Here is a 72,089-nt window from a genome sequence, read left to right as displayed (position 1 = left end):
GATTATTTGAAGTTCTATCAATTTCCCAACAGTAATTGTTTTCCCACCGTTTGCTATTTTTCTCGGGAGAAGCCACTAGTGAAACTACGGCCCCCGGGTCTCTTTTCATCATATTTGCCTTTGCGATCTACTTTCCTTTGCTTTTATTTTTAGATCTATTAAACCAAAAATACAAAAATACCTTGCTGCAATTTATTTGTTCCGCGATCTATTTATCCTATCTACCACTTTTACATCACGTTATTTGCTTATCTTGAGGCGTCGTACCCGAAGGAAATTTCTCGCGCCGTTGCAGGGGAACATCAAGTCAAGATAGTCTCTTGCCAACGTGCCAATTTCAGGCGTCGTGCCCGAAAGGGATTGACAACCCCTTTAACACGTCGGGTTGTGAGTATTTGTTATTTGTGTGTAGGTGTTGTTTACGTGGTGTGAGGAGGTTCTCCTACTGGTTCGATAAACTTGGTCTCATCACTGAGGGAAGTACCTACTGTTGCTATACCGCATCATCCCTTCCTCTTTGGGGAAATACTGACGTAGTTCTAGCAGACATCAATTACGTGGTGCCCTATTAAAGTGAATGCGGTTGACTCTAATGCCTAACCCCAAAACAATTGTGGTAATTCGATAAGAGGCATCATAGTATGCACCATATCCAATAGGGCGTAGCTATGACGTTCGGACACACCATCACACTATGGTGTTCCAGGTGGCATGAGTTGTGAAACAATTTCCACATTGTCTTAAGTATATACCAAACTCTCAACTCAGATATATATATTTACCTCCACGATCACATCGTAGACATATTATCCTCTTTTCACGACAATCTTCAAGTTCACTTCGAAATTGCTTGAACTTTTCAATATTTCAAACTTGTGATTCTTCAAGCAAATACACGTGTATCTACTCAAATCATCAGTGAGGTAATAACATAATGATATCCACTACGTGCCTCAACACTCATTGGACTGCATACATCAAAATGTATTATTTCCAATAAGTCACTTGCTCGTTCCATCTCACTGGAAAACGAGGCTTTCAGTCATCTTGCCCATGAGGCATGATTTGCATGTCTCAAGTGATTCAAAATCAGGTGAGTCTAAAAGATCCATCTGCATGGAGTTTCTTCATGCGTTTACAACAATAGGCATGGTTCACATGTCTCAAACGATTCAAAAACGATTGAGTCCAAAGATCCATTAGCATGGAGCTTCTTCATGCATTTTATACCAATATGACTTAAGCAGCAGTGCCACAAGTAAGTGGTACTATCTTTACTACTTTGTATCTTTTGGCATCAATATTATGAACATGTGTATCACTACGATCGAGATTCAATAAACCATTCATATTAGGTGCATGATCATTGAAGATATTATTCAAGTAAACAGAGTAACCATTATTCTCTTTAAATGAATAACCGTATTACAATAAACACAATCCAATCATGTTCATGCTCAACTCAAACATCAAACAATATTCAGGTCTAATACTAATCCCGAAGGTAGAGGGAGTGTGCAATGGTGATCACATCAACCTTGGAAACACACATCTTCACCTCGCCTTTAGCTAGTCTCCGTCTATTCCGCAACTTTTATTTCGAGTTACTAGCATTTAGCAACATAACCGATATCTAATACCCAGGTTCTACTAGGAGTACTAGTAAGATGCACATCAATAACACGTGTATAGAATATACTTCTGTTGACATTGCCAGCCTACTTATTTACCAAGTATCTAGGGCAGTTCCGCCTTAGTGATTATTCCCCTCATCATAGATACACATAGTCTCGGGTTTGGATTTAATATTGGGTTCTTCTTTGGAGTGACAACTGACTTGTCATTCTCGAAGTTTCCCTTCTTTCCCATGCCCTTCTTGAAACTAGTGGTTTTACTAACAGTCAACACTTGATGCTCCTTCTTGATTTCTGCCTTCGTGATGTCAAACATCGCGAATAGCTCAAGGATCATCTTCTCCATCCCTGGTATGCCATAGTTCATCACGAAGCTCAGTAGCTTGGTCGCAGTGACATTGGAGAACTATGTCAATCACTATCTCATCTCGAAGATCAACTCCCACTCGATTCAAGTGATTGTACCACCCACACAATATGAGCACATGCTCAACGATTGAGCTTTTCTCCTGTACTTTGTAGGCAAAGAATCTTGTCGGAGGTCTTACACCTCTCAACACGAGCACGAGCCTAAAATCCTAATTTCAGCTCTTGGAACATCTCATATGTTCCATGACGTTCAAAACATTTTGGAGCCTCAATTCTAAGCCATAAAGCAAGACACACTGAACTATCATGTAGTCATCAAAACGTGTATGTCAGATGTTCGCAATATCTACAGACGACGCTTGGGGTAGCTCATGGGGCGGTACATTAAGAACATAATCCTTCTGTGCAGCAATGAGGACAATCCTCAGTTTACGGACATAGTCCACATATTTGCTACTATCATCTTTCAACTTAGTTTTCTCTAGGAACATGTCAAAATACAGGGGAGCTACAGTGCAAGCTAACCATCTACAACATAATTCGCAAAGACATTTTGCTATGTTCATGATAATGAGTTCAATTAATCATCTCTTATCTCTTATTTACTAACTAGCAAAAAGGCCCGTGCGTTGCAACGGGAGAAAAAACCACCATCTTCAATGGCAATGACCATATTATGTTCATATCTCATCGCATGATTTCGAAAACTTGTTCACAAATGCAAGAAAATTTTTCTTTTCTTTTATTTTGTTCACAATTCACAAGTTGAAACAATGTTCATATTTTTAAAAAAATATCATGGTTATCAAAAAACTTGGTAACTCAAAGAATTATTCTGAATTTCAAGAAACATTTTAAAAAATATAGTATAATATTCCAATCCATCATCACAATTAATTCTTTAAAATTCACTTAGGTATATAATCTGAAAGACTCAGAAACATTACTATTGAACGCCATACATTCGATCATTCGTGAACATTTTTACAAATTTGGGAACATTTTTAAAATCAAGAACATTTTTTTAAAATTCCAAATAATATTTTATATTACAAACTGTTTTCAAGTATTTTCTTGGGAATTGGCGAATAATTCATTTTTTGAATTATCCAACATTTTTTTAATTGCATTAAAGAAATTGCTAAAAATGATGGACTTTTTTTATTCACGAATGTTTTCTCCAAAATTACGAATTTTTTAATATGCGATTTTTTTTACAAAAATCCTGAACAATTTTTGAATTCGCAAACATTTTATATTTTGTCAAACATTTATGTAAATATTTATTTCTTAATTTCGAAAGTTTTTGTTAATTTATTTGAAATAAAAAAAATAAAAAGTAACAGATAAATATTAATTAAAAAACTAAAAAAACAGGCACCTACCCATGGGCTGGCCCAAATGGGCGTGGTGCTTATTTTTCAACGAGCAGAGCGTAGTATAGCTGGTCCCTATGCTTGGGCCAGCCCATGCGAGAATTACCTGCAAAACGTTTTTTATAACTTATAGGTGGCATTGGAGGGTAATATTAGAGAATTTTAAAGGCAATTTTAATGACGTATCACAGAAGCAATAGGTGCTTTATTAATAGGGATAGATTGGAGGCACTTTTTAAGCCTTCTCATTAATCCACATCATCAAAAGTAATTACGCCGTTAGATTGTGAAATATACGTCTAAGATAAAAGAAAAATCTGTGTAACAGATGGTCCCTTCAAAATAAAATTTGCACCTAACACGTTCAATGTTATTAAGCAAAAGAAGAAGAAAATACCATCCATCAGTTCCTAAAAAAAGAAAAAAAGGTGCGATCTGTGACCATCTACTAAACTTGATTAGAGTCCTAAGAATATACGTTCCGTAGATAAAGGAAAAAAAAGCATAGACGTGCTATCAAAAAACAAAAAAAAAAAATATGAACACACCGATCTACACCTCATGACCAGGTGGGTCCGCATAACGGATGGTCCCTTCAAAATAAGGGTTGCACGTGACACATTCAATATTGTTAAACAAAACAAGAAAAAACATGCATCCATTCCTAAAAAAAGGAAAAAATAGATGGGATATGTGAACATCAACTGAACGTGATTAGTGCCATAGCAATATAGGATCAGTATATAAAGAGAAAAAATAAACATTCTATCAAAAAAAATAGACAGACCAATCTACAGCTCATGACTAGATGTGTCCTCTTCCCCTACTACGGGACCAAATCTTCCTCCACCTAATGTTCGTCCTCTTACGTTTTGCACGACTCCATGATTCGCCACGAGGCCACGAGTCTCTCCGTTTCAATGCGACAACCTCCTCCGGTACCATGCGGTGGTTTTTCTCTCGCTTAGAAGACTTCCCCTGGTTGTGTTTTGCATAGTGTTTTGGACGCCTATGGTGGTAGCCACTTTTTCAGTTCGGACAAGACTTATCATGCACCCATCCACACAACTCAAGTTTGCCTAGATCGGAATGACCATCATGTTTGCCTTGATACAAACGACCATCATGTTTGTTTTTACGACAAAACTTAATCTCATGAGTTATATGATGCGCATGATTATAATTAGTAATGGGTGTGAACATGGATGACACGATGAGTGACGTGATGCCTATGATACCCATGAATACTAAGTAGATTGAGTAGATGTTACTAGAATTAAGCATGTGGTTTTCAGATTCTGTTTACATGAGATGCAAATTCAATTGTTGTTTTGATGTAACTGTGTTCTGAACTGTAAAATCTTTGCATGCAAAGATGAATAACTAGAGTATGCTACAACCATGCTAGGTGTACCTCCTCTCAGAGTTTCCTTATGAATGTTAAACAACATCTCAAACATGTCTGCTCAGCCATTTGCCGCCATTTGAATGTATGAATTATTTGACTATCATGTTACTATTTTTTTGCCCACTCCTACATACTATCCATTAATTCTAAAACTCGAGAGAGTCAGTATATTGTTTTTCTCTCCCTTCTCACTAGTATAACTTGATTACCTTTTCAAAATGGTGATGGGTAAAGTTTTTGTTATTACCGAACTAATGTTGTGTAGTTTCGATAGAAAAAGAAACTAATGACATGGTAAGAAATACATACGGCCAAATTTGGTTTAGCAATTATACTAAGTTTTGTGGTAAGTATTTTACAGAAGATGATGTTCATTATGCACCCCTCCTATGTAGCTACATCAATGACTAATTTGATGTACTCACCATCCAAAGTGCTTGAGGATCACATCATGTGCTATATTAAAAACATAACTGCATTAAATCGATATATAACAAAGACGATGTTGCAAACACTAATCGTGTGTGTTTATTTTGAATTTAGTGTACACAATATTAAGGCTTCTATGTGTAGTATACATTGTGAAATCTATCTATACTCCACTATTAGTGGAGATAAATCTCCAAAGAGGGTCAATATTAAAATATTCATTGACAGTATAATGACACAAATACCGGTGAATCAGAACCCGACAACTATGCTCAAATGTCTATATTCTAAAAAAGATAAACTAACATGGTTTTCAATGCAAATATTCATAATATATGTTGAAAAATTCAATGTGTCCGGTTACTTCTTCAAAAGAGTGCTCAAGTAAGCCATAAATATACATTATGTTTCAATGAACAAGTAAAAACATATTACGAATGTTACCAATTAAGTTTGCATTTAATATGAAAATTGTTTCACTTAAGTCATAACTAATTATAAATTGGCAACTAAAATTAGAATGTGTGGTAAACATGGTCGTTTATTGTTTTATCATGGGACTAATTTAAAAAATATTAGACGTAATGGTATAAACAGATGCAATATGCGTTATATATGGACTGTTCTTGAAAATTATGGTTAAAGAGAAAATAATTATTCAATTGGTGAACATCCCGTGGTATCATAAATCTGAGAAGAGGTGTCTCAGTTGCAACATACCATAACTTACATTAGATTTCAATAAATGTATGAGCATTTGTAAAAAAATTGAATATGTAATCCTTAATTGGAGTTACTAGCCCGTGCAGGTGCACGAGTTGATGACTAGTATTACTTATGAACTTTCACTCAAATTGACATCCCTTTGGTCATTCAAATAGTACATGATCCAAATCCACCAACCCATGTCCGATCATCACGTGAGATGAGGTGGTTTCAATGGTGAATATCTCCATGTTGATCATATCTACTATATGACTCATGTTCGACCTTTCGGTCTCTTGTGTTCCGAGGTCATGTCTGTACATGCGAGGCTCGTCAAGTTTAACCCGAGTGTTCCACATGTGCAAAACTGTCTTGCACCCGTTGTATGTGAACGTAGAGTCTATCACACCCGATCATCACGTGGTGTCTTGAAACGACGAACTTTCGCAACGGTGCATACTCGGGGAGAACACAATTTTATCTTGAAATTATAGTGAGGGGTCACCTTATAATGCTATCGTCATCCTAAGAACAAAAAGGTGCATAAAAGGATTAAGACCGCATGCAAATCATAAGTGATGTGATATGTCCATGATCTTGTGATTTTGATCTCCATCCCCAAAGCACCGACATGTTCACCATCGTCACCGGTGCCACACCATGATCTCCATCATTGTTCTGCCATCAAGGTTGGCGCGCCAACCATGCTTGTACTACTATTGCTACCGTTTAGCTATAAAGTAAATCATTACTTAGTGCTTAATGAGTGACACGAAGGTCATACAACAATTAAGACATCCCTATGGCTCCTGCCGGTTGTCGTAGCATCGACGTGCAAGTCGATATTAACTATTACAACATGATCATCTCATACATTAAATATATATCATCATGTCTTTGGACATATCATATCAGAGCATACCCTGCAAAAACAAGTTAGACGTCCTCTAATTTGTTGTTGCATGTTTTACATGGTTGCTATGGGTATCTAGCAAGAACGCTTCTTACCTACGCAAAAACTACAACGGTGATACACAAGTTGCTATTTAACCTTCTCCAAGGACCGCATTTGTCGAATCCGATTCAACTAAAGTAGGAGAGACAGACACCCGTCAGCCATATTTATGCAACAAGTTGCATGTTTGTTGATGGAACCGGTCTCTCTATGCGGACGAGTAAGGTTGATCCGGGCCGCTTCATCCCACAAAACCGTCGAATCAATAAAAGACTAAGGAGGGCAGCATTCTGAATATCAACGCCCACAAACTCCTTTGTGTTCTACTCATGATGTCATCTACGGATAGACCTAGCTCATGATGCCACTGTTGGGGAACATCGCATGGGAAAGAAAAAATTTCCTATGCTCACGAGGATCAATCTATGGAAACTAACATCCACGAGAGGGGGAGTGCATCTACATACCCTTGTAGATCGCTAAGCGGAAGCGTATATAACGCGGTTGATATAGTTGAACGTCTTCGCGATCCAATCAGGACCCATCCCGCGATCCCATCATGATCTATCCCACGATCTCATCACAATCCGTCCCGCGATCACATCACGATCCATCCCGACCTAGTGTCGAACGGACGGCACCTCCGTGTTTAGCACACGTACAGCTCGATGACGTTCTCCGCCTTCTTAATCCAGAAAGGGGGCGGAGAGGTAGATGAGTTCTCCGTCAACACGACGACATGGCGGCGGTGTTGGTGGAGTTGATCCGGTAGGGCTATGTCGCGCGCTACCAAATCAATCTAGAGGTGGAACGAGCTAGAGGAGGGAGAGAGAGAGAGAGAGAGAGATGTGCCATGACCTAATAGGGTGTGGCTTCGTGCCATAACCTTTTCGGGTGCGGTTGCGTCTCTCCTCTCCACCATATATAGGAGGGGAGAAAGGGGTGGCGCCCAAGAGGAGGAGTCCTCCTCCGATTGGGAGGTGGAGGCGCTAGGGAGGAGTCCTCCTCCAATTCAGACTCCCTCCCCTCCTCACACTTCGGTGCATAGGCCCATAGGGGTTGGCTACCCAGCCCACCGGGGGCTGGTGCGCCACCTCTTGGCCTATGTGCCGCCCCCGGGGTGGGTTGCCCCTCCCGGTGAACCCCTGGAACCCATTCGCCACTCCCCGTACTTTACCAATAGTGCCCGAAACCTTTTCGAAACCCGTATACCTCTTTCCTATACATCAATCTTCATCTCCGGACCATTCTGGAACTCCTCGTGACGTCTGGGATCTCATTCAGGACTCTGAACAACCTTCGGTCACCAACATACATAACTCAACTATACTTAAATGTCACTTAACCTTAAGTGTGCACACCCCGCGGATTCGAGAACTACACAAACATGACCTGAGACACTCTCGGGTCAATAACCAACAGCGGGACCTGAATGCCCATATTGGCTCCTACATATTCTATGAAGATCTTTATCGGTCGAACCACGATGTCAATGATTCAATCAATCCTGTATATTGCTCCCTTTGTCCATCGGTACGTTACTTGCCCGAGATTCGATCGTCGGTATTGTCATGCCCAAGATGCGACCCTATCCTCAATTTGGCACGAGGGCCTCGTCAGGGATAGAAGCGCATCTCGTCGTGTCGCAAGAATGGATATCGTTACAAGTACATGTACTGATAAGGTGAGATATATAAAGAATTGGCTTACACTCGCCACAAGCTACATCAGAGTCACATCAGTACATTACATAATCAACAAGAGTAAGTGCAGGGTCCGACTACGGACGAAAACAAACGACAAAAGAAGAACGACATCCATCCTTGCTATCCCAGGCTGCCGGCCTGGAACCCATCCTAGATCGATGAAGAAGAAGAAGAAGCAACTCCAAATGAACAATCAACGCGCTCGCGTCAAGTAACCTTTACCTGTACCTGCAACTGGTGTTGTAGTAATCTGTGAGCCACAGGGGACTCAACAATCTCATTTCCAAAGGTATCAAGACTAGCAAAGCTTAATGGGTGAGGTATGGTTAAGTGGTGAGGTTGCAGCAGCGGCTAAGCACATATTTGGTGGCTAAACTTACGAGTACGAGAAGTAGAGGGGGAAGAGCTACGCATAGCGGACGTGTACTACAGATGATCAAATGAATGATCCTGAACACCTACCTACGTCAGACATAACCCCACCGTGTCCTCGATCGGAGAAGGAACTCACGAAAGAGACAGTCACGGTTACGCACACGGTTGGCATGTTTTAATTAAGTTAACTTTAAGTTATCTAGAACCAGTGTTAAACAAAGTTTCCACGTTGCCACATAACCGCGGGCACGGCTTTCCGAAAGATTTAACCCTGCAGGGGTGCTCCAACTAGTCCATCACAAATTACCACAAGCCGCATAGAAATCCTCAATCACGAAGCTCGCGATCTCGTCGGATTCCCTAATGGAAAACCTCAACTCTGAGATTACCCAAAGCATCACCGGAATCCCGATGCACAAGATATCTCGTCAAAGGTAAAACTACTCCAGCAAGGCCGCCCGACGTGTCGATGTACCCGATAGGAGCCGCGTATCTCGTTCTCAGGACACGACGGATGGAACTAGCTACGAGTGCCAAACCTCGAGTTTCCTCGCGGTGGCCCCGCAGGCAGACCGTTTGGGACCAACACCATCAGCACTGGCCCCCCCTGTTTATGTAAAATTACTCCTCGGGTAGCGCTAACTCCCTATGCATTTCAATTTGTCAAAGTTATTATGTTGGGCAAATGGAGAACCAAAGTTGGGCCTTGCCAGACCAGCTTTAATCTAAAACGAATTATCAAGGGGGTCCCCATAACAACCCCGATCGTGTTAGGAGCGCTCATATGTGGAACATAACACCGGTAGCCGAAACTAAGGGGGCAAAGGTGGAACAAAACACCAGGCTAGAAAGGCCGAGCCTTCCACCTTTTACCAAGTATATAGGTGCATTTAATTAAATAGCATTTAATATGGTGACATAACAAGGAACCCATGCTTTCACATGGAGGCATCTGCACCTGCAACTAGCAACGCTATCAACAGGGTTAAGCAAGCAGTAACATAGCCAATCAGTGGTTTGCTAGGTCGAACAGGTTGACGGTAATCATGGCATTGTCGAGAGGCTGATATGGAAACATGTGGTAGGCATCGAGACATAAACGATAGAAGCGATAACTAGCATGGCAATGATAGTAATGGTATCTGGGGAAATGATCATCTTGCCTGAGATCCCGCTTGGAAGAAGAATGCCTCCGTGAAGCAGACGAACCGACGTAGTCGAACGGGTCCTCACATCCGACACGCTTGCGGAACTCTATCGAGACGGGGAAACCGGAAACAAGCATCAACACACGATATTCACCACACGATGCACAACACAAATGATGCATGAGCAGCTGAAAACATGCAAGTCACGGCATGACAAATCACACAATCAAACACTACACATTAAGTGAAGTTCAATATGCACGAGTTGCATATTGACGATACTCCACGTTAATTATTTAGTTCACTCCCGGTTATCTACACGGCAATATTAATGTTGTTAAACATGCAAGAGGTGAAGGAGAAATTAAACTACCTATCTAGGCATTTTAAGTGAGGTCGGAAATGACATATAACATCTCCGGGATGACCTCACATGTTGATTCTCAATTCTGTCCAGATCTGAATTAATGCATTTAATTGGTTGTTAAACAGCAAAACAAATAGGTTTACGTGATTCTACGCGTCAAGGCAAGCAACCTACACGTAGGGAACATCTCCAACGGAGCTACGGATCAAAAGTTACAAGCACCGCAAGATATGATGGCATGAATGCAAAATGTATACAACGGCGGCTACGAGCACATCAACACAAACAACCAGCAAGAGGAAATGAATCTACACAAGATTCTAAGCAAGTCTCATGTAGGACACGATCAAAACGGAGCTACGGTTCAAAAACTACGAGCAAAACAAGAAATGACTGCAATCTGCCAAAAGCAGCCACATAGCACTTTCTACGCCCCACAACTACGGCTACACAACTCCGACATGCTCAAGCAAGGCATGGCACGGAAGAGGGAAATACGCACTACTACAAACGACTAACAACAACTATCATGGCAGCAGGGAGCACTAGGAAAAGAAGACACAAAATGGCACCTCACGCACTATTTCAGACTTAGTGAAAATAACACCTCCTGAAAGTGCACTTTTCAGCCTGAAGCAATATTGACAGCAGCAAAAACCCAAGCTACAGGACTCCAAATGGCATGAAACTTCACAGCATGCTAGAGAAACATAAGGGGTACAACTAACTCCATTGGACCAACCCCAAAAGAGCTACATATCACAAGATGCAAGCAAGACAAGACAACAACAAAATAATAACAGATTCCAGACTTAGAAATATTTCAGCTCCTCTGAAACAGCACTATTCAAGCAACTTGAGGGCAGTCAAACGACACCTATACATGCATTTCTATTGCAACTAAAAATATCAGGGGCTAATCAAGACATCCGAGATCAACTCTCTAGTTGACAACTAATTCAAACGAGGCACGGAATAAAACCTACGGATTAAACAAAAGGGCTTCACGACAAAATATCTCGCGAACTAACTTCCTCAAAAGCTAAACTAATTGCATAGAAAAATCCATGGGATTTTTTTCTACCCCGAAAACATATAAAATAAGCGGGGTTTGCAACTCAAAATAAAGCCACACATTAATGCGAGATAATACCTCTAAACGGGAAAATAAACTACCGGTAAAACCCTACACGGAAAAATATGAGTGACCGCTCTAAAATACGTAGAAATATGGTCGCTAAAACATGGACATTTTATCTAAGGCATACGGGCAAAACAAACACGCGCGAAAATTAACTACGAAATGGAGCCTAGTTAAACAACACGTAAAACGAGGCATTAGGCACTCTAAACAGCGTTAAATAAATATGCATGTTGGATAATCGTGTTCTACTCGCGAAGCTACCCCAAAACGATATATAACACGCGTCGTTCCGACTTACGGTTTAAAATCTACTGACGTTCTAAGATATACCTATTTTCTGGAATATAAAAACAAATCCAAAAAACACCTAAAATACCTAATGGGCCGAACAGGCGCAAAATAGAAAAAAGGATGCTCAGGCGGGGGGAAGGTCCTCACCTTCGCGGGCCAAGGCCCAAGCGGAGGGATGAGATGGGCTGAGGAGGCGTTGGCCAGCTGGGCAGCTGGGCCGAGGCGCTGGGGCGCGTCGCTGGGCCGACTCGGGGCCCAGCCGAGCGGCCACACACGGCTGCGGGATCGGGGCGGTTCCCGTCGGCTCCTCCCGAGCGGGAACCAGGGCGGCGGCGGCGGCGATCCCGGCGAGGAGGCGGGCACCGGAGACGGATGGCGAGGCGCAGGCGGCAGAACCAGGCGGCGGCTGGCCGGATCTGGCCGGATCCGGGCCGGGGCGGCTTCCAAGGCGGAGGAGACAGGCGCCGGCGACAGAGGACGGCGCTCCGGCAGCGAGCACGTACAGCAGCGGGAGGCGGCGCTCCGGGAGGACGGCGGGGACGCGGGAGACGACGAACGGCGACGAGGAGCTACGGCTCGGGTCACTGGAGGCGGTCCCGACTCCGGGGAACCTCCTGCCGGCTGCTGGCGGCAGAGGTCGGCGGCGCACGGGGCGAGCCCGCTGGGAACAGAGGAGGCGCGGCAGGCTCGGGCTTGCGCGGCGGCGGCTCGGGCTCGGGCGGGCCGCGCGCGGGCCTAGCGGGCCGGCGGCGGGAGGAGGGAGGCAGGTGGGAGGAGAGAGGCTAGGGTTTGGTGGGGTGCGGAAATTGAGGAGGAATTTGAGGAAGGCTGTCTAAAAATTAAGGAGGAGGGGGTATTTATAAAGAAAAGGGGGCTCGGTCAACCGGATTCGCGATCCGGATCCAACCGCGGGGTCGGATTCGGGCGATTCCGAACGCGGGTAAGGGTACGCGGCCGTGTAGAGGGGTTTACCGGAGACGAGGGGGAAAACGGGCGGCGCGGCAACGCGATTTAAAACACTCACACACGTCCGACGGTATCCCGAATACGGTGCCGCTACGGTCGACCGTTCGGGTACCGGACGGTCTCCGATCGCGACGAAATTCGACAGACGGCCTAGCTAAATCTAATCGCGACCGCGTGCCAAGTTTCACCTCGATCAGAGATAGTTTTAAACGCGCTTTAAAACAGGGTTACGACGGTGCCGCGGGCGCGTGCGTGTGCCGTCGGACTCGGAACGAACAACGACGAACGCGAAGAGAAGCGGCAACTAACAACGAATGCAAGTTTTGAAAACGGGCGGCAACGGAGATGCCGATGCAATGCCGATGATGCGCATGATGCGATGATGATGCGACAAATAAAATAAGCCACACGACGAAAACGGAAAGAGAGGGGAAGCTTCTAGAATGTCGGTCTCGGGCTGTCACAACACTCCTACACTACAAGAGGATCTCGCCCCGAGATCCAAGAATAAAAGGGAAGAGAATGAGAAAGAACAAGAGGTTAAAACTTAGTCGCTTCTTTGACAAACGAGTGAAACCAACGATCCTTGAAGGTTTCAAAGAGATGAGAATGATATGAGAAAGAAGGAAGAATTCACGGAAAATTTCGGCTGCACTTCGGTAGGAAAATGGGACAAAAAATTCGATAAGAAGAGAGGATTAGACAATATTCGCAACAAACAAGTAAATAGAGCAAGAGAACACCATGATCTTGATAGAACAAGATGAAAGACCCAAAAGAGCAACATCACAAAGCCTCCGGAACAAGAGAATATGAACTAGCTCAAGCGGAAGAAGAGAATGAAGAAACACATGACAACTATCAACACAATAGAATTGAAGAGCCTCCGGTCATAGAATTGACATAGTAGTTGGAAAACCAACAACGAACAGAACAAGATAGTAGTGGGCTTACGAAAATCATCTCAACAAATATGAGGTGACAACCAACCACTCAAGGAAACAAGGATAGATTGGGAGAAACAAGATATGAACAATTACTTACACCAAGAGGAAACACTGAGAACTTGGATTAAGACAAGCACCATGATAGCACAATCCCTAGGAAAAGCTTTAGGTGAAATCCAACCCCAAAATAGCTCAATGAAGAAATCATGGTTTGAAAATATCTCACAATCATAGAACTGATGGATTTAATTATCTCATTCTTGAGAGGAAAACTCTTCAAATCTCCTACACTAACAAGAAGGCTATAATACCACCTCAAAGGATAAAGGAAGAACCAATGCACTTGGAAATGCAAGAGAAGAATACTTGAGGTTCTCCAACAAGAATCTTGAAGAACACTTGAGAAAGAATTGAAACCTTGATGAACCACCATGAAGGACCTCCGTATGAATGATGCAACGATATGAAGGTAGAAAAGAATAAGATTATGGCCTTGCCAAGATTTAGATGAAGCCTCACGGAGAGAAACTTGATAGAACTTGGACCTCCGGAAAAGAAAGATAAGAAGACTAGAGAAAAGGAATTGATATCAAGAGCCACTCCGGAAGAAGAATTGAAATCTCTTGAAAGAAGGAAGAACAAGAATAAGAATTATGTTATGCACATCCTTCATCAAGTATAATTGATGACAAGCAACGGATCTAGCCTACAACTTATTCTTCTTAAAAGATTGAGGAGAGATAGAGAGAAAAAACACCACTTGAAGCAAAATTGAAGGAAACACCGGTAAAAATTGAAATGAATGAGGCAACCATGAATGACTCGAGAAACATGAGAATGATGAGATCATAAACCACCTAACAGAAAACTTGAACAAGGCACCGGATAATCGAGAGACGAACGAAGGAACAACAATGGAGAAGAATTGAGGATGAAGCTGAAAGCTGAGAACGAAGAAACTTCTAAAATGATGGTCTTCGAAGGAACGAGAAATAAAAACAACTCAGAACGACACCGGATAGCGAGAAAGGGGTACTCATGATAGAAACAATTGAAGATGATAACACAAGGCTGAAATGATGAATATATAAGAGAATGAACCAAGATTTATGAGAAACACTCCTTCGAATTTGCAAGGTGAGAATGACGACGAGAAACAACACCAAGAATTACTGAGACCTCCGGAATAATGAAGAATGCAAGGTTGAGCCAAATATGAGAATTAATTCGAATAGATCTTGAAGAAGGAATATGACTGATGAAATTCATACTTACGTCATAGTTGAAAAGAATTAGGGATCTCCGGAAAAGATTAAAGAGCCAGGTAAGATCCTGGGAAAGAACCTGTGGGTTATGGGCCCACTCAAAGAAATCACCGTAGAAAAGATTACTAGAAAGATTGATATAGCACCGGTATGAAGAGAAGTAGATGAGGTTGAGCACCTCGAAATAATTAAAGATCTGAAACAAGAAACTCCGAGATATCTTCCACACACCGGATAGAAAAAGATGAATGAATAACAGGATATGTTGATAAGACTCTCCAACATAGGAAGAATTACAGGGATGAATGGATATGATGACACAGACAACTAAATTGAATTCACCGGAAAAGATGACAAGAATGAATAAAGATGAACATGAAGCTCCTGAGAATCTTCACGATGAATCACCGGCTACGAAAGGAAGAAGAGATAGCGGGAGCACGCTGAAATGAAATGCAGTTGGATGAAATCCAATCACTGAAGAAAAGGGCGGGAGGGCGGGGAAAAACAAAGACAACATGGGACAGATGAGAGAACTCTGGAAAGAATTGAGGGAATGATCTGCAACATTTTGAGAGGATTGAATCCACTTGGAGAGAAACACACTGGTTGAATGGAATTGATACGATGACTCTGGTTGACAAGAACTGATATGACAATTGAACGAACCAAAGAATTAATACTCTCATATAAATATGAGCACACCTCTTAGAAAAGATCTGGAATCACCACTTGACAACGAAGCAACTGAATTACCATATTCCAACAAAACAAAGGGTGCTGCTTATGAAACAAGCCAGAACAAACTCATGAGAAAGATTTCCGTTCGATATTTTCGTGGACAGAATCGCACGGGCACGATTTACAGTAGCCACCAAGTGCAAGGCAGTGCACCTGACATACGAAGCGTCCCCGAGTCGTAGCAAGCTACAAGGACTCTTTAAGACACAACGTGTACCGCTGTAAGTCGACCGTGAACAAACGAATCCACTAGATGTCGAACCCCAACCTAACATCATTTATTTGTTGGAAGAATGTCCTATAAGCAACTACTTGAATTCCCACCTATGAATTCCCGAATATCTGGTCATGCAATCTGGTACACGGATACAAGGAGTAACATCACACCACTCCTATACTAAACCGTCACTTGTATCACATCCGTCAACACACGACCAGAATCTCGGACCTTCATCTACAACAGACCCTCGTGATCGCAACGATACAAAGTATGGCAGTACTCCCGAACAATCTGCACCAGTACTGGGGACATCGGGGTTATCTCGCCACTACTAGTATTGAAGCAATTACGAACATCCTTCGTTCTGAGATACTAAGAAATCTGAATGATAACGATGTGCTCAAGAATCCCCTGGAGCTCAACTCCCCGGAAGAAGATCAAGTCAGACAGGAGGCACCAAGACAGAACTTCGTCACATCGGCATCATATAGATTCCAAGAATATCCGCGTGATCCTAATTTTTTTGAATGAGAAAAGGAGTAGAATTAATTATTACGTCAAGATTCCTCACCAGAGCATAGAAGAGGAGAAAAAAGAATCCTACTCTCCGATATATAACTAAGACTCAAATAGTTTTTCTCTAGACTCGACTCGGCCAAGTTCGATCAATCAAGGGGCTCCTAGGTCGGTACAGGCTCTGATACCAACTTGTCACGCCCAAGATGCGACCCTATCCTCAATTTGGCACGAGGGCCTCGTCAGGGATAGAAGCGCATCTCGTCGTGTCGCAAGAATGGATATCGTTACAAGTACATGTACTGATAAGGTGAGATATATAAAGAATTGGCTTACACTCGCCACAAGCTACATCAGAGTCACATCAGTACATTACATAATCAACAAGAGTAAGTGCAGGGTCCGACTACGGACGAAAACAAACGACAAAAGAAGAACGACATCCATCCTTGCTATCCCAGGCTGCCGGCCTGGAACCCATCCTAGATCGATGAAGAAGAAGAAGAAGCAACTCCAAATGAACAATCAACGCGCTCGCGTCAAGTAACCTTTACCTGTACCTGCAACTGGTGTTGTAGTAATCTGTGAGCCACAGGGGACTCAGCAATCTCATTTCCAAAGGTATCAAGACTAGCAAAGCTTAATGGGTGAGGTATGGTTAAGTGGTGAGGTTGCAGCAGCGGCTAAGCACATATTTGGTGGCTAAACTTACGAGTACGAGAAGTAGAGGGGGAAGAGCTACGCATAGCGGACGTGTACTACAGATGATCAAATGAATGATCCTGAACACCTACCTACGTCAGACATAACCCCACCGTGTCCTCGATCGGAGAAGGAACTCACGAAAGAGACAGTCACGGTTACGCACACGGTTGGCATGTTTTAATTAAGTTAACTTTAAGTTATCTAGAACCAGTGTTAAACAAAGTTTCCACGTTGCCACATAACCGCGGGCACGGCTTTCCGAAAGATTTAACCCTGCAGGGGTGCTCCAACTAGTCCATCACAAATTACCACAAGCCGCATAGAAATCCTCAATCACGAAGCTCGCGATCTCGTCGGATTCCCTAATGGAAAACCTCAACTCTGAGATTACCCAAAGCATCACCGGAATCCCGATGCACAAGATATCTCGTCAAAGGTAAAACTACTCCAGCAAGGCCGCCCGACGTGTCGATGTACCCGATAGGAGCCGCGTATCTCGTTCTCAGGACACGACGGATGGAACTAGCTACGAGTGCCAAACCTCGAGTTTCCTCGCGGTGGCCCCGCAGGCAGACCGTTTGGGACCAACACCATCAGCACTGGCCCCCCCTGTTTATGTAAAATTACTCCTCGGGTAGCGCTAACTCCCTATGCATTTCAATTTGTCAAAGTTATTATGTTGGGCAAATGGAGAACCAAAGTTGGGCCTTGCCAGACCAGCTTTAATCTAAAACGAATTATCAAGGGGGTCCCCATAACAACCCCGATCGTGTTAGGAGCGCTCATATGTGGAACATAACACCGGTAGCCGAAACTAAGGGGGCAAAGGTGGAACAAAACACCAGGCTAGAAAGGCCGAGCCTTCCACCTTTTACCAAGTATATAGGTGCATTTAATTAAATAGCATTTAATATGGTGACATAACAAGGAACCCATGCTTTCACATGGAGGCATCTGCACCTGCAACTAGCAACGCTATCAACAGGGTTAAGCAAGCAGTAACATAGCCAATCAGTGGTTTGCTAGGTCGAACAGGTTGACGGTAATCATGGCATTGTCGAGAGGCTGATATGGAAACATGTGGTAGGCATCGAGACATAAACGATAGAAGCGATAACTAGCATGGCAATGATAGTAATGGTATCTGGGGAAATGATTATCTTGCCTGAGATCCCGCTTGGAAGAAGAATGCCTCCGTGAAGCAGACGAACCGACGTAGTCGAACGGGTCCTCACATCCGACACGCTTGCGGAACTCTATCGAGACGGGGAAACCGGAAACAAGCATCAACACACGATATTCACCACACGATGCACAACACAAATGATGCATGAGCAGCTGAAAACATGCAAGTCACGGCATGACAAATCACACAATCAAACACTACACATTAAGTGAAGTTCAATATGCACGAGTTGCATATTGACGATACTCCACGTTAATTATTTAGTTCACTCCCGGTTATCTACACGGCAATATTAATGTTGTTAAACATGCAAGAGGTGAAGGAGAAATTAAACTACCTATCTAGGCATTTTAAGTGAGGTCGGAAATGACATATAACATCTCCGGGACGACCTCACATGTTGATTCTCAATTCTGTCCAGATCTGAATTAATGCATTTAATTGGTTGTTAAACAGCAAAACAAATAGCTTTACGTGATTCTACGCGTCAAGACAAGCAACCTACACGTAGGGAACATCTCCAACGGAGCTACGGATCAAAAGTTACAAGCACCGCAAGATATGATGGCATGAATGCAAAATGTATACAACGGCGGCTACGAGCACATCAACACAAACAACCAGCAAGAGGAAATGAATCTACACAAGATTCTAAGCAAGTCTCATGTAGGACACGATCAAAATGGAGCTACGGTTCGAAAACTACGAGCAAAACAAGAAATGACTGCAATCTGCCAAAAGCAGCCACATAGCACTTTCTACGCCCCACAACTACGGCTACACAACTCCGACATGCTCAAGCAAGGCATGGCACGGAAGAGGGAAATACGCACTACTACAAACGACTAACAACAACTATCATGGCAGCAGGGAGCACTAGGAAAAGAAGACACAAAATGGCACCTCACGCACTATTTCAGACTTAGTGAAAATAACACCTCCTGAAAGTGCACTTTTCAGCCTGAAGCAATATTGACAGCAGCAAAAACCCAAGCTACAGGACTCCAAATGGCATGAAACTTCACAGCATGCTAGAGAAACATAAGGGGTACAACTAACTCCATTGGACCAACCCCAAAAGAGCTACATATCACAAGATGCAAGCAAGACAAGACAACAACAAAATAATAACAGATTCCAGACTTAGAAATATTTCAGCTCCTCTGAAACAGCACTATTCAAGCAACTTGAGGGCAGTCAAACGACACCTATACATGCATTTCTATTGCAACTAAAAATATCAGGGGCTAATCAAGACATCCGAGATCAACTCTCTAGTTGACAACTAATTCAAACGAGGCACGGAATAAAACCTACGGATTAAACAAAAGGGCTTCACGACAAAATATCTCGCGAACTAACTTCCTCAAAAGCTAAACTAATTGCATAGAAAAATCCATGGGATTTTTTTCTACCCCGAAAACATATAAAATAAGCGGGGTTTGCAACTCAAAATAAAGCCACACATTAATGCGAGATAATACCTCTAAACGGGAAAATAAACTACCGGTAAAACCCTACACGGAAAAATACGAGTGACCGCTCTAAAATACGTAGAAATATGGTCGCTAAAACATGGACATTTTATCTAAGGCATACGGGCAAAACAAACACGCGCGAAAATTAACTACGGAATGGAGCCTAGTTAAACAGCATGTAAAACGAGGCATTAGGCACTCTAAACAGCGTTAAATAAATATGCATGTTGGATAATCGTGTTCTACTCGCGAAGCTACCCCAAAACGATATATAACACGCGTCGTTCCGACTTACGGTTTAAAATCTACTGACGTTCTAAGATATACCTATTTTCTGGAATATAAAAACAAATCCAAAAAACACCTAAAATACCTAATGGGCCGAACAGGCGCAAAATAGAAAAAAGGATGCTCAGGCGGGGGGAAGGTCCTCACCTTCGCGGGCCAAGGCCCAAGCGGAGGGATGAGATGGGCTGAGGAGGCGTTGGCCAGCTGGGCAGCTGGGCCGAGGCGCTGGGGCGCGTCGCTGGGCCGACTCGGGGCCCAGCCGAGCGGCCACACACGGCTGCGGGATCGGGGCGGTTCCCGTCGGCTCCTCCCGAGCGGGAACCAGGGCGGCGGCGGCGGCGATCCCGGCGAGGAGGCGGGCACCGGAGACGGATGGCGAGGCGCAGGCGGCAGAACCAGGCGGCGGCTGGCCGGATCTGGCCGGATCCGGGCCGGGGCGGCTTCCAAGGCGGAGGAGACAGGCGCCGGCGACAGAGGACGGCGCTCCGGCAGCGAGCACGTACAGCAGCGGGAGGCGGCGCTCCGGGAGGACGGCGGGGACGCGGGAGACGACGAACGGCGACGAGGAGCTACGGCTCGGGTCACTGGAGGCGGTCCCGACTCCGGGGAACCTCCTGCCGGCTGCTGGCGGCAGAGGTCGGCGGCGCACGGGGCGAGCCCGCTGGGAACAGAGGAGGCGCGGCAGGCTCGGGCTTGCGCGGCGGCGGCTCGGGCTCGGGCGGGCCGCGCGCGGGCCTAGCGGGCCGGCGGCGGGAGGAGGGAGGCAGGTGGGAGGAGAGAGGCTAGGGTTTGGTGGGGTGCGGAAATTGAGGAGGAATTTGAGGAAGGCTGTCTAAAAATTAAGGAGGAGGGGGTATTTATAAAGAAAAGGGGGCTCGGTCAACCGGATTCGCGATCCGGATCCAACCGCGGGGTCGGATTCGGGCGATTCCGAACGCGGGTAAGGGTACGCGGCCGTGTAGAGGGGTTTACCGGAGACGAGGGGGAAAACGGGCGGCGCGGCAACGCGATTTAAAACACTCACACACGTCCGACGGTATCCCGAATACGGTGCCGCTACGGTCGACCGTTCGGGTACCGGACGGTCTCCGATCGCGACGAAATTCGACAGACGGCCTAGCTAAATCTAATCGCGACCGCGTGCCAAGTTTCACCTCGATCAGAGATAGTTTTAAACGCGCTTTAAAACAGGGTTACGACGGTGCCGCGGGCGCGTGCGTGTGCCGTCGGACTCGGAACGAACAACGACGAACGCGAAGAGAAGCGGCAACTAACAACGAATGCAAGTTTTGAAAACGGGCGGCAACGGAGATGCCGATGCAATGCCGATGATGCGCATGATGCGATGATGATGCGACAAATAAAATAAGCCACACGACGAAAACGGAAAGAGAGGGGAAGCTTCTAGAACGTCGGTCTCGGGCTGTCACAGGTATCTCCATACCTAGTTCAATATTGTTACCGACAAGTCTCTTTACTCGTTCCGTAATACAAGATCCCGTGACTTACTCTTTAGTCACATTGCTTGCCAGCTCATTGTGATGTTGTATTATGCTACCTGTTGAGCTTGTGTTGGTTTTCCCTTAAATAGGAAAGGGTGATGCAGCGAAGTAGATAAGTATTTCCCTCAGTTTGTTGAGAACCAAGATATCCATCCAATAGGAGGAACAAACAAGGCCCCAATCATAGTACCTACACAAACAATCAAACACTTGCACCCAATGCTAAAAAGGGGTTGTCAATCCCTTCAGAGTTATTTGCAAGGATGAGATCTGATAGAGATAGATATAAAAGATTGCAGAAACAAAAGTAAATAAATTGCAACAAGATATTTTTGGTATTTTTGGTTTATAGATCTGAAAGTATAATATGCAAAATAGACCCGGGGGCCATAGGTTTCACTAGATGCTTCTCTCATAAAGGAAAATAATACGATGGGTGAACAAATTACTGACGATTAACTGATAGAAAAGCGAATAATTATGAAGATATCCAAGGCAATGATTATGCATATAGGCATCACGTCTGTGTCAAGTAGACCGAAACGATTCTGCATCTACTACTATTACTCCACACATCGACCGACTCCTGCCTGCATCTAGAGTATTAAGTTCATGAAGAATAGAGTAACACATTAAGTAAGATGACATGATGTAGAGGGATAAAATCAAGCAATATGATCAAAAACCCATCTTTTTATCCTCGATGGCAACAATACAATACGTGCCTCGCTACCCCTACTATGTCACTGGGTGAGGACACCGCAAGATTGAACCCAAAACTAAGCACTTCTCCCATTGCAAGAATTACCAATCTAGTTGGCCAAACCGAACCAATAACTCGAAGAGACTTGATAAGATATGAGCATATAAGAATTCAGAAGAGATTCAAATAATATTCATAGATAATCTGAACATAAACTCACAATTCATGGATCTCCACAAACACACTGCAAAAGGGTATTACATCGGATAGATCTCCATGAAGATCATGAAGAACATGGTATTGAAGATCAAAGAGAGAGAAGAAGCCATCTAGCTACTAGCTATGGACCCGTAGGTCTGTGGTGAACTACTCATGCATCATCGTAGGGGCAATGGAGTTGATGTAGATGCCCTCCGTGATCAATTCCCTCTGTGGCAGATTACCGGAAAAGGCTCCTAGATTGGATCTCACGGGAATAGAGGCTCCCGGCGGCGAAAAAGTATTTCCGTGGCTCTTTTTAGCGATGGGGGAATATTTGGGAATATATAGGCCAAATAATAGGATTAGGAGACCTATAGGGGACCCACAAGCCAGGGGGCGTGGCCCCGCCCCCCTAGGGTGAGCCCTGTGGGCTTGTGGCCTCCTGGCAGGTGCCCTGCCCCCTACTCCAAGTCTTCTGGGTTTCTTCTGGTCCAAGAAAAATCATTTCGGAAATTTTATTCCGTTTGGACTCCGTTTAATATTCCTTATTTGCAATACTCAAAAACATGAAAAAAAAAAACGGAAACTGGCACTAGGCTCTAGATTAATATGTTAGTCCCAAAAGTAATATAAAACAACATATTAATGCATATAAAACATAAAAAACAGGTAATATAATAGCACGGAACAATCAAAAATTATAGATACGTTGGAGACGTATCATATTACCGAGTGGGCCCTAGAGATACCTCTCCGTCATATGGAGTGACAAATCCCAGTTTCGATTCACGACAACCCAACAGACACCTTTAGAGATACGTGTAGAGCACCTTTATAGTCACCCCAGTTACGTTGTGACGTTTGATACACACAAGGCATTCCTCCGGTGCACGGGAGTTGCATGATCTCACGGTCATAGAAACAGATACTTGACATGCAGAAAACAATAGCAATAAACCGACATGATCATATGCTACGTTCATAGTTTGGGTCTTGTCCATCACATAATTCTCCTAATGATGTGACCCCGTTATCAAATGACAACTCATGTCTATGGTCAGGAAACCTTTACCATCTTTGATCAACGAGCTAGTCCTTAGAGGCTCACTAGGGACAGTGTGTTGTCTATGTATCCACACATGTATTTGAGTTTCCAATCAATACAATTCTAGCATGGATGATATACGATTATCATGAACAAGGAAATATAATAATAACTAACTTATTATTGCCTCTAGGGCATATTTCCAACAAGGTGTGCATGTGTTGCACCTAGCCACCTCCACTCGTCGCCGACAACTGTGTGATCCGGACCTAGCAGTCCACTGCACGGTTATCCTCCTGCACGCACGGATACTGTTAGAGGCGGTGCACCTGCGCCGCTCTGGTGAACCAGTACGTGGGATCCGGCGACCGGTTGTTCGAGGGAGACGATCTGGCGACCGACTGTTCAAGGGAGATTGGACGAGGAGGAGACGGACCACGTGGACGTGCTGCCCCAACTCTACTTCCGCTCCACGACAGTGCGCGCCTAGTGGTAATGATTTGTGATCCATCTATGTAGCATGTTCTTGGATGTTTTACGCGTAGGAAAAATTTAATTCGCATGCAATGCACCTACGGTAGAACCCAACAGTTCGACTACATCCATTGCGTTTCTTAACGCTTCCCGCTTAGTGATATACAAGGGTTTGTGGATCCGATCTCTTCTCTCGTAGATGGTCATCACCCTGGATAGTTCTTGTATGTGTGTAGGAATTTTTTTGTTTACCATGTAACCTTCCCCATCAATACACTATATGTCCACCGGTAAAACAAGGCAGAGAACACAAGGATTGCATAAGGACTTGAAGGCTATAACTAGAGCTTACAATGGAGGGGGAGGAAAATAGAGCTCTTTTTGGTATTGCTGCTTGACAATTCGGTGTTTGTGTGCATTGTACCCATTTATGCCATGGTATTTATAGGGGAGGCGCGACCCATGTCGAAACGGTCTCCACCTTCTTCACCATATGAAAACCAGCGCTGCTGTGTGCCCCCCCAAATAAATATGGCATTATAAATATCGGTGGTGTTTATTTTTTTATTAATGAGGCATATCTGTATATATTTAATATTGTCGAGTTATGTTTATATGAAACCCGATATTCATATCGGAACTTTGTCTTAAGCAATATTACTTCAAATTGCTTTGAGTTGTAGTTTCAAACTTATATTTTAGCTAATAAATTGTACTACTTTCGTTATGTATTGGAAGTGTATAAGTCTAGCTGAAGTACACATTTGAGTGACTATCCGGACCAGGGTGCCTTACCGGCCCACATGGATCTTACGCGTGAACATTTTTTAAGTGAATCAAACATTTTTTGAATGGTATGCACATTTTTTCCATATTACATGGATTGTTTTAAAAAAATTGAACATTTATTCAAATATGAAGAACACATTTTTAATTTGTGAACATTTGTATTGTATTATTGTATATTTTTAAATCATGTGAAGAAATTATTACACTCCATGAACATTTTTAATGTATAGTGAACATTTTTAAATGCATGTCAATGAAAGGAATACGTGCACACTTACTTATACCAACATAATTTTCTAGAACATGTATGGACAAACAAAAAAGAATTGAATAATAAATAAAATCATTGATGGTTACAAACAAGAACGCTCGTAGGTCAAATTCCTCCAGTTTGTACTCATCCCACAGATGTATAGCTTTTATATCCCATAATTGTAGAAGTTTTTCAACTAATGGTCTTAGGTACAAATCAATGTCATTGTCGGATTGCTTAGGGCCTTGAATGAGAACTCACATCATAATGAACTTTCGTTTCATGCACAACCAAGGAGGAAGGTTATAGATACATAGAGTCATAAACGAGGTGTTATGATTGCTGCTATGCTTCCCAAAAGGATTAATGCCATCTGCATGAGACCAAACCAACAGTTCCTTGCGTCATCTGCAAACTCCAGCAACTTTCTCTCAATTTTTCTCCACTGCGAACCATCAACGGTACTCTCTTTGTGCCATTGCAACAACTTGACATGCTCTTTGTTTTGGAACAAACATTTCACTGTGTTATTATAGGAGCATACCACATCACCTTGGCAGGAATCCTCTTCCTGGGGCGCTTGCCCTCAACATCACCAGGGTCATCGCTGCTGAACTTATAGCGCAACGCACCGCATACCAGGCATGCATTCAAATTCGCGTACTCCTCACCGAGGTAGATGATGCAGTCATTAGGGCATTCATGTATCTTCTGCACCTCTAATCCTAGAGGGCAGACAACCTTTTTTGCTTCGTACATATTGTCGGGCAATTTGCTGTCATTTGGAAGCATCTTCTTTAACATTTTCAGCAACTTTTCAAATCTCTTGTCAGATACACCATTCTCTGCCTTCCATTGCAGCAATTCTAGTGTGGTACCCAGCTTTTTCTTGTCGTCTTCGCAATTTGGGTACAACATTTTTTTGTGATCCTCTAACATGCGTTGCAACTTCAACTTGTCCTTTTCACTTGCGTAGTTTCTCTTTGCATCAGCAATGGCCCAACCAAGATCATCAACAGGCTCATCTGATGCTTCTTCTTCAGCTTCTTCCTCCATTGTAGTACCATCTTATTCAAGGAACCTAGGATAGTTGTCATCATCCTCTTCTTCTTCATTCTCTTCCATTAGAACCCCTCTTTCTCCGTGCTTGGTATAACATTTATAGCCGGACATGAAGCCGGACGTAAACAGGTGGACGTGAAGGACTTTTGAGCTAGAGTAATTCATGTCATTCTTACAGACACCACACGGACAACACATAAAACCATACCGCTTGTTTGCATCAGCCGCACGCAGAAAACTATGCGCGTCGTTAATGAACTGGGAGAGCGTCGTTCATCGTACATCTATTGCCGGTTCATCTTCATTACACAACACCGAAAAGACTAAATTAGTACAAGTTCAGACATAAAGTTCGTACACACTTATTCTCATAAAACAACATACAACTATCTAGCTAAAGCATTTAAATGCAACAAGAAATGCGATCAGAATCGCAACTAAGGTAATAATTGATCCAACAGCATAATGATACCAAGCCTCTTTATTAAAGGCATATTTTCCAATCCTTTTAATCTTCAAGCGCATTGCATCCATCTTGATCTTGTGATCATCGATGACATCAACAACATACAACTCCAATTTCATCTTCGCTTCTTCATTTTTTTTAATTTTTTCTTTAAAATACTCGTTTTCTTTTTCAACTAAATTTAACTTCTCGACAAGAGGGTCGGTTGCAATTTCCAGTTCACATACCTCCTAGATAAAAATACATATGTCAACTTGATGGGCATAATTTTCATAAACATGAAATGCAACAAGTAGTTATAAAATATATTATATCACATTCGAATCATAAACCGGTCGAGAGCCAACGCGGATGGATATCAAAACCATGGCACTACATATAACAAACATTCATAGAAGTAAGAAAATTATACAAGAAACTATCTAAATCATACAAATAAGATTCTTTTTCAAAAAAAGGATAAGAACAAGAGCCTCACAAAGGTGGTGCCGGCGCGGGCGATCGACGGCGGTGAGGTCGGGGGACGGGAAGGCACTAAGTAAACCACACGTACACATATACAAACTAAGAAGTTAATTTGAGCTCAAATTGCATATTATCAAATAAACTCCCACATAATTACTTCAAAACTAAAATCCACAACTCACTACACTTATAGAGAATGAAACAAGCTAAACCAGCAATGAGAGGTGAAAGCATGAAGTTGCTAACCTTTTACAACCCTTGGATAGATGGGGTGCCTCAAATCTTGATAAATGTTGGCAAAAATGGAGGATGAGAGAAAACTGAGAGGATGAGCACGGGCTGGACGAAGGGGTTTATATAGGGACATCTTTAATCACGGTTGTTGATACAAACTGGGACTAAAGGTCCACCTCTAATCCCGATTGGTAATACCAACCGGGACGAAATGGGTTCACTGGGCCCCAACCTGCCACTAGCCTGCCACCACCTCTTTAGTCCCGGTTTGTAATACCAACCGGGACTAAAGGTCACAAATGAACCGGGACTAATCCTGGCCGTGCCCCCAGCCGCTCCCAGCCGTTGGAACCGGGACTAATGATCACATCAGTCCCGGTCCAAAACACAACCAGGACTAATGTTGCGCACGAAAGGCATGTTTTCTACTAGTGACTTTATATGAAATATTTAGAACTAATCCGGACTGGCGTTATTTTGAGCAAAATTACCGTGGTGTTGTTTTTTGTGCAGAAAATAAAAAAAATCGGAATCACGCGAAACTTTTTTATGTTTTTTTTCGGGAAAACAAGAAATACGAGAGTGAAGAAACACAAGAGGGGAGACACTTGTGGGCCACAAGCCAATAGGGCGTGCCCTCATGGCTTGTGGGGCCACGTGGCTATGTCTAGTGTGATTCCAACGCCAAAAACCCTATATATACAGAAACCCTTAGAAATAAACAAAGGACTCCTACTCCGCCGCGCAACTCTTTGTATCGACGAAAAACCCATATGGAGCCTTTCGAGTACCGTGTCGGGGGGGGGGGGTCATCTCCGGTAGCCATCTTCATCATCCCAGCGGAGGCCATGACGAGGAGGGAGTAGTTCACCCTCAGGGCTGAGGGTATGTACCAGTAGTATGTGTCCAGTCCCTCTCTCTCTCGTGTTCTTGAGATGTCCCGATCTTGATGTATCACGGGCTTTATTAATATAGTTGGATCATATGGTATTTTTTCCTTGCTATCTTGTTATGATGAATTGAATCTTTTCCTTTGAGATATCGTTATGATGGATTGAATATTAGATTTTAGAACACTTGATGTATGCCTTGAATGTGGATATACGTGGTGACAATGGGGTATTCTATTGATTCAGTTGATATATGTTATGACATCAACTTGCGAATTGTCATGATCTTGAGAATCTATACATAGGGATTGATTGTACGTTTTCATAGTAGTTTTTCCGATAGAAATCTTAGGATACTATTTAAAGTTCTTTGTGTTGTATTGAATATGGTAAATCTAAAATTGTTTGATACATGTCGTCCACGAATACTTGAGATAATATTAAAGTATCTATACGTGCACATGCTACATACGCTTCCCACGAATACTTGAGATAATATTAAAGTATTGTATCTTGAAGTAGATGACATTAAGGTTGATTGATACGTTGTTGGTTCGTAAAACATAGGCCCATTCAAGTAGGCGGTCCTACATGAAGCATGATTGGATTGTACTGTATTTCTATACGTACACACGCCACGTACGTTTTCCTCATCTTTATCCTAGGAGCCGCGTAGGATAGCTTTGACCCATCACCACTAAAATCATTTCTTTAATAAATGCGCTGACGAGAAACCCAATCCCGTGCCCGTGCAGAAACCGCAAAAAAAGGAGGCGCACAAGTTCACGGAACACACAAAAAAGAAAGAAATAATCAAATCCGCGACGAACCAGACGCCAAAGCGACCCATCTCCTCCATCTCCATCTTCTGTTCCCGTCCCCGTCTCCGCTACTCCCCTCCCCCTTGCGAGCGAGACAGCAGCGCAAACCCTCGCCCCCCCACCTGCCGCCGCCCCCGATTCTCCGCCCAGGTCCGTCCGGGCTTCCTCGCCGGAGGGTGGGAGGGAGGCGCGGCGTCCGGCCATGTGGCCCGGCTGCGGCGGCCGCTTCTACTGGGCGCCCGCGCCGCCGTCGGGGGCGAGGGGCGTCGTGGTCGTGTTCGCGTGGGTGTGGAGCGACGAGGCGCAGCTGCGCCCGTTCGTCGAGCTCTACGCCTCGCTCGGCTGGCGCTGCCTCGTCTGTCACCCCGACCTCGTATCGCTGTGAGTGGCGGCGCTACTTCTCCTTTCCCCCCCTCGCTCGCTCCCTGCCACTTGTTGCTTGTGCTAGCTGTTTGATTCGGGAGATCTGTTGCTCGTCTGTGCTTGTAGTGTAGAAGTGGCCGATTGCAGCTCTACGGCCTCGTGGAGTGTAATCATAGATGTGGCTAGGTTTAATTTTAGAGATTCTGACATTGGTCACTGATTTTGTAGCTGCGATTAGGTTTAGTTTGAGATTGCTCGCTAATTTTGCGTCTGCCTGAATCGTCAGGGACTACGCTTTATCCATTAGGTTTAGCTTGTCATGAAATTTTCTCTGGTGTTCAGCTAATTGATGAGTGGTGTTCGATCTGCCGCTCCTTTCATCACTGCGTGTTGCTTCTCTTAGTTCGAGAATCTCAATTTCTACTCTTGTATGTTCTGCATGGCTTATATTGTCGCTTTGTGCGCTTTTAGGTGAATATATCTACGTAGCTGCAGCATGCGAGTGGTTAGCGTCTTAGCGACCTTGCGTGTTCGGAGTTTGGTTAGGCTTTGAGATTTGGTAAAGCTATATTTATTGGACGATGATGGAAGGTTTTGCATGGTGGTTCCTGGATTTTTGCGCAATCGAGGTTGTGAAAAATTGAAGGAATCAATTTTGGGAAGTAAAATGAAACACACGAAGATTGAACCTTCTGAAACTAGTAGTATGTTGAACTAGCAAAAGGAGATAAAATAACGTGTGGATTGCTTCAGTATGTTAAGAATGTTCGGTACATCCACCCAGAGTTTTGTTGCCTAAACACAGTTTGTGCATCTGCAGGCTTGGTAGTCCTTTATGTAGTTTCTCCAGATACATCAGAGTATTTTTTTTTTGGATAACATTAGCAAATTAAGTGCATCAAATGAGATGTTGCTGAAGGCAGAGGGTCTTAATCAGCATCATTTGTTGCTGGTAGAGCTATAGGCTTCATTCAGCAGGGTATTTCACCTGAAATGACACGTGAGTGAGTAATATTGTAACACTAGCAATGGAGTTCCTTGCACTGTGCTTCATTTATCTTATACTTGAATGGTTATGGTGTAAACTTGCATATGGAGTCCTCTGCAGTCTGCACCCTTAGGTTACTATTTTTTACACCTGATGGCACTATACTGATTCTTTTCTTCTTCCAGGTATCTCTCTGAGAAAGCAGCAACATTGGCATGTGGTGTTATTAGTGAGCTCGCAAAGGTGGGAATTTTTTCTTGGTTGTTGTACTCCACAAATACCATGTTGTATAGAGCATTGACATGTTCAAATGAAGAAAATAATAAATAATCATATTCCTGGTTGTTTTAGACAATGATCATACTGTATCTAGCCTACTCCAGCACTGACACTATTTTGTAATACACATCGGACTGTTTCTCGTTGGCCCGTTAATCATCAAAATGATTTATATACAAAAATGTTTTTCGTTGGCTCCTTAATCATCCAAATGATTTATATACAAAAAATATATAGACGTAAGAACCCCTGGTAGAACACACTAATTTAGAGTTTGTACCTTCATCCTTTCCCATTTATTTTATAGTTTCCGTCCAAGTGGTAACCGTTGCATAATCTTGCTGATTTAGAGTCTGAGATATTTGCATGTTGACATATTATAATCTTTCTGTATTGTTTACAAGAATGCATATAAGCTGGCATGGAATGGGACTTCTATTTACTGTCTTTCTACTTGGTTGCAGTTCAACTATTTATATAATTCTTGCTTTTAACTATGTAAAATGCTGGTGTTTCAGGAATTGAAAGTAAAGCCATTGCCAACTGTGCTTGCTTCTTTTTCTGGTGGCTCAAAGGGATGCATGTACAAGGTTATTCAGGTGCATGCTTGCTCGGTTCATCCTTTTGCCACCTCATCCTACCTATCATCTATTTGCCTTTCCCCTTTCACAGTTTAAATGACTGAATTTGGTTGGTCTCACAGTTACTAGACGGAAGATGTGAAGGAGATGCAATGATGGTATGCTATTTCCATCTTTTCTGTTCTCCTGAAGTTTACATATACATTTCTCTTCGTTACAGGGATAATGGGAACCTATTTAAAAACCATATCTATGTCAATTGTGAAATGTATATACTATTGAAGTGTATATGTGGATTGCGTTGGCTAGTGCATGAATCTTAACATGACATCGTAGCTAAGATCTTGAGTTCAAGTCCTGGCTTTTGAAACTTATCAAAACATTGCTGTGCCCCCCCTTTGTGTTCACATATAGGCCTCTTGAGCCATACCTCCGACTCTATCCACTTGTTGACTTCCCGCGTCACACGTGAGAGGGGGTGTTGAAGTGTATATGTGGATTGCCTAGCCCTTTCCATCAGTTCGGACTTTTGGTTGCGTTGGCCAGTGCATGAAGCTTAACATATACTCCCTCCGTCTGGAATTACTTGTCGCAAAAATTGATAAAATTGGATGTATCTAAAACCAAAATACATCTAGATACATTCATTCTTATGACAAGTATTTCCGGACGGAGGAATACTAGTTTTTTTTTCTTCCATTTATATGTACAGTGTAGTAATTTTTGCTCATTCTGTTCTACATTATTGTCATTATGTTCTGACTGGGCATATTTTCAGTTGCATATATTCGATCACTTGAACATACTTGAAATCTCTCTTCATCATTTTATGTTTAAGTCCTCATTTTCTTTGTCATTGCCATCATGTTTTGACTTGGCATATTATCAGTTGAGGTTTTGTTGGCAAACATGTTAAACATTATTGATGTAAATTTTCCATTATGTAGAAGGACTATCGGTTAGTTAGAAACTGTATCTCTGGGCAAATTTATGACTCTGGCCCAGTGGATTTTGTGAGCGACATGGGCACACAGTTTCTCCAAAATCCTGTGATTGGCAGTTCATCTCAACCTTCCATGCTACGTTCCTTGATGGCAAAGGCTCTGGCATCTGGAATGGATACTCTCTTCCCAAGCAGAATTGAAGCTCAGCGTGCAGAATATTGGCACACGCTATACTCATCAGCAGTAAGTCTGGTTTGCCTTTGTGATTTTTGCAAATCATCTTCACTAGCCACACCAAATATTTATTAACTGTTCATCCAGGGGTTGGGTTCAGTTCTTATATTTTGCTCGGAAGGCGATGATCTTGTTCCATGCCATGTTGTCTGCGGTTTCGCCAGGCGTTTGGTCGAACTAGGCACAGATGTGAAAGTAATCAAGTGGAGCGATTCCCCTCATATTGGTACACCTCCATTTATCCTCAATGCCTGGTTTTATTAGATGGGATTACTGAGTACTAACTTAAAAATGTGAAATATATTATTAGAAACATGTTTTTGCACAATGTTCATCATGGTGGTTTCGATTCCAAGACCTTGGATTAATATCATATTTGGATTTGTTAATTGCAGTAAGATTGTTTGACGGATATGAAAACAGCTTCATGTCCATACATTCAGGTCCTACAGACCTAATCACAGTAGAAGATAATGAATTAAGCATGTGCATTATCTTGCCTAACAATATTTACCATCCATTTTAGAATTTCTAATTTATCGAAGAAGACAATACTAAGCTCAAGTTTTTGGTCTCTGACTATTTGAATGTTTATATCCTTATCATTAGGGCGAATACAGTATATCTCAGAATTTAATATTGCAAAGCTTCATATAGCCTATAGCTCCGTACGGAAGTACTTGTCGGAGAAATGGATGTATCTAGAACTAAAATACGTCTAGATGCATCCATTTCTCCGACAAGTATTTCCGGACGGAGGGAGCATTTGTCTATTTATGTTAAGTTCCATCTACTTAAATCCTTGATATCTTCTCTGCTGGGAGTCATCATTGCTGATTTCATTCACAACCAAATAACTTGTCTTTATATCCTTCAGGCCATTACAAGTTGCATGAAGCGGAATACAGAACTGCTGTAGATGATATATTGAAGAAAGCTCTTGTCACCTTCTGCCACAGAAGCCAGCTGAAGGGCACTAGTGCTGCATGGAATCAGGAGTACAAGATAGCGCACTGTGTGTGTAATCTACACAATGTGGCCGCCAATTCAAATGAGAGCCTGAGAAGGGTAGCCAACAGTCCGAGCGATCATTTCTTCTTGCCAAGTTCAAAGGACCATCATGATTCTAGGGAACCAGATTCTCTGATTGAGGAGCAGAAACGGTCACTACCCTATCCAGCCAGGATGGAGCCTCAAGGAGTCCTTGGCCAAATTATGTTTGATGTTTGTGTTCCGAAAAATGTTGAAGGATGGGACATCAAGCCAACAGTGTCTCCGAATGGACGACCAACATTGGCTTCTGCACGGCAACTGGGTCCTTTCAATCCTATCAAGTACCTCCGCCGTTCAAGACTATAGTTTGTTTGCTGCAAAGAAGAATTTTGTGTATATAATGGAGGCAATATGTTAAATACCGATTATGAGCAAGCTTTCACCTATGTAAGTTCCCTCAATATTTGACTTATTTCCTGTTTCTTTTTTATGCCTTTTGGCGAGAGGATGTACATATCCTATGTATATTTTACTGGTGTATGTTAGAAGGGAGTTGACATAGGTTCTAGTATAAGCTGTTAAGGTGTACTAACAATATAGGGATTGGACTGCATTATTATTGCCTTGTAATTTTTTATTTCATGTCTAGCATGACCTAAGCTAACTATTGGGAGAACTTTTGTCCAGCCAACCTTTGCTGCTGTGTAGCGTTTCACTGTACCGTACGAACTTTGTGTTCTATTCTACTACTTCGGATGTTCCTTTCATATGTTTGACTCGGAATTCATGTTTAGTGTTGTGGTCCTGCTTCACCATGGATAGCTTACTGATGACACTTCCGTATCCGTATTGTCGGTCCATGACATGATCTTGAAGATAATTTTGCTATTTTAAGAGTTCGTAAAGCTTCTCTCGGCCCTTCCTCACTCTTATTCTTCTCTTCTGGATGTGCATTGAGCAATTTTCCACAACTTCCTTGACCTTTTTTTAGCTGAACTTTCTTGACCCTTGAGATCTCGTGGTATTGACTATTGAGTACTACTAATACTCTGACTGTCCGGTTTCCTGGAAATCAACCGACTCTTTAAGCTGAAGTTAGAGAAACTTAGGAGCATTTTTCTTGAGCTCTAGTTTTCTTCTGTGTCCTCTTTTTTAGGGATTCTTCTATATCTTTTGATAGCTGTGTTTTCCACCAAATTTTCAATGGAGTATGTCAGGTACCGTATCTACTTTAGAAAATCGAATTCTTTGGGAACATTCAAGCCTGGAAATTAGGCTGTGCAGGCAGAGCCTTTTTGACTTAGCTACATCGAGCATTTTTGTTGCATGTTCCTTGCTGGAAAAACTGAAAGAGATTTTTGACCACTCTGCATGTCCCAGAACAGTTGTCCAGATCGAGTATAAACTTTGGTATAAGTAACGCTGGCAGCACATGGGTGCTCAGTCTCGATCGTGCCCTGCCCGAAAGAGTCTAAATCTCTTCCAGCATGTACTTAGGTAACTCGAGTACTCGAAACAGTCTAAGTCTGATGTTTGAAGGAGGATTTCGTGTTATTCAACGAAGGTTTTTATGCGCTGTCTTTTGAATGAGATGTTCAAATGCACTAAGCTGCCCGATGTGTTCTTTGATGGGGTGCGGAATCGTGTCATTTGACCCATTTCGTCTTTTGACGAATAACAGAGGAGCCCTAGCTCATAGCTTAAATCTCAAGTAAAATCTTCAGTTCAGTTCTGAAATTTCAAATGCCACTCAAGTTCTGTCACATCAGTCTACCACCACTGTTTTCTTCCTCGGTAGGTACTATGATAAATCCTTATCTTTACGGCGACGAGTAACTGAATTAGTCTACCACGACAATTTTCTTCCTCTGTAAGTAAGGAAAAATGCTTATCTTTATAGTGACGAATAAGTAAGTTGCTGAATTAGTCTACATGTGTTTTATCATTTTGGCGATATGGCCTAGCTAGCCAGGCACCCATCACATCCTGCTATACCAGCATAAACAACTGACACTTTGCGCTGCAATCGCTGATCCACGAATGCCTCGGAAAGCCTAGCAAAAGAATACGATTCTTCGTTAATCAATGGGTTTTCGGCGTCCTTTCAAACAAAGAATCTTGGCGTTTTGAGGCTTCTGATGGATTGGTGCAATCACTTTTCTTAGACTACTCCCATCATCCTCCCTAATAACGTAAGATATTGTCCTACCACCACTAGGCCAGTGAATATTTTGTAGACGGGGGCTTAAAGGAAAAGCATACATAGATTCATGGAAGAACAAAGCGCAGATCACGATGACCTTGCAATATTAGTCCCAGGGGCAAATTGTGGTCGAAAATAGGCGCTGAAGATTAAATCCCTGTACGGAGTTCCTCCGCTCCACAACTCTGTTTCCGGTGCAGGCGGAGCTGTAGTTTATCGTAGAGCCCTTGTTTGCTCGCTCCGCAGATCCTGAGATTTTCGGGAGCTGGTGGACTGCCGAACAAGGTCTAAGTTCGAAAGAAGTGGTTTCAGGAAGAGCTGATACAGATGGCCTAGAGGAACTTCTTTTTTCTGTCTGTTTCCTGAATTCATAAGAATAATATGATTGCAAGCAAATTTTGGTCACTCAAAAAACGAAATCAGAAGATGGAGACATTAATATTTCAATATGTAACAAATAAAAGAGAATGTCTCCCGTGTCTAGCTTCTCTTGCGATGCAAGAGTATTACTAATCATGTATGCGTCCTCGATGTCTTGACGAGCTCTTGATATCATGTTGTCGTAAATATTTGGTTAGTTGATATCTTCTTGATACTTATCTATTACTTTTCATTATGCATATAATTCAGAACAGACAGACAATCACTATCTTCTCGGGGAAGACACGAGCCCTGAGCTATTTATGAATTTCTCATAACCTATCATTAGCAGCTTTATGGCCGGAGATAAGTGGATTGCCTAAAATATTTGAAGCTCCCAATCATTAAATTTAAAGTTTGGTCTCCAGCTGCCACCTATACCTCAGCTACGCTTCCAGCTTTTATGACATGGTTGGTTCAAAGCTATAACTTTGCTAAAAAGCCAAGTTTTGAGTAGTGAAGTGTGGCAACACATAACTATGACAACCAATCAAATACTCACCGGAAATTTCGGCGCGCCCATCTTTACACGTGATAATTTAGCTAGGAAACAAGCAACCTCTTTCTGTGGGCATTTTTTGAAACAAAAAAGAACCTAGAGCATCTCTAATAGACCTAAGGATAAACCATTTTTATGATGCGGAATTGTTCCGGACCGAACAGACCTCGCAAATAAAATTGTATCCTAGTATAGCCCAATTTTTTTTCTCCCATCCCGCCGAGTTCGTCTCCGGCCACGGCGTGCCTCGCCCACGCCTTGTCCCGACGCTTTCCGTTTCAGGCCACGCATGCAGTGGAGGAGCCATGCGCCGCCTGCCACAATCGCACGCTCCCTGGCGCGCTGCCCGTCCCCGATTTGAGCCCGATACTGCCCGCCGCCGAGCTTGCGTTCCCCGACGTGGCCGCGCGAGCTCCCCCACCCCTGCCCCGCTCTTCTCCGGTGCCGCCCCGCCCTGATTCGGGTCATCAATGGCCTGCTCCACCTTGCCCGTGGACGGTCTCGCCTCGGCAGTGGAGGTCGAACCGGCCGCAATTCGGACCGGCGGTGGCTTCTTCTGACGTGCGGCGATGTATTTTGCTGAGTTCTAGGTACATTCCGTCCAGTTCCGCGATGACGCGTCTGTTCCGACAAGGTTTGGCCGGTTTACGGGTTGAAATGTATATTGTCTTTGAAATTGTACATATAAGGTTTTCATGAATGAATTTATCGTGCCCTTTAAAAAGTTTAAGGACCGAACAAGTTTTACGAGGTCTGCTGTTTCTCTGATCAAATCTGTAAACACCTTATTTTTTTACGGGTTTGACCGGTTTAGGGGTCTCCTAGATATTCTCTTAGTTAGAGAACTATGTCGGTGTCCTTCTCCAAGAAAATATGCTCAATTAACTTTTTAAGTGTTGTAACAGGTAAGTACTTTCTTAAAACAAGTATAGGTAGACCCGAAAAGTCCCATTTTACATTACGTTTGAGGATTGAAAAGGATTTAGCCAAGCAAGTTTGAAGTGTTCAACTCTTATTTTTCAGATGTTTGTAGGGAATCCCAAAAGTGTGGCCAACGTCGAGGCATGCTTGCTACTCTCTCCGTTCCTAAATATAAGTCTTTCTAGACATTTCACTAGTGAACTACATACGGATGTATATATACATGTTTTAAAGTGTTGATTCATTCATTTTATTTTGTATGTAGTCCATTAGTGAAACTCTAAAAAGACTTATATTTAGGAACGGAGGGAGTATATTTTTGGCAAGTGTAATTTCGATTCGCAACATTTGATCATACAACCCCTTTGCTCCATACATTTCCAGATTAACAATGTGCCACTCGCCTAACCGTTCTCTAAAGAACAAACTTTTAAGCTACACCGCTGATTATTCCCTAGCCAAATCCCCACTACTGACCCACTCATTTCTTAAACCCCAAATCACCAAAGTGAAACACACCGTCAACGACAAGGCGCGTCCATGGGGTCGTGAAAAACGTGCGGTGAATGCGCCTCACCCTCACACTCCTCCGCCGTATATATAGGACGGACCCTGCATCGCCGCTCAACATCCTCATCGCCATCAGCTCACACTCGCACCCACCCAGAGTCCAGAGAGAAGCGGCAGCTAATCGACCAAGGGTAGCAGATCGTGCCCGGCTCCGGCGGGGATCGAGGAGGATCGATGGCGTTCATGCGGTACCGTGCGCTGCCGCAGGGGGAGGTGACGGCGGAGGAGTTCTGGGCGTGGCTGGGGCAGTTCGACGCGGACCATGACGGCCGGATCAGCCGGGACGAGCTGCAGCGCGCGCTGCGGAGCCTCAATCTGTGGTTCGCGTCGTGGAAGGCGCGGGAAGGGGTGCAGGCCGCGGACGCCAACCGCGACGGCGCCGTCGGCAGGGAGGAGGCCGGCAGGCTCTTCGCCTACGCGCAGAGGCAGCTCGGCGGCAAGATCACCCAGCTCGGATCCTACTGATCAGGCTGGGCACGAGTTGATCTGCTGCTGTAACTGTGATGGCGTGTGGAGTATGAGATTTTCTTTTTCCGTATGATGTGGAGTATGAGACGGATGTTTTGTGTTTTCGGAGTTCTTGGGGGCAACCATTGCAGTGGTTTCCCCAAGGGTTTCCTACTTTGTATTTTCGGCACTGTGAACTCTGTGGAGATTTGCAGATGTTGTTACAAATGATGGACGTTTCTCCAAGCTCTGTTGATTAATTTGCATTTCCTGTATTTCCTGTTACAAAGAGAGACAAATACAGTACGTCTGTGCATTTCCTATATAAAATATGAATAAGTACATCCTTTGATTTACCCTTTTCTTATGGTTGCTGTTCTTACGCGCTGATCCTTATGGTCTTAGCACAACGACTTTCGGACTGTCTATTATAATAAAGTTTGCCTCGCTCTGACGAGCGACGCGCCTTCGACTTACTTTAGTGTTTGTAGTCGTCTCTAGATGGTTTATAAATATGGCTATATTTTTTGTTATTTTCGTGTCCTTTGTACTGCCATGATGTTTGATGAATAGATCTAAAGTTTTTTTTTAAAAGAAATAAATCCTTTGCAAGATACTTTATTATTATTTTTCTAATACTTGCATAATGTGACCCTAAACTAAATATTAAGAAACCAGGACGAACTGAGATGAAGGTTTGAGAAGACCACTACTCTTGTTTTTTTTCCAGTTAAACGAGCACTATCCATCCAGACCCAATTCCTTAGTGTATCAGGGTTATTGACAACATTTCTAACCTGTGGTACCACTGATAATACTATATGATGCTCCGTGCGTTGCTGTGATAACGTTTTAAAAATGCATAAATAGTTCCTAATAAATAACCAAATCTAATGAAAAGAAATTATAAGCTTAAAATAAAAAATGATATAAAATAGGTTTAAAAAGTTATAGCTAAAAATGTTTTTTAAACAAAAATTTAAAGGATGACTAATATGTATTTATGATTGTAGTATTACATGCATAGACTAATGAAAAAAATATTTTGTAATTTAAGTGCATGTCTTGCTTATGAGACAAACTTAAATGCATGGCTTAGTGAGAGGGAGGATTTAAGTGCCTGATTTAGTAAGGACAATGAGGTGGACACTTTGCATGTTGAGAGAATTGGGATGAAGTGTTACATGCATGGACTAATGCAAAAAATTGCAATTATAACTTAAATGCATGACTTAATGAGGAAGAGACTTAAATGCATGACTTAGTGAGGACGGTACGGTGGCCACTTTACATGTTGAGAGAATTGAGATGAACTTTTTAAGAATATAGGATTTAGCGGGGTAAAATGACTCATGCTAAGAATGGAATAAAAACGTTTGATCTATTCATCATGTCATGGTAGTACAAAGAACACAGAAATAATAAAAATTACATTAATATCCATAGGTCACCTAACGACGACTACAAGCACTGAACCGAGTTGAAGACGTCCATTCGTCATCGCCCCTCTATCACTGGAGCCAAGCCAAACTTGTTGTAGTAGGTAGTCGAAAAGTCTTCGTGCTAAAGCCCCACGGAACCAGAACAACAACCGTCACCGATGATGATAAATATAAACCGAAAGGATCCAACCTTTAGACACACGAATGATGACTCGATCTAGGCAGATCCACCGAGGACCAACACCGACTGAATCTCATGAGATCCACATGAGACACACCTCCACACACTCTATGAAGATACTAGATGCATCACCAGAATGGGGTCTAGGCAATGGTAATCTTATTCCATCTTCAGAAAACTATCACCGTCTCGTCTTCATGAACAAGAGACACACCCTAAATGAACTCACAAAAACACATAAAAATGGAATAAGATCCCTCCCGTTAGCAAGGGCCGGGATCAACCGTGCCTCCATGGCCATAGGGCCACCAGATACGAGGCAGACGACCGTCGACGCCGGTAAAAGGCAAAGGAACCCTAGTTTTCTTCTTAGAGAGGAGCTAGTGGTTGCGTCCAACTAACCAGGCAATGTCACAAACGTTGACGTGTAGGTGATGCTCAATCTATTGGAAATATGCCCTAGAGGCAATAAAAAAATAGTTATTATTATATTTCCTTGTTCAAGATAATCGTTTATTATAAAATGCTAGAATTGTATTGAATGGAAACTCACATACATGTGTGGATACATAGACAACACTTTGTCCCTAGTAAGCCTCTTGTTGACAAGTTCATTGATCAAAGATGGTTAATGTTTCCTAGCCATAGACAAGTGTTGCCAATTGATAACGGGGTCACATCATTAGGAGAATGATGTGATGGACAAGACTCAAACTATGAACGTAGCATGTGATCGTGTCATTTTATTGCTATTGTTTTTCTGCATGTCAATTAATTATATGTTCCTATGACCATGAGATCATGTAGCTCACTGACACCGGAAGAATACCCGGTGTGTATCAAACGTCACAACGTAACTGGGTGACTATAAAGGTGCTCTACAGGTATCTCCAAAGGTGTCCGTTGAGTTAGCATGGATCAAGAGTGGGATTTGTCACTCCATATGACGGAGAGGTATCTCGGGGCCCACTCGGTAATACAACATCACAACAAGTCCTGCAAGCATTGTGACTAAAGAGTTAGCCACGAGATTTTATACTACAAAATGAGTAAAGAGACTTGCCAGTAACGATATTCAAATAGGTATAGAGATACCGGTGACTGAATCTCGAGCAAGTAACATAACGAAGGACGAAGGGAATGTTATACGTGATTAACTGAATCCTTGACATAGAGGTTCAACCGATAAATATCTTCGTAGACTATGAAGGATCCAATATGGACATCCAGGCCCCGCTATTGGTTATTGACCAGAGAGTGTCTCGGTCATATCTACATAGTTCTCGAACCCGCAAGGTCTGCACACTTAAGGTTCGGTGACGTTTCGGTATTATTGAGTTATGTATGTTGGTGATCGAAATTTGTTCGGAGTCCCGGATGAGATCCAGGACATCACGAGGAGCTCTGGAATGGTCCGGAGGTAAAAATTGATATATAGGAAAGTGCTATTTGGATTCGGGAGAAGTTCCGGGCATTTCCGGTAGTGTACCGGGAGTGACGAATGGGTTCTGGGGATCCACCGGGAGGGCCACCCACCTCGGGAGGGGGGGGGGGCACATGGGCCTAGGAGGAGGCGCATCAGCGCTTGGTGGGCTTGGGCGGCCATCCCCAAAGAGGCCCATGCGCGAAGGACCAAAGAGGAGGTGGAGGAGGAGTCCTCCCAAGGGAGTCCACATCCCTTGTGGGAGGAGGACTCTCCCCTTGGCTCGGCCGAACGTCTCCTCCTTGGAGGAGGGGCCAAGGCAGCCCATCTACCTCTTACTCCTATATATAGTGGAGGTTTTGAGGGCAACACACACCTGAAAAATCCACGTGATGCCCTCTCCTCCATAGATTGTCTCCATCGTCTAGATTAGTCCGACATAGCTTGGCGAAACCCTGCTGTATTAGTTCACCACCACCACCACCACACCGTCGTGCTGCTGGAGAACTCATCTACCTCTTGGCCCCTCTTGGTGGATCAAGAAGGCGGAGATCGTCATCGATATACACGTGTGCTGAACGCGGAGGAGCCGTTCGTTCGGTGCTAGATCGTGATTGGATCGCGGGATTTGGAATGCGAAGACGTTCGATTACATCAACGCTTCCCGCTTAGCGATCTACAAGGGTATGTGGATATGATCTCCCCTCTCGTAGATGGTCATCATCATGGATAGGCCTTTCGTGTGCGTAGGAAATTTTTTGTTTCCCATGCAAAGGTCCCCAACAGTGGTATCAGAGCTAGGTCTATGCGTAGATGAAATCTCGAGTAGAACATAAAGGAGTTTGTGGGTGTTGGTATTCAGATTGCTGCCCTCGTTAGTCTTTTCTTGATTCCGCGGTACTGTTGGATGAAGCGTCCCGGACCAACATTACACATACGCTTACGAGAGACCGGTTCCATCGACTGACATGCAACTTGTTGCATAAAGATGGCTGGCGGGTGTGTGTTTCTCCAACTTAATTGAATCGGATTTGACTGAGGCGGTCCTTGGAGAAGGTAAAATAGCAACTTGTGTATCACCGTTGTGGTTTTGCGTAAGTAAGATGCAATCATGCTAGATACCCATAGCAGCCACGTAAAACACGCAACAACAAATTAGGGGATGTCTAACTTGTTTTTGCAGGGTATGACGTGATATGATATGGAAAAAATACATGATATGATATATTTGATGTATGAGATGATAATGTTGTGATAGTTAAATATCGACTTGCATGTCTATGCTACGACAACCGGCAGGAGCCATAGGGTTGTATTTAATTATTTTGCGCTTGGTGATGCTTTGCTTTATCGCTAGTTCAGTAGATTTAGTAGCAATAACATAGTTAGAGCGGCAACCTCGATGGCAGAACAATGATGGAGATCATGATGTGGCGCCGATGACAATGGAGATCATGCCGATGCTTTCAAGATGGAGATCAGAAGCACAAGTTCATGGCCATGTCATGTCACATATGATTTGCATGTGATGTTAATCTTTTTATGTACCTTATTTTTCTTAGGATGACGGTAGCATTATAAGGTGATCCCTCACTAAAATTTCAAGATACAATTGTGTTCTCCCCGAGTGTGCACCGTTGCGACAGTTCATCGTTTTGAGACTCCACGTGATGATCAGGTGTGATAGACTCTACGTACACATACAACAGGTGCAAAACAATTGCACAAGAAGAACACTCGGGTTAAACTTGACGAGCCTAGCATGTACAGACATGGCCTGAGAACACAAGAGAACGAAAGGTCGAACATGAGTCATATAGTAGATATGGTCAATATAGATATGTTCATCATTGAAGCTAACTCAACTCACGTTACGATCGGGCTTGAGTTAGTGAATTTGGATCATCTCACACTCAGATGACTAGAGGGATGTCAATTTGAGTGGGAGTTTATTAGTAATATGATTAAACTAAACTCAATTATCTTGAACATAGTCTAAGAAATATTTGCAAATTTATGTTGTAGATCAATGGTTCGCGCAGTAGCAACCCTGAATTTTAATGCGTTCCTAGAGAAAGCTAAGCTAAAAGATGATGGAAGCAACTTTGTTGACTCGGCTCATAATCTGAGGCTTATCCTCACGGCTGCCCAAAGGCAATATGTCCTTGATGCGCCGCTAGGTGAAGCACCACCCCAACCGGCAATCCGAGACGTTATGAACGCATGGCAGTCGCATCAGGATGACTACTCATTAGTTCAATGTGCAGTTTTGTATGGCTTAAAACCGGGACTTCAAAGACATTTTGAACGTCATGGACCATATGAGATGTTCCAGGAGTTGAAGTTTATATTTGAGAAAAATGCCCGGATCGAGAGCTATGAAACCTCCGATAAGTTCTATGCTTGCAAAATGGAGGAGAACGGGTGTGTCACTGAACATGTGCTCAGAATGTCTGGGTACTCTAACCATTTGGCTGAGCTGGGAATTGCTATCCCGCCAGAGGCTATCACTGACAGAGTTCTTTAATCACTGCCACCTAGCTATAAAGGCTTTGTGTTGAACTACAACATGTAAGGGATGAATAAATCACTCGCCGAGCTGTTTGTTATGCTGAAAGTTGTTGAGTCAGAAATCTAGAAAGAACATCAAGTGTTGATGGTCAATAAGACCACCAGTTTCGAGAAAAACGGCAAGGGCAAGAAGGGTAACTCCAAGAAGAGTGACAAAGTTGTTTCCCCTCCGACGAAGAAACCCAAGGCTGGACCCAAGCCGAAAACTGAGTGTTATCATTACAAGGGGACTGATCACTAGAACCGGGACTACCCCAAGTATCTGGCCGATAAGAAGGCGGCCAACGCCAAACAAGGTATATTTGATATACATGTTATTCATGTGTACCCCACCAACTCTCATCGTAGTGCCTGGGTATTTGATATCAGTTCGGTTGCTCACATTTGTAACTCAAAGCAGGAACTGCTAAATAGACGAAGGTTGGCGAAGGACGAAGTGGTGATGCGCGTGGGAAATAGTTCCAAGGTTGATGCGATCGCCGTTGGCACGTTCTCACTTCAATTGCCGTAGGGATTAGTGATGAATCTAAATAATTGTTATTTAGTGCCCGCGTTAAGTATGAAAATTATATCTGGATCTTGTTTATTGCGAGACGGTTACTCATTTAAGTCAGAGAATAATAGTTGTTCTATTTATATGAGTAATATCTTTTATGGTCATGCACCCAATTGGAGGGGTTTGTTCATGTTGAATCTTGATAGTGATGACACTCATATCCATAACATTGATGCCAAGAAATGTAGAGTTGATAATGATAGTGCCACTTTCTTGTGGCACTGCGGCTTAGGTCATATTGGTATAAAACGCATGAAAAAACTCCATGCTGATGGACTTTTGGAGTCACTTGATTTTGAATTACTTGACACATGTGAACCATGCCTCATGGGCAAGATTACTAAGACTCCGTTCTCCGGAACAATGGAGCGTGCAAGTGACTTGTTGGAGATCATACATACCGATGTGTGCGGGCCGATGAGCTTAGAGGCGCCCGCTGGTTATCTTTATTTTCTCACCTTCACAAATGATTTGAGTAGATATGGTTATATTTACTTAATGAAGCATAAGTCTGAAACATTTGAAAAGTTCAAGCAATTTCAAAGTGAATTTGAAAATCATCGTAACAAGAAGATCAAATTCCTACGATCTGATCGAGGAGGTGAGTATCTGAGTTATGAGTTTGGTACCCACTTAAGACAATGTGGAATTATTTCACAGTTGACACCGCATGGAGCACCATAGCGTAATGGTGTGTACGAACGCCGTAATCATACTTTATTAGATATGGTGTGTTCTATGATGTCTCTTATCGATTTGCCATTATTGTTTTGGGGCTATGCATTAGAGACAGCTGCATTCACTTTAAATAGGACACCATCAAATCTGTTGAGACGACACCATATGAACTGTGGTATGGCAAGAAGCCAAAGTTGTCATTTCTTAAAGTTTGGGGATGTGATGCTTATGTCAAAAAGCTTCAGCCTGAAAAGCTGAAACCCAAAGTGGAAGAGTGCGACTTCATAGGATACCCAAAAGAGAAAGTTGGGTACACCTTCTATCTCGGATCCGAAGGCAAAGTGTTTGTCGCTAAAAACAGAGCATTTCTTGAGAAAGAGTTTCGCTTGAAAGAATTGAGTGGGAGGAAGATAGAACTTGATGATGTTATAGAACCTCTACTTCAACCACACAGTAGCGTAGCACGGAAAGATATTTCTATGGAACCTACGATGGTTGAAGAGGAAGCTAATGATGATGACCATAAAACTTGAGATCAAGTTGCTATCGGACCTCGTAGGTCGACAAGGGCATGTACTGCTCCTGAGTGGTACGACAACCCTGTCTTATCAATCATGTTGTTAGACAACGATGAACCTACGGGCTATGGAGAAGCAATGGTGGGCCCGGACTCCAACAAATGGTTAGAGGCCATGAAATCCGAGATAGGATCCATGTATGAAAACAAAGTATGGACTTTGGAAGTATTACCTGAAGGGCGAAAGGCTATTCATAATAAATGGATCTTTAAGAAGAAGACGGACGCGGACGGTAATATCACCGTCTATAAAGCTCGACTTATGGCAAATGTTTTTTCACAAGTTCAAGGAGTTGACTACGATGAGACTTTCTCACCCGTAGTGATGCTTAAGTCCGTCAGAATCATGTTAGGAATAGTTGCATTTTTCGATTATGAAATTTGGCAGATGGATGTCAAAACAACGTTCCTTAACAGTTTCCTCAAGGAAGAGTTGTATATGATGCAACCGGAAGGTTTTGTCGATCCAGAGAATGCTGACAAAGTATGCAAACTCCAGCGATCCATTTAAGGACTGGTGCAAGCATCTCGGAGTTGGAATCAGCGCTTTGATGAGGTGATCTAGGCGTTTGGGTTTATACAAGTTTATGGAGAAGCTTGTATTTACAAGAAAGTGAGTGGGAGCTCTATAGCATTTGTAATATTATATGTGTATAACATATTGCTGATTGGAAATGATATAGAACTTTTCGGAAGCGTAAAGGATTACTTGAATAAAAGTTTCTCAATGAAGGACCTAGGAGAAGCTTCTTACATATTGGGCATCAAGATCTATAGAGATAGATCAAGACACATGATAAGACTTTCTCAGAGCACATACCCTTGATAAAGTTTTGAAGAAGTTCAAAATGAAACAGTCCAAGAAAGGGTTTTTGCCCGTGTTACAAGGTATAAAATTGAGTAAGACTCAATGCCGAGTAACTGCAAAAGATAGAGAAAAGATGAGTGTCGCCCCCTATGCTTCAACCACAGGTCTATCATGTATGCAATGTTGTGCAGAAGACCTGATGTCAGCCTTGCCATAAATATTCTGAAGTACCCGAAAAGGACTAAGGAAATGTTTCTCGTTTATGGAGGTGACAAAGAGCTCGTCATAAAGGGTTACGTTGATGCAAGCTTTGACACTGATCCGGATGACTCTAAGTCACAAACCGGATATGTATTTATTCTTAATGGGGGAGCGGTAAGTTGGTGCAGTTCCAAGAAGAGCGTGGTAGATGATTCTACGTGCGAAGCAGAGTATATAGCTACCTCGGAGGCGGCTAAAGAAGGTGTCTGGATGAAGCAGTTCATGACAGATCTTGGAGTTGTGCCAAATGCACTGGATCGAATGACTATATTCTGTGACAACACTGGTTCCATTGCTCTAGCCAAGGAACCAAGGTTTCACAAGAGGACCAGACACATAAAGCGATGCTTCAATTCCATCAGTGATTACATCAAGGAGAAGGACATAAATATTTGCAAAGTGCACACGAATTTGAATGTTGCAGAACCGTTGACTAAGCATCTTCCACGAGCAAAACATGATCAACACCAGAACTGTATGGGTGTTATATTCGTTACATTGTAAATCAAATAGTGATGTGAGCTAGATTATTGACTCTAGTGCAAGTGGGAGACTATTGGAAATATGCCCTAGAGGCAATAATAAAATAGTTTTTATTATATTTCCTTGTTCAAGATAATCGTTTGTTATCCAAGCTAGAATTGTATTGAACGGAAACTGAGATACATGTGTGGATACATAGTCAACACTCTGTCCCTAGTAAGCCTCTAGTTGACTAGCTCGTTGATCAAAGATGGTTAAGGTTTCCTAGCCATAGACAAGTGTTGTCACTTGATAACGGGGTCACATCATTGGGAGAATGATGTGATGGACAAGACCCAAACTATGAACGTACCATGTGATCCGGTCGTTCTATTTCTATTGTTTTTCTGCATGTCAAGTATATGTTCCTATAACCATGAGATCATGTAACTCACTGACACCGGAAGAATACCTTGTGTGTATCAAACGTCACAACGTAACTGGGTGACTATAAAGGTGCTCTACAGGTATCTCCGAAGGTGTCCGTTGAGTTAGCATGGATGAATACTAGGATTTGTCACTCCGTTTGACGGAGAGGTATCTCGAGGCCCACTCGGTAATACAACATCACAACTAGTCTTGCAAGCATTGTGACTATAGAGTTAGCCACGAGATTTTGTATTACAGAACGAGTAAAGAGACTTGCTGGTAACGAGATTCAAATAGGTATAGAGATACCAACGATCGAATCTCGGGCAAGTGACATACCGAAGGACGAAGGGAACGCTATACGGGATTAACTAAATCCTTGACATAGAGGTTCAACTGATAAAGATCTGTGTAGAATATGTAGGAGCCAATATGGACATCCAGGTCCCGCTATTGGTTATTGATCAGAGTGTCTCGGTCATGTCTACATTGTTCTCGAACCCGCAGGGTCTGCACACTTAAGGTTCAGTGATGTTTCGGTATTGTTGAGTTACGTATGTTGGTGATCGAAAGCTGTTCAGAGTCCCGGATGAGATCCATGACGTCACGAGGAGCTCCGAAGGTAAATGTTGATATAAAGTAAAGTGGTATTTGGATTCCAGAAAAGTTTTGGGCATTTCTTGTAGTGTACCGGGAGTGACGAATGGGTTCTGGGGGTCCACCGGGAGGGGCCACCCACCACGGGGGGCACATGGGCCTAGGAGGAGGTGCACCAGACCCTGGTGGGCTTGGGCGGCCATCCCCAAAGAGTTCCATGAGCCAAGAACCAAAGAGGAGGTGGAGGAGGAGTCCTCCCAAGGGAATCCACATCCCTTGTAGGAGGAGGACTCTCCCCTTGGCTCGACCGAACCTCTACTCTTTGGAGGAGGGGACAAGGCAGCCCACCTATCTCTTCCTCCTACATATAGTGGAGGTTTTGAGGCCAACACACACCTAAAAAAGCCACGTGCTGCCCTCTCCTCCATAGATTGTCTCCTTCGTCTAGATTAGTCCGGCCTAGCTTGGCGAAGCCCTGCTGGATTAGTTCACCACCACCACCACCACGTCGTCGTGCTGCCGGAGAACTCATCTACCTATTCACCCCTCTTGCTTGATCAAGAAGGCAGAGATCGTCATCGAGATGGACGTGTGCTTAACGCAGAGGTGTTGTCCGTTCGGCGCTAGATCGTAATTGGATCATGGGACGACTTGCGGTTTGGATAGAGAAGACGTTCGACTACATCAACCGCGTTTCTTAACGCGTCCCGCTTAGCAATCTACAAGGGTGTGGATCCGATCTCCCCTCTCGTAGATGGTCATCACCATGGATAGGTATTTCATGTGCGTAGGATTTTTTTCTTTCCCATGCGACGTTCCCCAACAGTGGTATCAGAGCTAGGTCTATGCGTAGATGACATCTCAAGTAGAACACAAAGGAGTTTGTGGGCGTTGATATTCCGATTTCTGCCCTCCTTAGTCTTTTCTTGGTTTCGAAATATTGTTGGATGAAGCGGCCCGAACCAATATTACTCGTACGCTTACAAGAGACCCGTTCCATCGACTAGCATGCAACCTATTGCATAAAGATGGCTGGCGGGTGTCTGTTTCTCCAACTTTAGTTGAATCGGATTTGACTGAGGTGGTCCTTGGAGAAGGTTAAATAACAACTTGTGTATCACCATTGAGGTTTTGCGTAAGTAAGATGCGATCATGCTAGATACCCATAGCAGCCACGTAAAACATGCAACAACAAATTAGAGGACGTCTAACTTGTTTTTGCAGGGTATGATGTGATACTATATGGCCGAAAGACATGACATGATATATTTGATATATGAGATGATCATGTTGTAATAGTTAAATATCGACTTGCATGTCGATGCTACGGCAACCGACGGGAGCCATAGGATTGTCTTTAATTATTTTGCGCTTGGTGATGCTTTGCTTTATCGCTAGTTCAGTAGCTTTAGTAGCAATAGCATAGTTATTGCGACAACCTCGATGGCAGCACAATGATGAAGATCATGGTGTGGCGCCGGTGATGATGGAGATCATGCCGGTGCTTTCAAGATGGAGATAAAAAACACAAGTTCATGGCCATATCATGTCACTTATGATTTGCATGTGATGTTAATCCTTTTATGCACCTTATTTTGCTTAGGTCGCCAGTAGCATTATAAGGTGACCCCTCACTAAAATTTTAAGATAAAATTGTGTTCTCCCCGAGTGTGCACCGCTGCGAGAGTTCGTCGTTTCGAGACACCACGTGATGATCGGGTGTGATAGTCTCTACGTTCACATACAACGGGTGCAAAACAGTTGCACGCAAAGAACACTCGGGTTAAACTTGACGAGCCTAGCATGTACAGACATGGCCTCGGAACACAAGAGATCGAAAGGTCGAACCCGAGTCATATAGTAGATATGATCAACATAGAGATGTTCACCATTGAAGCTAACTCAACTCACGTGATGTTCGGCCTTGAGTTAGTGAATTTGGATCATATGACACTCAGATGACTAGAGGGATGCCAATTTAAGTGATAGTTTATTAGTAATATGATTAAACTAAACTCATTTATACTGAACATAGTCTAAGTAATTTGAGTGGGGGTTTATTAGTAATATAATCATGTCGCTCCTCTTCAGCACACAACGACCATGAAGTCCAGCCTAGGCGGAGGCGCACACAACACCACATTAAACAGTATGCATCAGTGACACCATGTCGTCCCATTTGGCAATGAGACTTCTCTAAAGCGGCGCAATGCAACGCAACAACGACCACCGCTCACCGTGGGGATGCTGCAAGCGAGAGGTGGAGTCGTGGTGAGTTGCATGCTTGGTGTTGTCGTTATCGTTGTTGGAGCTGACCTTGACATGGTGACCCACGTGTTTGTGCAACATTATACAAGCTGGAGATATCCATGACATGGTCCATGATGCGTTTGCAACATGCCCCATGTTGCAAACGTTCTTCTGTGTCTGGATGAGGTGGTGCGACACAGATCGGCGGGCGCAACATTTACTTATATTGCAAACCCATGGGTCGCACGGAATGACAGATTAGATGGCTTGTAGCGCGTGAATCCAACGACTCAAAAGGTGGCAGTTTTTTTCCAACGCGTATCACCGTCCTTATCTTCCTTGTTTCTCAGCACTTTGCACAATTATACCATGTTGGTTGTCATCCCATACTTAAAGAAACGGACTGGGAATCCAATAGGTGTAGCCAACCTCTCAAAAGTGTACTTGCAATATTTTTGTCAAGTGTTATATGTTGATTCCCAAAACATGATCATACAACCCCTTAGCTCCCTACATTTCTAGACTAGTTATATGCCACTCGCCTAATCCATCTCTAAAGGAAGCGCTTTTAAGCTACACCGCTGATTATTCCCTTGCTAAAACCCCACTAGCGGCCGACCCATTATTAAACCCGAAATCACCCAAGCCGAGTGAAACACACCGAAATATTTACGCGTCACATCACGACGCGCGTGAAAAACGTGCGGTCACTGTGCCGCAGCAAACCCCCTGCTCCACCGTGTGTATATATAGGACGGTGCATCGCTGCGCAGAGACAAACATCAGCTGCCGGCCCTCCGCACTCACCCAGAGATAAACAGCAGCCAGGCTAGCAAAGTAGCAAGCGATCTAGGCAGAGCTCGCTCTCGATCCATGGCGTTCATGCGGTACCGTGCGCTGCCGCAGGGGGAGGTGACGGCGGAGGAGTTCTGGGCGTGGCTGGGGCAGTTCGACGCGGACCACGACGGCCGGATCAGCCGGGACGAGCTTCAGCGCGCGCTGCGGAGCCTCAACCTGTGGTTCGCGTCCTGGAAGGCGCGGGAAGGGGTGCGTTCCGCAGACGCCAACCGCGACGGCGCCGTCGGCAGGGAGGAGGCCGGCCGGCTCTTCGCCTACGCGCAGAGGCAGCTCGGCGGCAAGATCACCCAGCTCCGATCCTACTGATCGGTCAGACTTGGCGCCAGTTGAGTTTCAGGCTTTGAGCTGTACCTGTGAATGAGTGTGGAGCATGTATGTACGTTTTGTGTTTCTCGAATTCGTGTGGCACAATTTTCTCAAAGTTTCTAAGGGTGTTTGCATTCGTATGTTCAGCACCAATTGTGAATTCTGTGAAGATTTGTGTGCACGGAAATCATCCTTGTTTTTCAGGAAATCCGTAGAGGGCATGTCTGTCCTGTGGTGTTCTATCGCAACACCTTAGGATGCGTTTGGTTGCAATAGGGTGGCCAGAGAAGGGTTGGGATCGGTTAAAAATTAAAAATGTTTGGTTATAAATCACTCGAATGGTTTCACTACAAAAAAAAGGAACATGGCATGAAGATATTGAACCCGTTCTACCCTAAGAAATTGATCGAATCAAATGGCCACCTATTGCATGCATGACTCTCTGAGCATGACTAATGGTTCCATATGGAATAATTAGTTAATCTTTTGTACTATACAAAAATCAAACACATTGATTGAATTGCCTCATCCTAAAAAAAGAGGGCGATCCAAACCCGTTTACACCGCACCTTCATCCAAACACATCCTGCGGGTTGTCAGATTCGGGGGTGTGTTAGGTGTCGTGGGTCCGATCTTGCATGAGATCGGTCCCCTTCTGCACCGTTGGATTGTAGCGACAATAGCAATTGGATCAATTACATCTCCCATGGTAGAGAGGAAAAGGCCCCCGTAGATAGGAAAAGGCCCCCAGACACCTAGCGCCAATGCAACGACACACAACCGCTTTGTTCGCCGTAGACACAACCCGCTCTGGGCAAATGGACGACAACACTATACCAACATTTACTAGGAGCCAATAGTAGTCGTATGGTTTTCTCTCTTCCCAAGAAAGAAAAAAACTCACGGCGTTTAGGGTTTTCTGCCTCCCGCATGTGTCGCTACCGATCTATCTCATCTGCCATGGCTTTAGGGCTATGAAGGCGTGGTGGTTCCCAACCTTGCGAGGGCAGGGAACTCATGCTTCGTTTCTTGGTGTGTTTTTTACTCTGTTTAGGGTTTATGTCCTGTTCAGGAAGACGTGACGGTGGCGCTCACTGAAGATGGAATAAGGCTCTGCCTGCCCTACTGTTGGGGAACGTTGCATGGGAAACAAAAAAATTCCTCCGCACCAAAGACCTATTATGGTGATGTTCATCTACGAGAGGGAGATCGGATCCAAATACCCTTGTAGATCGCAAAGGGGAAGCGTTAAGAAACGCGGTTGATGTAGTGGTCCAGCTTCGTGATTCAAATCACCGTCGTCCCACGATCCGTCCCGATCTAGCACCGAACGGACGGAACCTCCGCGTTCAGCACACGTACAGCTCGATGACGATCTCCGCCTTCTTGATCCAGCAAGAGAGACGGGGAAGTAGATGAGTTCTTCGGCAGCGTGACGGCGAGCCGGTGATGGTGATGATCTATTCCTGCAGGGCTCCGCCCGAGCTCCGCAGAAAGCCGATCTAGAGGAAGAACTACGAGGTATAGGTTTGAGTTGCACGTGGAAAAGTTGTGTATCAAAAACCCTAAAACCTCTAGTATATATAGGAGGAGGGGAGGGGCTAGCCTTGGGGCTCAAGGGAGCCCCTAGGGCGTCGGCCGAAGTGGAGAAGAGGACTCCAACTCCAATTCGTTTTGGGGAAGGAGGAGTCCTCCTCTCCCTTCCCACCTCCCTCTTTTTTTTCCTAGCAGCATAGCCCACTTGGGCTGGTCTCACCAGCCCACTAAGGGCTGGTGCGCCACACTAGGACTATTGGGCTCAATCCCGGGTGGGTGGGCCCCTCCCAGTGAAAACCCGAAACCCATTCGTCACTCCCGGTACACTGCCGGTAATGCCCGAAATCTTTCCAGTGACCAAATGAAACCATCCTATATATTATTCTTCATTTCCGGACCATTCCAGAAACCCTCGTGACATCCGTGATCTCATCCGGGACTCCAAACAACCTTCACTCACCAACACCTATAACTCAACTATACCGAAACGTCACCGAACCTTAAGTGTGCAGACCGTGCGGGTTCGAGAACTATGTAGACATGACCTGAGACACTCCCCGGCCAATATCCTATAGAGGGACCTGGATGTCCATATTGGATCCTACATATTCTACGAAGATCTTATCGGTTGAACCTCTATGCCAAGGATTCATATAATCCTGTATAACATTCCCTTTGTCCTTCGGTATGTTACTTGCCCAAGATTTGATCGTCGGTATCCTATACCTATTTCAATCTTGTTACCGTAAGTCTCTTTACTCGTTCCGTAAGAGAAGATCCCGCGACTAACACTTTAGTCACATTGCTTGCAAGGATTATATGTGATGTTGTATTACCCAGTGGGCCCCGAGATACCTCTCCGTCACATGAAGTGACAAATCCCAGTCTTGATCCATGCTAACTCAACGGACACCTTCGGAGATATCTGTAGAGCACTTTTATAGTCACCCGGTAACGTTGTGACGTTTGATATACACAAGGTATTCCTTCGGTGTTAGTGAGTTACATGATCTCATGGTCATAGGAATGAATACTTGACACGCAGAAAACAATAGCAACAAAATGACACAATCACATGCTACGTTCATAGTTTGGGTCTTGTCCATCACATCATTCTCCTAATGATGTGATCTAGTTATCAAGTGACAACACTTGCGTATGGTCAGAAAACCTTAACCATCCTTGATCAACTGGCTAGCCAACTAGAGCCTTCCTAGGGACATTGTTTTGTCTATATATCCACACATGTATCTATGCTTTCATTCAATACAATTATAGCATGGATAATAAACGATTATCTTGAAATAGGAAATATAATAATAACTATTTTATCATTGCCTCTAGGGCATATTTCCAACAGTCTCCCACTTGCACTAGAGTCATTAATCTAGTCTCACATCGCTATGCGATTTACATTGGAATGAATCTAACACCCATACAGTTCTGGTGTTGATCATGCTTCGCTCGTGGAAGAGGTTCAGTCAGCGGATCTGCTACATTCAGATTCGTGTGCACTTTGCAAATATTTACGTCCTCTCCTTCGACGTAGTCGCGGATGAGGTTGAAGCATCGTTCGATGTGTCTGGTCTTCTTGTGAAACCTTGGTTCCTTTGCTAAAGGTGTTGGAAATATGCCCTAGAGGCAATGATAAATAGTTATTATTATATTTCTTGTTTAAAGATAATCGTTTATTATCCATGCTATAATTGTATTGAATGACAACACAGATACATGTGTGGATACATAGACACACCAATGTCCCTAGCAAGCCTCTAGTTGGCTAGCCAGTTGATAAAGGATAGTAAAGGTTTTCTGGCTATGTGCAAAGTGTTAATGCTTGATAACTGGATCACATCATTAGGAGAATCATGTGATGGACTAGACCCAAACTATGAACGTAGCATATTGATCGTGTCGTTTTATTGCTATAGTTTTCTGTGTGTCAAGTATTTGTTCCTATGACCATGAGATCATATAACTCACTGGCACCGGAGGAATGCCTTGTGTGTATCAAACGTCACAACGTAACTGGGTGATTATAAAGGTGCTCTACATGTATCTCCGAAGGTGTCCGTTGAGTTAGTATGGATCAAGACCGGGATTTGTCACTCCGTGTGACGGAGAGGTATCTCAGGGCCCACTCGGCAATACAACATCACACACAAGCCTTGCAAGCAATGTGACTAAGTGTAAGTCACGGGATCTTGTATTATGGAACGAGTAAAGAGACTTGCCGGTAACAAGATTGAAATAGGTATGCGGATACCGACGATCGAATCTCGGGCAAGTAACATACCGAAGGACAAAGGGAATGACATACAGGATTATATGAATCCTTGACACTGAGGTTCAACCGATAAGTTATTCGGAGAATATGTAGGATCCAATATGGGCATCCAGGTCCCGCTATTGGATATTGACCGAGGAGTACCTCGGGGCATGTCTACATAGTTCTCGAACCCGCAGGGTCTGCACACTTAAGGTTCGACGATGTTTTAGTATAGTTGAGTTATATGTGTGGTTACCTAATGTTGTTCGGAGTCCCGGATGAGATCACGGGCGTCACGAGGGTTTCCGGAATGGTCCGGAGACGAATATTGATATATAGGATGACCTCATTTGATTACCGGATGGTTTTTGGGCATTACGAGGAATGTACCGGGAGTGACGAATGGGTTCCGGATGTTCACCGGTAGGGGGCCAGCCCACCCGGGGAAGCCCATAGGCCCTAGGGGTGGCGCACCAGCCCTTGGTGGGCTGGTGGGATAGCCCAAGGGGGCCCTATGCGCCAAGGATAAGAAATCAAAGAGAAAAGAAAAAAAGGAGGTGGGAAGGAGAAGGACTCCACCTTCCAATCCTAGTTGGACTAGGATTGGAGGAGGACTCCTCCTATCCCTAGCCGGCGCACCAAGGGGGCCATGGCCCTCAAGGCAAGCCTCCCCTCCCCTCCTCCTATATATAGTGGAGTTTTAGGGCTGATTTGAGACAACTTTTGCCACGGCAGCCCGACCACAAACACCACGGTTTTTCCTCTAGATCGTATTTCTACGGAGCTCGGGCGGAGCCTTGCAGGAGTAGATCCTTCACCACCACCGGAGCACCGTCACGCTGTCGGAGAACTCATGTACTTCTCCGTGTTGCTTGCTGGATCAAGAAGGTCGAGATCATCGTCAAGTTGTACGTGTGGTGAACGCGGAGGTGCCGTCCGTTCGGCACTAGATCGGAGCGGATCGTGGGACGGATCGCGGGACGGTTCGTGGGACGGTTCTCGGGGCGGATCGAGGGACGTGGGGACGTTCCACTACATCAACCGCGTTTCTTGAAGCTTCTTGCTGTGCGATCTACAAGGGTACGTAGATCCAAATCTCCTCTCATAGATGGACATTACCATGATAGGTTTTCGTGCGCGTAGGAAATTTTTTGTTTCCCATGCGACGTTCCCCAACAGTGGCATCATGAGCTAGGTTCATGCGTAGATGCAATCTCGAGTAGAACACAAAGGGTTTTGTGGACAGTGATGTTCGATTTGCTGCCCTCCTTAGTCTTTTCTCGATTCGGCGGTATTGTTGGATTGAAGCGGCCCGGGCCGACATTATTCGTACGCTTACGAAAGACCGGTTTCATCGCTTGACATGCAACCTCGTTGCATAAAGATGACTAGCGGGTGTCGGTTTCTTCAACTTTTGTTGAATTGGTTTTGACCGAAGCGGTCCTTGGAGAGGTTAAATAGCAATTTGCACATCTCTGTTGTGGTTTTTGCGTAAGTAAGATGCGATCTACTAGATACCCATAGCAGCCATGTAAAACTTGCAACAACAATTAGAGGACGTTTAACTTGTTTTTGCAGGTTATGCTTGTGATATGATATGGCCAATGACGTGATGTGATATATTGGATGTATGAGATGATCTTGTTGTAATAGTTAATATCGACTTGCACGTCGATGGTACAGCAACCGGCAGGAGCCATAGGGTTGTCTTTAAACTAACGTTTGTGCTTGCAGATGCGTTTACTATATTGCTAGGACGTAGCTCTAGTAGTAATAGCATGAGTAGCACGACAACCCCGATGGCGACACGTTGATGGAGATCATGGTGTGGCGCCGGTGACAAGAAGATCGTGCCGATGCTTTGGTGATGGAGATCAAGAAGCACATGATGATGGTCATATCTTGTCACTTATGAATTGCATGTGATGTTAATCCTTTCATGCACCTTATTTTGCTTAGAACGACGGTAGCATTAAGAGGTGATCTCTCACTTAAATTTCAAGACAAAATTGTGTTCTCCTCGACTATGCACCGTTGCTACAGTTCGTCGTTTCGAGACACCACGTGATGATCGGGTGTGATAGACTCAACGTTCACATACAACGGGTGCAAAAACAGTTGCACACGCGGAACACTCGGGTTAACCTTGACGAGCCTAGCATGTGCAGACATGGCCTCGGAACACATGAGACTGAAAGGTCGAGCATGAATCATATAGTTGATATGATTAGCATATGGATGCTTACCACTGGAACTATCCTCAACTCACGTGATGATCGGACTTGAGCTAGTGAAATTGGATCATGTACCACTCAAATGACTGGAGAGATGTACTTTTTGAGTGGGAGTTTAGCAAGTATTTTGATTAGTTAAACTCTAATTATCTTGAACATAGTCTAAGTCCACTTTGAAAATATTTGTGTTGTAGATCAATGGCTCACGCGACAGTCACCCTGAATTTTAATACGTTCCTAGAGAAAACTAAGTTGAAAGATGATGGAAGCAACTTTGCAGACCGGGCTCGTAATCTTAAGTTGCTCCTGCAAGCTGGGAAGAAGGATTATGTCCTTAATGCTGCGCTAGGAGATGAACCACCCGCCGTGGCTGACCAAGATGCTAATAACGCTTGGTTAGCACGCAAGGAGGACTACTCAGTAGTTCAATGTGCAGTCTTGTATGGCTTAGAGCTGGGACTTCAAAGTCGCTTTGAGCGTCATGGAGCATATGAGATGTTATAGGAGTTGAAGTTTATCTTTCATAAGAACGCCCGGATCGAGAGGTATGAGACCACCGATAAATTCTATGCTTGCAAGATGGAGGAGAATTCGTCTGTCAGTGAACATGTGCTCAAAATGTCTGGGTGCTCAAACCATCTAGCTGAGCTGGGGATTGAACTCCCACAAGAGGCTATCACTGACAGAATTCCAGAATTCTTCAATCACTACCACCAAGCTATAAGAGCTTAGTGTTGAACTATAACATGCAAGGGATGAACAAGTCACCCGGCGAGTTATTCGCGATGCTGAAAGTCGCAGAGTCAGAACTCCGTAAAGAGCATCAAGTGTTGATGGTGAATAAGACCACTAGTTTCAAGAGAAACGACAAAGGAAAGAAGGGTAATTCAAAGAAGAGCGGCAAGCCTGTTGCCAATCCGACGAAAAAACCCGAAGCTGTACCTATGCCTAAAACAGAGTGCTACTATTGCAAGGGTATGGGTCACTGGAAGTGCAATTGCGCCAAGTATCTGGCTGATAAAAAGGCGGCCAAGGAAAAATCAGGTATACTCGATATACATGTTATTGATGTGTACTTAACCTGCTCTCGTAGTAGTGCCTGGGTATTCGATACCAGTTCTGTTGCTCATATTTGCAACTCCAAACAGGAACTGCGGAATAAGCGAAGGCTGGCGAAGGATGAAGTGACGATGCGCGTGGGAAATGGTTCCAAGGTTGATGCAATCGCCGTCGGCACAGTTTCACTTCAGTTACCATCAGGATTAGTTATGAACTTAAATAAATGTTATTTAGTGCCTGCGTTAAGCATGAACATTATATCCAGATCTTGTTTACTGCGAGACGGTTACTGGTTTAAGTCAGAGAATAATGGTTGTTCTATTTCTATGAGTAATATCTTTTATGGTCATGCACCCAATGTGAGAGGATTGTTCATATTGAATCTTGATAGTGATAATACACATGTATGTAACATTGAGACCAAATGAGTAAGAGTTAACAATGATAGCGCCACGTTTTTATGGCACTGTCATTTAGGTCATATTGGTGTAAAGCGCATGAAGAAACTCCATACCTATGGACTTTCGAAGTCACTTGACACGTGCGAACCATGCCTCATGGGCAAGATGACTAAAGACCCCGTTCTCCGGAACAATGGAGCGTGCAAGTGACTTGTTGGAAATCATACATACGGATGTGTGTGGTCCGATGAGTGTGGAGGCGCGCGGCAGATATCATTATTTTCTCACCTTCACTGACGATTTGAGTAGATATGGTTATGTCTACTTAATGAAGCACAAGTCTGAGATGTTTGAAAAGTTCAAGCAATTTCAGAGTGAAGTCGAAAATCATCGTAACAAGAAGATCAAGTTCCTACGGTCTGATCGTGGGGGTGAATATCTGAGTTTCGAGTTTGGTGCTCACTTAAGACAATGTGGAATTGTTTCACAGTTGACACCGCCTGGAACACCACAGCGTAATGGTGTGTCGGAACGTCGTAGACGTGCTTTATTAGAGATGGTGCGATCTATGATGTCTCTTACCGATTTGCCGTTATCATTTTGGGTTATGCATTAGAGACAGTTGCATTCACTTTAAATAGGGTACCATCAAAATCCGTTGAGACGATACCATACGAACTGTGGTATGGCAAAAGACCAAAGTTGTCATTTCTTAAAGTTTGGGGATATGATGCTTATGTCAAAAAGCTTCAGCCTGAAAAGCTGGAACCCAAAGCGGAAAAGTGTGTCTTCATAGGTTACCCAAAAGAGATAGTTGGGTATACCTACTGTTGGAAATATGCCCTAGAGGCAATAATAAATTAGTTATTATTATATTTCTTAGTTCATGATAATCGTTTATTATCCATGCTATAATTGTATTGATTGGAAATACAATACTTGTGTGGATACATGGACAAAACACTGTCCCTAGTAAGCCTCTAGTTGACTAGCTCGTTGATCAAAGATTTTGGGTGTGTACAAGGTTTATGAGAAACTTGTATTTCCAAAGAAGTGAGTGGGAGCACTATAGAATTTCTGATAAGTATATCTGGTTGACATATTTTGGATCAGAAGTAATGTAGAATTTCTGTAAAGCATACAAGGTTGTTTGAAAGGAGTTTTCAAAGGAATACCTGGATTGCGCTACTTGAACGTTGAGCATCAAAGATCTATGGAGATAGATCAAAAGCGCTTAATGAAAGTTTCAATAAGATGCATGCCTTGACAAGTTTTGAAAGAGTTCAAAATAAGATCAGCAAAGAAGGAGTTCTTGGTTGCGTTGTGAGGTGTGAATTTGAGTAAGACTCAAAACCCGACCCCGGCAGAATAAAGAGAATAGACGAAGGTCGTCTTCTATGCCTTAGCCGTAGAATCTGAAGTATGCCATGCTGTGTACCGCACCTGATGTGTGCCTTAACTCAAAGTCTGTTGAGAGGTACAGAGAGTGATCCATGATTGAATCACTAGCAGCGGTCAAAATTTATCCTTGGTAACTAATGGACTAAGGAATTTTTCTCGATTATGGAGGTGGTTAAAGAGTTCGTCGTAAAGGGTTACGTCGATGCAAGCTTTGACACTAATCCGAATAACTATGAGTAGTGAAACGGATTCGTATAGTAGAGTAGATATTTGGAGTATTTCCGAACAGCACATAGTAGCAGCATCTATAAGATGACATAAAGATTTGTAAAGAACACACGGGTCTGAAAGTTTCAGAACCGTTGACTAAAACCTCTCTCACGAGCAAGACGTGATCAGACCCCATAACTATATGGGTGTTGGATTCGTTGGAATCACATGGTGATGTGAACTAGATTATTGACTCTAGTGCAAGTGGGAGACTGTTGGAAATATGCCCTAGAGGCAATAATAAATAAGTTATTATTATATTTCTTAGTTCATGATAATCGTTTATTATCCATGCTATAATTGTATTGATTGGAAACACAATACTTGTGTGGATACATGGACAAAACACTGTCCCTAGTAAGCCTCTAGTTGACTAGCTCGTTGATCAAAGATGGTCAAGGTTTCCTGGCCATAGGCAAGTGTTGTAACTTGATAATGGGATCACATCATTAGGAGAATCATGTGATGGACTAGACCCAAACTAATAGACGTAGCATGTTGATCGTGTCATTTTGTTGCTACTGTTTTCTGCGTGTCAAGTATTTATTCTTATGACCATGAGATCATATGACTCACTGACACCGGAGGAATGCTTTGTGTGTATCAAACGTCGCAACGTAACTGGGTGACTATAAAGATGCTCTACAGGTATCTCCGAAGGTGTTAGTTGAGTTAGTATGGATCAAGACTGGGATTTGTCACTCCGTGTGACGGAGAGGTATCTCGGGGGCCCACTCGGTAATACAACATCACACACAAGCCTTGCAAGCAATGTGACTTAGTGTAAGTTGCGGGATCTTGTATTACGGAATGAGTAAAGAGACTTGCCGGTAAACGAGATTGAAATAGGTATGCGGATACCGACGATCGAATCTCGGGCAAGTAACATACCGAAGGACAAAGGGAATAACATACAGGATTATATGAATCCTTGGCACTGAGGTTCAAACGATAAGATCTTCGTAGAATATGTAGGATCCAATATGGGGATCCAGGTCCCGCTATTGGATATTGACCGAGAAGTCTCTCGGGTCATGTCTACATAGTTCTCGAACCCGCAGGGTCTGCACACTTACGGTTCGACGTTGTTTTATGCGTATTTGAGTTATATGGTTGGTTACCGAATGTTGTTCGGAGTCCCGGATGAGATCACGGACGTCACGAGGGTTTCCGGAATCGTCCGGAAACGAAGATTGATATACAGGATGACCTCATTTGATTACCGGAAGGTTTTCGGAGTTACCGGGAATGTACCGGGAATGACGAATGGGTTCCGGGAGTTCACCGGGGAGGGGGGGGGGCAACCCACCCCGGGGAAGCCCATAGGCCTTGAGGGTGGCACACCAGCCCTTAGTGGGCTGGTGGGACAGCCCAAAAGTTTCTATGCGCCAAGGAGAAGAAAATCAAGAGAGAGAAAAAAAAGGAGGAGGTGGGAAGGAAAGGGGACTCCCTCCCACCAAACCTAGTACAACTAGGTTTGGGGGGGGGAGAGTCCTCCCCCTTGGACTCGGCCGACCCCCTTGGGGCTCCTTGAGCCCCAAGGCAAGGCCCCCTCCCTCCCACCTATATATACGGATGTTTTAGGGCTGATTTGAGACGACTTTCCCACGGCAGCCCGACCACATACCTCCACGGTTTTTCCTCTAGATCGCGTTTCTGCGGAGCTCGGGCGGAGCCCTGCTGAGACAAGGTCATCACCAACCTCCGGAGTGCCGTCACGCTGCCGGAGAACTCTTCTACCTCTCCGTCTCTCTTGCTGGATCAAGAAGGCCGAGATCATCGTCGAGTTGTACGTGTGCTGAACGCGGAGGTGCCGTCCGTTCGGTACTAGATCGTGGGACTGATCACGGGATTGTTCGCGGGGCGGATCGAGGGACGTGAGGACGTTGCACTACATCAACCGCGTTCTCTAACGCTTCTGCTGTACGATCTACAAGGGTACGTAGATCACTCATCCCCTCTCGTAGATGGACATCACCATGATAGGTCTTCGTGCGCGTAGGAAATTTTTTGTTTCCCATGCGATGTTCCCCAACAGTGGCATCATGAGCTAGGTTCATGCGTAGATGTCTTCTCGAGTAGAACACAAAAGTATTTGTGGGCGGTGATGTGCGTTTTGCGGCCCTCCTTAGTCTTTTCTTGATTCCGCGGTATTGTTGGATTGAAGCGGCTTGGACCGACATTACTCGTACGCTTACGAGAGACTGGTTTCATCGTTATGAGTAACCCCTTTTGCTCAAAGATGACTGGCAAGTGTCGGTTTCTCCAACTTTAGTTGAATCGGATTTGACCGAGGAGGTCCTTGGATGAGGTTAAATAGCAACTCATATATCTCCGTTGTGGTGTTTGCGTAAGTAAGATGCGATCCTACTAGATACCCTTGGTCACCACGTAAAACATGCAACAACAAAATTAGAGGATGTCTAACTTGTTTTTGCAGGGTATGCTTGTGATGTGATATGGCCAACGATGTGATGTGATATATTGGATGTATGAGATGATCATGTTGTAATAGATAATATCGACTTGCACGTCGATGGTACGGCAACCGGCAGGAGCCATAGGGTTGTCTTTATAACTAACGTTTGTGCTTGCAGATGCGTTTACTATTTTGCTAGGACGTAGCTTTAGTAGTAATAGCATGAGTAGCACGACAACCCCGATGGCGACACGTTGATGGAGATCATGGTGTGGCGCCGGTGACAAGAAGATCGTGCCGGTGCTTTGGTGATGAAGATCAAGAAGCACGTGATGATGGCCATATCATGTCACTTATGAATTGCATGTGATGTTAATCCTTTTATGCACCTTATTTTGCTTAGAACGACGGTAGCATTATGAGGTGATCTCTCACTAAAATTTCAAGACGAAATTGTGTTCTCTCCGACTGTGCACCATTGCTACAGTTCGTCGTTTTGAGACACCACGTGATGATCGGGTGTGATAGACTCAACGTTCACATACAACGGGTGCAAAACAGTTGCGCACGCGGAACACTCGGGTTAAGCTTGACGAGCCTAGCATGTGCAGACATGGCCTCGGAACACATGAGACCGAAAGGTCGATCATGAATCATATAGATGATATGATTAGCATAGGGATGCTTACCACTGAAACTATACTCAACTCACGTGATGATCGGACTTGAGCTAGTGTAAGTGGATCATGAACCACTCAAATGACTAGAGAGATGTACTTTTTGAGTGGGAGTTCTTAAGTAATATGATTAATTGAACTAATTGTCATGAACATAGTCTAATGGTCTTTGCGAATTACGATGTAGCTTGCGCTATAGCTCTACTGTTTTTATATGTTCCTAGAGAAAATTTAGTTGAAAATTGATAGTAGCAAACTTTGCAGAATGAATCTGTAAAACCGAGGATTGTCCTCGTTGCTACGCAGAAGGCTTATGTCCTTAATGCACCACTCGATGTGCTGCACCTCGAGCGTCGTCTGTGGATGCTATGAACATCCGACATACACGTTTCTGATGACTACACGATAGTTCAGTGCAAGATACTTAATGACTTAGAAGCAAGGCGCCGAAAACGTTGTAAAACGTCACGGAACATAAGTGATATTCCAAAGAGATGAAATTGTGATTTCATGCTTGTGCCCTTGTTAAGAGGTATGAGACCTCCAAACAAGATTCTTTGTCCACAAAGTAAAGGAGAAAATCTCAATCGTTGAGCGTGTGCTCAGATTGTCTGAGTACTACAATCACTTGAATCAGGTGGGAGTTAATCTTCCAGATGAGAGAGTGATGGTTCTCCAAAGTCACTGCCACCAAGCTGTGAGAGCTTCGTGATGAACTATAATGTATCAAGGATAGTTACAATGATCCTTGAGCGATTCGTGATGTTTTGACACTGCGAAAGTAGAAATCAAAAGGGAGCATCAATAGTTGATGGTTAGTAAAACCACTAAGTTTCAAGAAAGGCGAGGGCTGGAAGGGATACTTCGTGAAACGGCAAAACAGTTGCTGCGCTAATGAAGAGACCCAAGATTAAACCCAAACCCGAGACTAAGTGCTTCTGTAATGAGGGGAGCAGTCACTGAGGCGGAGCAACTCTAGATAATTGGTAGATAAGAAGGCTGGCAAAAGTCGAGAGAAGTATATTTGATATACATAATGTTGATGTGTACTTTACTAGTACTCCTAGTAGCACGAGGGTATTGGATACCGGTTCGGTTGCTAAGTGATTAGTAACGCGAAATGAAAGCTACGGCATAAACGGAGACTAGCTAAAGGTGAGGTGACGATACGTGTTGGAAGTGTTTCCAAGGTTGATATGATCAAACGTCGCACGCTCCCTCTACCATCGGGATTGGTGTTAAACCTAAATAATTGTTATTTGGTGCTTGCGTTAAGCATGAACATGATTGGATCGTGTTTATTGCAATATGATTGTTCATTCAAAGAGAATAATGGTTACTCTATTTGCTTGAATAATCACCTTCAATGGTTTATTGAATCTCGATTGTAGTGTTACACATGTTCATAATATTGGTGCCAAAAGATACGAGTTAATGATGATAGTACCACTTACTTGTGGCACTGCCGCTTGAGTCATGTTAGTATAAATTGCATGAAGAGGCTCCATGCTGATGGATCTTTGTACTCACCTGATTTCGAATCACTAGTGACATGCAAATCATACCACATGAGCAAGGCCTTGTTTTCATTGAGATGAAACAAGATAGTAACTTGTTGGAAGTGATACATTTTGATGTATGCAGTCCAATGGGTGTTGAGGCACGTAGTGGATATCATTATGTTCTTACTTCACTGACGATTTGAGTAGATACAGGAGTATTTACTTAATGAATCACAAGTCTGAAATGTTGAAAAGTTCAAATCCGTTTCAGAGTGAAGTTCGTCGTAACAAGAGGATAAACTGTCTACGATATGATCATAGAAATGAATATCTGAGTTACGAGTTTTGGTACGCAGTTAAGACAATGTGAAAATTGTTTCGCAGTTCATGCCACCTGGAACATCATAGTGTGATGATGTGTCTAAACGTCATAGCCACACACTATTTGGTATGGTGCATACTATGATGTCTCTTATCGAATTACCACTATCGTTTATGGGTTATGCATTAAAGACAACCGCATTCACTTTAAATAGGGCACCGCGTATTTCCGTTGAGATGACACAGTATAGACTGAGGTTTAGAGAAATCTAAACTGTCGTTTCTTGAAAGTTTGGAGCTTCGACACTTATGTGAAAAGGTTTCAGTCTGATAAGCTCGAACCCAAAGCGGATAAATGCATCTTCATAGGATATCCAAAACAGTTGGGTACATCTCCTATCTCAGATCCGAAAGCAAAGTGTTTGTTTCTAGAAACGGATCCTTTCTCGAGGAAAGGTTTCTCTTGAAAGAATTGAGTGGGAGGGTAGTAGAACTTGATGAGGTTATTGAACCATCACTTCAACCAGTGTGTAGCAGGGCGCATGAAGTTGTTCATGTGGCCCCTACACCAATTGAAGTGGAAACTGATGATGATGATCATTGAGCTTCGAATCAAGTTACTACAAACCTCGTAGGTCGACAAGGTCTCGTACTGCTGCAGAGTAGTACGGTAACCCTGTCTTGGAGGTCATGTTGTTGAGCAACAGTGAACCTACGAGTTATGGAGAAAGCAATGGTGGGCCCAGATTCCGACAAATGGTTGGAAGCCATGAAATCCGAGAGAGGATCCATGTATGAAAACAAAGTGTAGACTTTGGAAAGAACTACTTGATGGTCATAAGACTATTGTGTAAAATTGGATCTTTAAAAGAAGACAGACAATGATGGTGATAAGTCACTATTAAGAAAAGCTCGACTTGTCGCAAAGATGTTTTCGACAAGATCAAACAGTTGACTATGATGAGACTTTCTCACTCGTAGCGATGCTAAAGGTCTGTTGGAATTATGTTAGTAGTTGCTGCATTATTTATGAAATATTGCACGTAGGATGTCAAAACATTGTTTCCTCGACGGTTTTCTTGAGCGAACATTGTATGAGATACAACCATGGGATTTTGTCGATCCTAAGGATACTAACAAGTATGCAAACTCCAGCGATCCTTCAATGGACTGGTGCAAGCATCTCGGAGTTGGAATGAGCACTTTGATGAGATGATCAAAGATTTTGGGTGTGTACAAGGTTTATGAGAAACTTGTATTTCCAAAGAAGTGAGTGGGAGCACTATAGAATTTCTGATAAGTATATCTGGTTGACATATTTTGGATCAGAAGTAATGTAGAATTTCTGTAAAGCATACAAGGTTGTTTGAAAGGAGTTTTCAAAGGAATACCTGGATTGCGCTACTTGAACGTTGAGCATCAAAGATCTATGGAGATAGATCAAAAGCGCTTAATGAAAGTTTCAATAAGATGCATGCCTTGACAAGTTTTGAAAGAGTTCAAAATAAGATCAGCAAAGAAGGAGTTCTTGGTTGCGTTGTGAGGTGTGAATTTGAGTAAGACTCAAAACCCGACCCCGGCAGAATAAAGAGAATAGACGAAGGTCGTCTTCTATGCCTTAGCCGTAGAATCTGAAGTATGCCATGCTGTGTACCGCACCTGATGTGTGCCTTAACTCAAAGTCTGTTGAGAGGTACAAAGAGTGATCCATGATTGAATCACTAGCAGCGGTCAAAATTTATCCTTGGTAACTAATGGACTAAGGAATTTTTCTCGATTATGGAGGTGGTTAAAGAGTTCGTCGTAAAGGGTTACGTCGATGCAAGCTTTGACACTAATCCGAATAACTATGAGTAGTGAAACGGATTCGTATAGTAGAGTAGATATTTGGAGTATTTCCGAACAGCACATAGTAGCAGCATCTATAAGATGACATAAAGATTTGTAAAGAACACACGGGTCTGAAAGTTTCAGAACCGTTGACTAAAACCTCTCTCACGAGCAAGACGTGATCAGACCCCATAACTATATGGGTGTTGGATTCGTTGGAATCACATGGTGATGTGAACTAGATTATTGACTCTAGTGCAAGTGGGAGACTGTTGGAAATATGCCCTAGAGGCAATAATAAATAAGTTATTATTATATTTCTTAGTTCATGATAATCGTTTATTATCCATGCTATAATTGTATTGATTGGAAACACAATACTTGTGTGGATACATGGACAAAACACTGTCCCTAGTAAGCCTCTAGTTGACTAGCTCGTTGATCAAAGATGGTCAAGGTTTCCTGGCCATAGGCAAGTGTTGTAACTTGATAATGGGATCACATCATTAGGAGAATCATGTGATGGACTAGACCCAAACTAATAGACGTAGCATGTTGATCGTGTCATTTTGTTGCTACTGTTTTCTGCGTGTCAAGTATTTATTCCTATGACCATGAGATCATATGACTCACTGACACCGGAGGAATGCTTTGTGTGTATCAAACGTCGCAACGTAACTGGGTGACTATAAAGATGCTCTATAGGTATCTCCGAAGGTGTTAGTTGAGTTAGTATGGATCAAGACTGGGATTTGTCACTCCGTGTGACGGAGAGGTATCTCGGGGGCCCACTCGGTAATACAACATCACACACAAGCCTTGCAAGCAATGTGACTTAGTGTAAGTTGCGGGATCTTGTATTACGGAATGAGTAAAGAGACTTGCCGGTAAACGAGATTGAAATAGGTATGCGGATACCGACGATCGAATCTCGGGCAAGTAACATACCGAAGGACAAAGGGAATAACATACAGGATTATATGAATCCTTGGCACTGAGGTTCAAACGATAAGATCTTCGTAGAATATGTAGGATCCAATATGGGGATCCAGGTCCCGCTATTGGATATTGACCGAGAAGTCTCTCGGGTCATGTCTACATAGTTCTCGAACCCGCAGGGTCTGCACACTTACGGTTCGACGTTGTTTTATGCGTATTTGAGTTATATGGTTGGTTACCGAATGTTGTTCGGAGTCCCGGATGAGATCACGGACGTCACGAGGGTTTCCAGAATTGTCCGGAAACGAAGATTGATATATAGGATGACCTCATTTGATTACCGGAAGGTTTTCGGAGTTACCGGGAATGTACCGGGAATGACGAATGGGTTCCGGGAGTTCACCGGGGAGGGGGGGGGGCAACCCACCCCGGGGAAGCCCATAGGCCTTGAGGGTGGCACACCAGCCCTTAGTGGGCTGGTGGGACAGCCCAAAAGTCTCTATGCGCCAAGGAGAAGAAAATCAAGAGAGAGAAAAAAAAGGAGGAGGTGGGAAGGAAAGGGGACTCCCTCCACCAAACCTAGTACAACTAGGTTTGGGGGGGGGGGAGAGTCCTCCCCCTTGGACTCGGCCGACCCCCTTGGGGCTCCTTGAGCCCCAAGGCAAGGCCCCCTCCCTCCCACCTATATATACGGAGGTTTTAGGGCTGATTTGAGACGACTTTCCCACGGCAGCCCGACCACATACCTCCACGGTTTTTCCTCTAGATCGCGTTTCTGCGGAGCTCGGGCGGAGCCCTGCTGAGACAAGGTCATCACCAACCTCCGGAGTGCCGTCATGCTGCCGGAGAACTCTTCTACCTCTCCGTCTCTCTTGCTGGATCAAGAAGGCCGAGATCATCGTCGAGTTGTACGTGTGCTGAACGCGGAGGTGCCGTCCGTTCGGTACTAGATCGTGGGACTGATCACGGGATTGTTCGCGGGGCGGATCGAGGGACGTGAGGACGTTCCACTACATCAACCGCGTTCTCTAACGCTTCTGCTGTACGATCTACAAGGGTACGTAGATCACTCATCCCCTCTCGTAGATGGACATCACCATGATAGGTCTTCGTGCGCGTAGGAAATTTTTTGTTTCCCATGCGACGTTCCCCAACACCTTCTATCTCAAATCTGAGGACAAAGTGTTTGTTGCTAAAAATGGAGCTTTTCTTGAGAAGGAGTTTCTCTCGAAAGAATTGAGTGGGAGGAAGATAGAACTTGATGAGGTTGTGGAACCTCTAATTCCTCTTGATGGTGGCGCAGGGCAAGGGGAAACCCCTGTTGCTGTGACGTCGGTTGAGGAACAAGTTGATGATGATGATCATGAAACTTTGGATCAAGTATTTCTCCTGAGTGGTACGGTAATCCTGTATTTCTCCTGAGTGGTACGGTAATCCTGTCTTAACGATTATGCTGTTGGACAACAATGAACCTGCGAATTATGAAGAAGCAATGGTGGGCCCAGATTCCAACAAATGGTTGGAGGCCATGAAGTCCGAGATAGGATCCATGTATGAGAACAAAGTGTGGACTTTAGAAGTACTGCCTGAAGGCCGCAAGGCTATTCAGAACAAATGGATCTATAAGAAGAAGACAGACGGTACTGTGACCGTTTATAAAGCTCGACTTGTGGCAAAGGGTTTTTCACAAATTCAAGGAATTGACTACGATGAGACTTTCTCACCGGTAGCGATGCTTAAGTCTGTCCGAATCATGTTAGCAATAGCTGCCTTTTACGATTATGAAATCTGGCACATGGATGTCAAAACGGCGTTCCTTAACTGTTTTCTTAAGGAAGAGTTGTATATGATGCAACCCGAAGGTTTTGTCGATCCTAAGAATGCTAACAAAGTGTGAAAGCTCCGGCGATCCATTTCTGGAATGGTGCAAGCATCTTGGAGTTGGAATAAGCGTTTCGATCAGGTGATCAAAGCATTTGGGTTTATACAAGCGGTTGGAGAATCTTGTATTTACAAGAAAGTGGGTGGGAGCTCTGTGGCGTTTCTAATATTATATGTGGACGACATATTGCTGATTGGAAACAACGTGGAGCTTTTGGATAGCATAAAAGTTTACTAAAATAAAAGTTTCCTTATCTAGGAGAACCTTCTTACATTCTAGGCATTAAGATCTATAGGGATAGATCAAAACGCCTGATAGGACTTTCACAAAGCACATACCTTGATAAAGTTTTGAAGAAGTTCAAAATGGATCAGTCCAAGAAAGGGTTCTTGCCAGTGTTACGAGGTATAAAATTGAGTAAGACTCAGTGCCTAGTGATGTCAGTTGTGCTAATGCAAAAGACCTTCCAATGGCGCCAGAAACAGGTGTGTCGACGGCACCAGGAATCCTTCAGCTACGGCTACGCCTTAAGGGACTTCCTAGGCAAATATGCAAAGGATTTCCCTCGTGGCCTTGGAGCCTTGCGTTGGTGTTCCCTCGAAGCAGAAAGGGTGATGTAGCACAACGATGGTAAGTATTTCCCTTAGTTTGAGAACCAAGGTATCAATCCAGTGGATGAGTATCACAAGAGCGTGCACAAACACAAAAAACCTGCTCCCAACGCTATGAAGGGGTTGTCAATCCCTTATAGATTGTTCGCCAAGTGAGAACTGAAAGCAACAAAGTAACAAGCAAAGTAAAAGCGGAGGTGTAAAGAATAGATGTGAATAGACCCGGGGGCCATGGTGTTTACTAGTGGCTTCTGTCATGAAAGCAAGTAGACGGTGGGTGAACAAATTACTGTCGAGCAATTGATAGAACCGCGCAAAGTCGTGACGATATCTATGGCAATGATTATATCTATAGGCATCACGTCCCAAACAAGTACACCGATACTGTGTGCATCTACTACTATTACTCCATACGTCGACCGCTATCCAGCATGTATCTAGTGTATTAAGTCCAAATGAACAGAGTAACGCCTTAAGCAAGATGACATGATGTAGATGGACAATCTCATATCATCGACAAAGCCCATCTTGTTACCCTTGATGGCAACTACTTAATGTGTGGCTTGCTGCCCCTACTGTCACTGGGAAAGGTCACCACATGGTAGAACCCAAAACTAAGCACTTCTCCCATTGCAAGAATCATAGATCTAGTTGGCCAAACAAAACCCAAGACTCAGAGAGACTTACAAGGATATCAAATCATGCATATAAGAAATCAGCAAAGACTCAAATATATATCATAGATAATCCGATCACAAATCCACGATTCATCG

The 72,089-nt window shown here is 43.7% G+C and overlaps 3 protein-coding genes across 3 annotated transcripts; all 3 read left to right on the top strand.

Annotated features, from left to right (window-relative positions):
- Nucleotides 1-29,125: 29,125 nt before the first annotated feature.
- Nucleotides 29,126-34,231, top strand: LOC123409091. The gene is made up of 7 exons (XM_045102078.1): nt 29,126-29,505; nt 30,661-30,718; nt 31,273-31,353; nt 31,458-31,493; nt 32,283-32,522; nt 32,601-32,739; nt 33,391-34,231. The coding sequence occupies exons 1-7, from the start codon at nt 29,327-29,329 to the stop codon at nt 33,870-33,872; spliced, it is 1,215 nt and encodes a 404-aa protein (XP_044958013.1). The 5' UTR covers nt 29,126-29,326; the 3' UTR covers nt 33,873-34,231.
- Nucleotides 34,232-38,121: 3,890 nt separating this feature from the next.
- LOC123410773 lies at nt 38,122-38,826 on the top strand. The gene has a single exon (XM_045103713.1). It carries the CDS (start codon nt 38,294-38,296, stop codon nt 38,582-38,584), a length of 291 nt encoding a protein of 96 aa, XP_044959648.1. The 5' UTR covers nt 38,122-38,293; the 3' UTR covers nt 38,585-38,826.
- A 12,763-nt stretch (nt 38,827-51,589) lies between these two features.
- On the top strand, nt 51,590-52,294 carry LOC123412552. The gene has a single exon (XM_045105503.1). The coding sequence runs from the start codon at nt 51,675-51,677 to the stop codon at nt 51,963-51,965; it is 291 nt and encodes a 96-aa protein (XP_044961438.1). The 5' UTR covers nt 51,590-51,674; the 3' UTR covers nt 51,966-52,294.
- Nucleotides 52,295-72,089: the final 19,795 nt, after the last annotated feature.

Source organism: Hordeum vulgare, chromosome 7H, assembly GCF_904849725.1.
Source record: "Hordeum vulgare subsp. vulgare chromosome 7H, MorexV3_pseudomolecules_assembly, whole genome shotgun sequence".
Classification (NCBI taxonomy): Eukaryota; Viridiplantae; Streptophyta; class Magnoliopsida; order Poales; family Poaceae; genus Hordeum; species Hordeum vulgare.
The sequence above is the reverse complement of the archived record's forward strand: the minus strand, read 5'-3'. Positions and strand labels throughout refer to the sequence as shown.

What these genes read in the sequence shown, in the direction of transcription:
- LOC123410773 (XM_045103713.1), top strand. Translation starts at nt 38,294, where the DNA reads ATGGCGTTCATGCGGTACCGTGCGCTGCCGCAGGGGGAGGTGACGGCG.
- LOC123412552 (XM_045105503.1), top strand. Translation starts at nt 51,675, where the DNA reads ATGGCGTTCATGCGGTACCGTGCGCTGCCGCAGGGGGAGGTGACGGCG.
- LOC123409091 (XM_045102078.1), top strand. Translation starts at nt 29,327, where the DNA reads ATGTGGCCCGGCTGCGGCGGCCGCTTCTACTGGGCGCCCGCGCCGCCG. An exon ending in TTATTAGTGAGCTCGCAAAG is followed by an intron (nt 30,719 to 31,272) that starts GTGGGAATTTTT and finishes CTGGTGTTTCAG; the next exon opens with GAATTGAAAGTAAAGCCATT. An exon ending in GAGCGATTCCCCTCATATTG is followed by an intron (nt 32,740 to 33,390) that starts GTACACCTCCAT and finishes TATATCCTTCAG; the next exon opens with GCCATTACAAGTTGCATGAA.